General features: G+C 44.5%; 1 protein-coding gene and 2 long non-coding RNA genes across 3 annotated transcripts; 1 reads left to right on the top strand and 2 right to left on the bottom strand.

Moving 5' to 3' along the window:
* The first annotated feature begins 43926 nt into the window (after positions 1–43926).
* Positions 43927–46234, top strand: LOC116221904. The gene is made up of 3 exons (XR_004164354.1): positions 43927–44008; positions 45745–45749; positions 46157–46234. It is a non-coding gene; the product is annotated as an uncharacterized LOC116221904 (long non-coding RNA).
* Positions 46146–48212, bottom strand: LOC116221905. Its single transcript, XR_004164355.2, has 3 exons — positions 48130–48212; positions 47706–47816; positions 46146–46240 (listed from the first exon to the last, which is right to left on the bottom strand). It is a non-coding gene; the product is annotated as an uncharacterized LOC116221905 (long non-coding RNA).
* Positions 48213–50124: 1912 nt separating this feature from the next.
* LOC105912912 (transcription cofactor HES-6-like) lies at positions 50125–61883 on the bottom strand. The gene is made up of 5 exons (XM_031572952.1): positions 61514–61883; positions 61337–61423; positions 60929–61010; positions 54902–55183; positions 50125–50165 (listed from the first exon to the last, which is right to left on the bottom strand). The coding sequence occupies exons 1-5, from the start codon at positions 61742–61744 to the stop codon at positions 50125–50127; spliced, it is 723 nt and encodes a 240-aa protein (XP_031428812.1). The 5' UTR covers positions 61745–61883.
* Positions 61884–65000: the final 3117 nt, after the last annotated feature.

Genomic DNA, 65000 nt, shown 5'->3' with positions numbered 1-65000 from the left:
GAGAAATAGTTGTGTGTGTGTGTGTGTGTGTGTGTGTGTGTGTGTGTGTGTGTGTTCTTGCACCACGTGTTCTGACCATGTGAAGCGTGTACAGGCTTCTTTAAACTACTGTCTTGATAAAGTTCATTAAAGTGCAATTATTAAAGCAGACCACCTCTTTCGCTTTTTGTGCGTGTGTGTGTGTGTGTGTGTGTGACAGAGAGAGAATTGTGTCGGTGTGTGTGTGTGTGTGAGAGAGAGAATTGTGTGTGTGTGTGTGTGTGTGTGTGTGTGATTGATTGAATTGTTCAGACCTGCTTCTCCAACGAACACCTGACTCCTCCCCCTGACACAGACTCCTCCCCTTGACAAATGACTCCTCCCCCTGGCGTCTGACTCCTCCCCCTGATACATGTGCTGTAATCAAAGTGTATATATATGTAGATATATTTGTGTGGTAATCAAAGTATATATATATATATATATGTAGATAGATTTGTGTGGTATAGTGTATATATATGTAGATATATATTAGTGTGGTAAAGTATAGTATATATATGTAGATATATTTGTGTGGTAATCAAAGTATATATATAATATATATATATATATATATATATATATATATATGTAGATATATTTGTGTGGTAAAGTATAGTATCTATATGTAGATATATTTGTGTGGTAATCAAAGTATAGTATATATATATATATGTAGATAGATTTGTGTGGTAATCAAATTATATACAGTCATGGACAAAAATATTGGCACCCCTGCATTTCCTTTAGATAATGCACAATTTCTCCCAGAAAATTGTTGCAATGACAAATGCTTTGGTATTCACATGTTTATTTCTTTTGTTTGCATTGGAGCTTTGGAACACTCTTCTTTTTCCAACTGCTCCAGGTCTCTCACATTTGAAGGGTGCCTTCTCTCAACTGCTGTTTTGAGATCATGCCACAGGTGTGCTATGGGATTAAGATCTGGACTCATCTCGGCTACTTCAGAACTCTCCAGCGCTTTGTCTTAACCATTTCTGGGTGCTTTTTGAAGTGTGCTATGGGTCATTGTCCTGCTGGAAGACCCATGACCACTGACGGAGACCCAGCTTCTGACACTGAAAAATTCTTTGCACACAGTCAAGGCATCGGGTTCCAGAAGCAGCAAAGCAACCCCAAAACATCGGTCCACCTCCACCATGTTTGACTGTAGGGACCGTGTTCTTTTCTTTGAAGGCCTCATTTCGTTTTCTGTAAACTGCTTTACCAAAAAGCTTTACTTTGGTCTCATCTGTCCACAGGACGTTCTCCCAGAATGATTTTGGCTTCCCCAGGAAAGTTTTGGCAAACTCCAGTCTGGCTTTTGTATGTCTCTGTGTCAGCAGTGGGGACCTCCTGGGTCTCCTACCATAGCATCCCATTTCATTCAAAAGGCGACGGATAGTGCGAGCTGACACTGTTGTACCCTGTGTCTGCAGGGCAGCTTGAATTTGTTTTGAAGTTGTTGTAGGTTTTTTATCCACCATTCGAACAATCCTTTGTTGCATTCTGTTATCAATTTTTCTCTTCCTTCCACATCCAGGGAGGTTAGTGACAATGCCATGGGCTGTAAACTTCTTGATGACACTGCGCACAGTGGACACAGGAACATTAAGATCTCTGGAGATGGACTTGTAGCCTTGAGATTGTCCATGCCTTTCTACAATTTTGGTTCTCAAACCCTCAGACAATTCTTTGCTCTTCTTTCTTTTGTCCATGCTCAGTGTGGTATACACAGACCCACAACACAAAGGTTGAGTCAACTTTGCTCCATTTTAACTGGTTGCAAATGTGATTTATATGTTACCAGCATCTGTGACTTGCCACAGGTGAGTTTAAATACAAATTAAAGGAGCATTACATGCTTGAATTACAAATATTTCTTACAATTTTGAAAAGGTGCCAATAATTTTGTCCGGTCCACTTTTGGAGATTTGTGTGGAATCATGTCAGATTTGACATTTCTTGTCTGCTTTTTTGAGTTGTTCCAATGCAAAAAATAGAAATCAACATGTGAATACCAAAACATTTGTAATTGCAACAATTTTCTGGGAGAAGTGGTGCATTATCTGACAGAAGTGCAGGGGTGCCAATATTTTTGTCCATAACTGTATATGTAGATATATTTGTGTGGTAATCAAAGTATATACAGTGGGGAAAATAAGTATTTGAACCCCTGCTGTATTTTAACAGTGAGAAACAGAATATCAACAGAAAAATCCAGAAAACTGCATTTTATAACATTTATGACTTAATTTGCATTTGATGCAGAAAATAAGTATTTGAACCCCTAGCAAAACATGACTTAGTACTTGGTGGAATAACCCTTGTTGGCAAGCACAGACGTCAGACTTTTCTTGTAGTTGGTCACCAGGTTTACACACATCTCAGGAGGGATTTTGGTCCACTCCTCTTTGCAGATCCTCTCCAAATCCTTAAGGTTGCATTTCAATGGGAGGGAATGAGGGAATGAGGTTCAAGCCCAATATTCCACGTTACATGGCCCCATCCATAGTCCCCTCGATGCAGTGGAGTCGTCCTGTACCCTTGGCAGAGAAACAGCCCCAAAGCATAATGTTTCCACCTCCATGCTTGACGGTGGGGATGGTGTTCTTGGGGTCATATTCAGCATTCTTCCCCCTTCAAACGCGGCAAGTCGAGTTGATGCCAAAGAGCTTGATTTTGGTCTCATCTGACCACATCCTGTCTCCCAATCCTCCTTAGAATCATTCAAGTGTTCATGGGCAAACTTCAGACGGCCCTGTACATGTGCTTCCTTGAGCAGGGGGACCTTGCGAGTGCTGCAGTACTTCAAACCATTACGGCGTAGTGTGTTGCCAATGGTTTTCTTGGTGACTGTGGTCCCAGCTGCCTTGAGATCATTCACAAGCTCCCCCTGTGTAGTTCTGGGGTTATTCTGCACCTTTCGGATGATCACTGATACCGCACGAGGGGATGTCTTGCGTGGAGCGCCAGACCTAGAGCGATTGACAGTTGTTTGGTGTTGCTTCCATTTACGAATAATCGCACCAATAGTTGTCTGCTTTTCTCCAAGCTGCTTGCCGATGGTTTTGTAACCCATTCCAGCCTTGTGCGGGTCTACAATCTTATCTCTGACGTCTTTGGACAACTCTTTGGTCTTGCCCATGATTGTGAGGTTGAAGGTGTAAAGTATGATTCTTTGGACATGTTTCTTTTATACACGTCACCAGTTGAGATCAGGTGTACCTTGTTAGGCCTAATGAGGACTAATCTGTGTGCTTCTTGGGCACATAACTGGTCATTGGGAGCCAGAATTCTTGCTGTTTGCTTGGGGGTTCAAATACTTATTTTCTGCATCAAATACAAATCAAGTCATAAATGTTATAAAATGCAGTTTTCTGGATTTGTGTTCATCGTGCCTGCATGTATTGCTGACTTCCCTTTTTAGACTCCCATCACATAACTCTATGGTCTCATTCTAGACTTCCATGACATAACTCCATGGAGTGTCAAGGGTTGTCATGGGGACATGAACCTTAGCCTTCAGCAGTTCTGCCTCTGGACGACCGGTTCCCCCTGTAGATGCAGAGTCTTAAGCTGTTCTGCCACGCAGAGGAGGAGCCTGAGCACTTAATGTGTGCAGTAGAGTAGATCAGAGCCCCTGGTCCTGTTGTAGGGCCTGCTGGATCACATGACGATGTATGAAGTTGGATGTGTGTAAGTGTGTGTGTGTGTGTGTGTGTGTGTGTGTGTGTGTGTGTGTGTGTGGTCTAAAACCCTTCCCCAACTTCAGCCTGTGAGGTCTGCTACTGGTCTCCAAATAGGTGAAGAGCCTAGGCAGACCACCCAGGATTTTGCGATGTTGAGATCGGAACTACTAATGCAAATTCAACCAATCCCTGTGCGCCGTGTCAGTATTTGGACTCTGTTTCATCTGTTTCTGTTTTGACATGTCCTGTGCCTGTGTTGTGGTAGCCATGTGCTACCATGTGCCCCGCCCCTTGTCCTGTCTTTGTTCTGTTTCCACCTGTTCTGCTCCTCACCTGTGCCCAATGATTACCCTGCCTATTTAAGCCTGTCTTGCCTCATGTTCCCTGTCGGATTGTCGCAACTGTTGTGCTACCCTGTTCCGTGAGTTGTCTGTGTTTTTTGGAAAGTAACTTTGCCTGCTTAAGTCTCCTTGAAGGAATACTTTTTTGAACTGTTAGCTTACAGAAGCTTTTCGTGTTTTTCGGCGTGGAAGCCTACAGTGGTCGTGTGCCCTGCTTTTGTGTTTGCCTTTTTGATCCTCTGTTTTTTGTGGAATAAATCCTACTTTCATCGATCTGCGATTGGGTCCTCTTTTGAAATCCTGACATGCCGTTGCATTTTTAACCAAGAACCGCAACTTTCCCGCAAATGTGACCAATCATCGTCGTCTCCCACAACTCATTCCCTTCCGCCTTACTTCCGTATTATGTTCAAGAGCTGCAGCAGACGTTTTGAGTCCAATGTCTCACATTTGCCCACCAAAATAACACACACACACACACACGCGCACACACACATGTACACACACACTGTACACACACACACACACACACGGTAACCACCCTCAGGGAGCAGTACACACACACACACACACAAACACACGGTAACCACCAAAATAACAGCAAAAGATCACAAAAAGCAGTTCCCTGGCATTATACACGGAAGATGAGGGAAAGTATTCTGCATTGTGGTCGAACATAAGTGGAAATCGTCAATTGATAGAATGAGAGAATGAGCAAAACATAGAATGAGAACAGCAGAAACGTATCATTCAAACAAACAGATGTATTCAAACCTTTTGAATTTGGATGCAGTGTTTAAATAGGCTTAAGTTCTGTATACTATTACTGAAGGTGTGTTGCGTTTCCAGTGAAGGACTGCACTTAACGTTATGTTTAAATAATTTTATGTATTCAAGACATTAATGGATACAAAAAGAGTACTTCATTGTGCATTGTTTAGGCACCCTCAGCATAAATGATGCTTCATTTTGTTGTGAGGTTCTGTGTAAATTCAATTTTGAACTCATCTGTGAAGGCTGAGACATTCATAACATTTTATTCAGTCTTACTGATTTTGTAATACCAACAGGTGCACTTCGTTGTGGATAAGTAAAGCCTATTTTGCAAAATGTTTGTAGTCCTGGTAATCTTTTGTTTGGCATGTTAGTAAGGTTATTTAGAGAACCATTTCTCAGTGGTTTTGTTCTTTAATTAATGTTTGTTCATTAATTACTTATACTTCAACAAATTACTCAATTATAATTACAAAGAGGGACATTCACAACTTTTTATTGCAACTTTCACTTGCTCTCACAATTTAATCGCAACAAACACCTAAAAAACACAGCAACCTCCATCGCAATTTTTTAGGAAAGCTCCCGCGAAATCAGTACGTTTTAGGACACAACTATCTAAGTATGACAATATAAATTCCTTTGTATTACAGCTTTACAATGGCAAAGGTATTGCAGAGAAGACATTGTGAGTTGATCAATGTGACTATAAACAGAAAGAAAAGAAAGATATCTTTAAACCGTAAATAAACAGGAATGTACAACACACTACAGTTGTCATATGACTAAGTGCTAATTAAAGATTAGATTTGTAAGAAAATTACTGATTAAAGAATATCTGAAAGATACGTGAGCCTATATTAAAGTTTATCTGAGAGACCAGGGCTCAGGTTAAAGTTGATCTGAGAGAGACCAGAGCTCAGATTAAGAGATCCATCCTCCTCTTGTAGTTGTCTTCTAGAAGGGGCTCCTCAGGGTTGAGTTCATCTGAAAGACATTTTCATCTTAACTTCATATGAACCCAAGGAGCTCTACACCTGTAGGACTAGAACTATTTTCATCTTAACTTCATATGAACCCAAGGAGCTCTACACCTGTAGGACTAGAACTATTTTCATCTTAACTTCATATGAACCCAAGGAGCTCTACACCATTAGGACTATAACTATTTTCATCTTAACTTCATATGAACCCAAGGAGCTCTACACCTGTAGGACTAGAACTATTTTCTAGGATGCAGTTGGAGAATCCTCTGCGTTCATAAAGCACCCACAATCCTATGCGCACGTGCCAGAGCCTTTTTACAAATAAAGTGGTGCAGAATTTGAAGGTGGGCACTTTTCAATGATGTACACCTGCACACTCGCTAGACAGTTTCATGGTTTGTTCTCTGATTGATAGGAAAGAGTCCTGCGTAGCTTTTGAAGCACCCGACTTGGAAGGACTCAAAAGGACCCATCCTTCCAAGGAAGCATCCTTGACTTTGAGAAACACTCAGGATCTTGAGGAAAGAGGAGCAGTATTTGGCAGGATCTCTGAGATGAGAGTAGACCCTGGCAGGCTGGGTGTCCTGCTTTGGTCACGCTGTCCACAGATCCTCCACTAGGAGGCGCTGCTGTGCCTGAAGGATCCTGTAGAAGGCCAGTTTGCCCTGAGCTCCAGCTGAGTGCAGGCCCTCATAAAGGACCCTCATTTTGTCCTCACTGGTGGGAGCAGCTTGGATTTTAGAGTAGGTGTCCCGGACGATGACTCTCTGGTCGAGGAGCTTGTCAGCTATGGGCATCACCTCTGTCACCCTGCTGATGAGCTCTGCCCTCTTCTCGTCCACAAATCCAGCTGCCTCCTGCATGCCGTCCTGTCCTAGGCTCCTGCTGGGCTGCCAGTAGTCCCTACTGCCAGAGATATATAAATCTATATGACTCATATAGATACATATACTATGTCTGTCTAACTCACAGCCACCCAATGCAGAGATATATAACTCTATATGACTCAGACAGACATCGTATATGTATCTATATCTATATAACTCACAGCCACCCAATGCAGAGATATATAACTCTATGTGACTCAGAGTGTCAGAGATCATGACACCATTTACCTGTCTGTACTAAATGATATATCTTTAAGTGAGATATTAAAACACCATTTACCTGTCTGTACTAAATGATATATCTATAAGTGAGATTATTAAAACACCATTTACCTGTCTGTGTTGCCTGCTGGTGATGGTTGGACTGTACAGAGAGAAAGGGTGGAAACGGCAGATAAGAGAAGAAACACAACAAAAGAAATGTGACTCTTATGGGCAATTAAAGCACAATGAAACAACTGCTACTGTGAATATTAGTTTCTCCAACCGTGACGTGTTATATGTGTGGGCTGTTCTATAGAATTTACTTGTATTAATATGTCTGATTATTCTGTAATCATTCACTGACTTTCTTGTTTTGTATTTTGATGTTCTCACCGTGAATATGAGTTGTGACATTCACGTCTCTCTGGACTTGGTTATGAGACACTGAAGGAGCCACAGTTTGACTGCTGTTCTGACCTGAAGAATAACAATCAGGAACATTTCAGTCTATTACAGTCAGAGACACAATCACCAGTCTATTACAGTCACAATCACCAGTCTATTACAGTCACAGACACAATCACCAGCCTATTACAGTCACAATCACCAGTCTATTACATTCACAATCACCAGTCTATTACAGTCACAATCACCAGTCTATTACAATCAGAGACACAATCACCAGTCTATTACAGTCACAATCACCAGTCTATTACAGTCAGACACAATCACCAGTCTATTACAGTCACAAACACAATCACCAGTCTATTACAGTCACAGTCACAATCACCAATCTATTACAGTCACAATCACAATCACCAGTCTATTACAGTCACAATCACCAATCTATTACAGTCAGAGACACAATCACCAGTCTATTACAGTCACAGTCACCAGTCTATTACAGTCACAATCACCAGTCTATTACAGTCACAATCACCAGTCTATTACAGTCACAATCACCAGTCTATTACAGACACAATCACAATCACCAGTCTATTACAGTCACAAACACAATCACCAGTCTATTACAGTCACAAACACAATCGCCAGTCTATTACAGTCACAATCACCAGTCTATTACAGTCACAGACACAATCACCAGTCTATTACAGTCACAGTCACCAGTCTATTACAATCACCAGTCTATTACAGTCACAAACACAATCACCAGTCTATTACAATCACAATCACCAGTCTATTACAGTCACAGACACAATCACCAGTCTATTACAGTCACAAACACAATCACCAGTCTATTACAGTCACAATCACCAGTCTATTACAGTCACAGACACAATCACCAGTCTATTACAGTCACAAACACAATCACCAGTCTATTACAGTCACAATCACCAGTCTATTACAGTCACAGTCACAATCACCAGTCTATTACAGTCACAGACACACTCACCAGTCTATTATGTGTGATGGGCACAGAATGCAATGAGTACCTAGACAATGGATTCTTACCTCGAGGGTAGAATCCAGGCTATAGGCCTTTAACTCAATACAATATATTTAAACATTCCTGAAATCGCGATGTGTACCTGTATATGTGCAGATGGTGATTGAGGGAGTTAGAGAGAGAGAGAGAGATGGTGCAACGGTGATGTTCTCACCGTGAATATGAGTTGTGACATTCACGTCTCTCTGGACTTGGTTATGAGACACTGAAGGAGCCACAGTTTGACTGCTGTTCTGACCTGAAGAATAACAATCAGGAACATTTCAGTCTATTACAGTCAGAGACACAATCACCAGTCTATTACAGTCACAATCACCAGTCTATTACAGTCACAGACACAATCACCAGCCTACCAGGTTATAAAAAAGATTCAGTGTTGGGTTTTGTACCTTTGCTTGACGTGGTGGCCATTTTCCCTTCCTCCTCATCAGCCCTGGCAGCTCTGCTTGTGTAAGACACCTCTCTGTGGAACACTCCTCTGGAATGTCTGGATGCTGCTGCGGACATTTTATGACTGCGTGCCACTTCTCCAGTCTCACCATATTCGACACTTTGTATTGTCGCTTTCCATATGGACTGCTCCTCACTGATAAGATCCAAGTCAAAACAGTGGTCTGCATTGTCTATTAACACCTGAAATAGATCTGGAGGTCTGATGTATTTAAGGGTGATCTCCGGTGGGGAAATGGCAGCAGAACAGTTCGAGGTGAGGCTGAACTTGGTGTACATCCAAATGGACATGTCCGGTCGATGTTTTTTTATCTTCTTGGCATCTTGTTTATACTCTCGTATATCCTTTTCTACGGCCTGAATCATGGAAGCATCTCGTGGCACGACATATATGTGGAGAGTCAAGGGCGGTGTGGTCCGGTAGATTAACACGTCAAGGTGACATTTCATCGGGATGCCGATTTTAACCAGGACTTCTGTCAGTGAGAAGGAGGGCTTGATGAGTTTCGCATGGAAGCGGGTCAGCTCGCAGGTCTCTAAGGTTATACTAGTGTCTTCCCCACGCAGAACTCTCACAGCATCACTGAGAGAGGAGTCTGAGCCGTCCAGACAGGCAAAATGGGGCAGGTGGGCCTCCAGCAGTTTACCTGAGAGCACTCTGATGTCCATCAAGGAACTAATCGGTGTGTACTGCAACATGGCAACCTCTGCTCTGAATACATCTGGGTCGCTGAAGTGATACTGCAAAGTGACTTCACCAGTACACACCCAGCGCAAACCAGACACAGCACACTCAAAACTTCCTGCAGGAGATCTGTGTTTATAAACTGGGACTCCGGTCTCCATGGAGACAGAGGGCTCAATCAGCACCCAGTGGGAGGATTCTGTGATGTCAGCACAGGAATTGCAGCACTGTTGTCCATAGTGAGGATAGATCATTTCACCACCTGAAATGTCCAGCCTTTTGGGGCGACCAGAAAAAAATTAAGAAATGATTTGAGACTTTAAAAAACAAAAACATTATATTACACAATGATATAAAATAGTGCAGTGCCCCGTTGAACTAAGGAACTATTGGGGGTCTCATAACTAAATGTGTCCATTTGCAGATATTTCTGTGGTCTAGGTTGGACCATACCGCAAAAATGTAAGTAAAGCTTTAACAACATGACATGATAACGACTTGCATGACAATATACCTTCAAAATAAATATGAAGATCAAGACCTGTACCCCAACCACAAAAATATCACGGACAATAGACATGGAAAATAGACATGGACAAACTGGTGCATTATTGCATACTGTTGCTTTAAAGTGACGGTGCCTAATTAGTGAAAGCTTGTTGGGTTGGTGTGGTTTTAGCTGTCAGCTACCAGGTTTAATAACAGGGAATAAAACGGACCAATTTAGCCTTATTATAGTTGTCATGGAGACGGCGGCGCGTTTAGACGCAGCGACCGGAGGTATCCGAACTAGGCTAGCGGCTAGCCCAACTCGCCCAGCCATACCATCCGTCATGGCTAACGTAACGAACAAAATGTCATACGACTGCTGAGGTCAGCGAATCGGATGTGTGCTTGTTTTCACTGAAACATGGCTTAATGACAACATCCCGACTCCGCTGTACATCTTGAGCAGCTTACATGCTATCGAGCGGACAGAGCCCACGTTAACGGAGGTAAACAACGCGGTGGAGGAGTTTGTGTTTACATACGTGACGCGCGGTGCCAGGACGCTGTGGTAGTATGCAGACACTGTTCACCACTGGCGGAGTTTATGATCATAAAGTGCCGTCCTTTCTATCTGCGAGAGAATTGACTGCGGTTCTGATTGGCTAATAATGTTATTCTGAGCGCGGAGAGTTGTGCTCCTTTCATATCATTGGCAGACGAACTCATAAACTTGAAAGTTATGATATCGAGACGTGTTTTTTTTTTTTTTTTTTCAATATAAGACTTTTTTTTTGCAGCCAAACGCTGCACGCCGGAAATCCGGCACGGTGCCGGAATACTTTAACCCCTGGACATATCTGGAAGTGCTGCATAGTAGACCGGAGCCAGTCAGCCGGTAACGTACTACCTGGATCCTGCCAGGAGGAGTAGTTGTGTGCTACTCAAAATGGTGAAGGTGTGCCTGTACAATGGCAATATGAAGATGGAGACATACGCCATCTTGGATGATGGATCAGAACGCACAATCCTCCTTAAAGGTCCTGCTCAGGAGCCGGGTCTCCAAGGATAGACCAAACAATAGACCTCATTCTCGAAACATTTTCTTACTTGTCTTATTAAATATCTTCTTACCAACCTCGAAAGACCAACCTCAGAAAAGAGCTCCGCTGGATTCATGAACGCCTGGAAATGTGTTCTTAATTGAACGCGCTTTCTCATACACCTGAACTTGCATACAGAAACGCCCCACCAGCTCCTTATAAGGGCATGCTATTGCAACGTGCGCACACTCCACAGGCAACGCGAAAGCAACTTCAGAGACTGATCAAAATCATTTCAAAGCAAGCACCGGTAAACCCAGACCTAATTTCACCAGGGCAGAGGTGGAGGTACTGTTACAGAATGTAGATATGTCCATTCTATTCCACTATGGCTATATCCACGCAATTGAGTTTAGTGGTTATTTATTCATTCATTGCCATTTCCAGTGTTCATATAGTGTTTTTATTTATGTTAGGACATCACGATGGCTCGGTCTCGGAATCATGACTATAAATGTTAAACATAATTGTTAATGATACAAATATTCTCTTATTTATTATTATTATAATTATTTAAATCCAAGGATGTCTGTAGAATCACGCGATGTATCTTCCTTGGCTGAAGTAGCTAGCATAGCATTGGCCGTTGAAATTAATGGGAGTTGTAATCTGTGAAAATACAGCCTGATTGGTTTATGCTGTGCGGGCTTTGGCCAATGACAGGCTGTCATTTGTTCTGACTGAGATCAAATGCAACAGGTCAGCAAAAAACGGAGAGACAAACGCTTGTGAACCGGTTCATAACTTTTAAATTGGGCAAAGACCGGTTGATGTCATTTAAATATCGATACGGGACTTCACGCATCTATGTAGTCATATCTTACACGCTAAAAACGGATATCGATACGTATCTTTTTTTTTTACACCCCTGGGTTCCTCCTATGTGGTGTGTGTGTGTTCGTCTTTCATATCCTTAGGCATTAATTATTAAACATCAGTAGATAATTCATCACTCTGTATGTGTGTGTGTGAGAGTGTGTGTGTGTGTGTGTGTGTGTGTGTGTGGTCCACCAGACTCACTTGGGAGTGTCATCAGAGAGCAGCTGTGCTCCTGGATCCTGCTGGGTTTTGTCTGTGAGGTGCAGCTCTGCAGCATCTGAGGAGTGGGAGCTGCTAGTGGAGGCTGCTGCTGCTGCTGGACTCTCCCTTCTCAAGGTACGATAATAACCATAACCCACCCTAGAAGACAATTATTAATGTGTTCACACTCATATTAGTGTCTCCAGTTTGCAATAGGGATTCTTCAGTACATCTGAGATGCTGAACTCCTGCATCACACACACACTCACACACCGTACCTCGCTCATTACACTATATCACACACAACAGAACACACACACACACACACACTCACACAAACAAACACACACACACACACTTGACCCATCGCAGGGTTCTCCACACACACACACTGTACCTCAGAAATTACACTGCATCAAACACACCAACACACATTAACTGCAGGTTGACCAAAAAACACACACAGTCATTCCTCACTCATTACACTATCACTCTCACACACACTCATTCCTCACTCATTACACTGTATCACTCTCACACACACTCATTGCAGGGTGACCCAGACACACACACAGTACCTCACTAATTACCCTAGATCACACACACAAAACACACACACACACAAACACACACAGACACACACACACTGTACCTCAAAAATGACACTGCGTCAAACAAACCAGCACACATTCACTGCAGGGTGACCAAAACACACACAGACGCACACTGTACTTCAGTCAATACACTGTATCACACACCAACACACACACACTCGCTGCAGTGGGCCCCAAACATACACACACACACACACAAACAGTGCCTCAGTAATTTCTCTGTATCTCACACTTCCCCAATCACAGGATTCTTCAAACTTCACCCCACAGAGGATATCACACACACACACACACACACACACATATGTTATTGTGTGTTAACACTCACTTTAGTATCTTTAGTTTGCAATGGGGATTCTTGAGGAGGTCTGCGAGATGTTGAACTCCTGCATCATGAATCTTATTGCTAGATAGGTCCAGCTGCTTTAAACTGCAGGAGGTTGATCTGGCAGCTGATGCTAAAGCAGCACAGCTCTTCTCTGTGAGGGAACAATGCCTCAGCCTGGGAGAAACATAATGACACATCTGATTATTACACTCACACACCATACTTCATCATCACAGTGAATCACACACACACACCACACACACCCACACACACACACACACACACACCCCGTTCCTCACTCATTACACTGTATAACACACACACTCATTGCAGGGTGACTCAGACACACAGACTGTACCTCCTTCAGAAAACTGTATCACACACGTGAACACACACACTCATTGCAGTGGGACCCAAACACACACACACACAATCATTGCAGAGGGACCCAAACAAACACACACACACACACACACACACACACCATACCTCTGTAATGTCACTGTATCTCACACACCCACCAACAAATACACACACACTTATTGAAGGGTGACCCAAGCACCGACACCGTACCTCAGTCATTAGACTGCATAACACACACACACACACACACCAACAAATACACACAGGCACACTCATTGCAGGGTGACCCAAACACAGACAGTACCTCACCAATTACCCTGGTTCTCTCTCACACACACACACTGTGCCTCAGAAATTGCACTGCATCAAACACACGAACACAAATTCACTGATGGGCGGCCAAAACACACAAACCCACACACATACACACTCTGTACTTCACTCAGTACATTGTATGACACACAGCAACACACACACACTCATTGCAGTGGTAACCAAACACACACACACACACAGAGAGACACACACCCTACCTCAGTCATTTCCCTGTATATCATTCACACACACCAACAAACCCCCACTGCAGGGTGACCCAAACACACACACACACACACACACACAGTACCTCACTCATCTCTCTCACACACACACTCACTGCAGGGCAACAAAAATACACACACACACACACTTGACCCATCACAGGGTTCTCCACACATGCCAGACTTGCCACACTGCATACACAAACAAAAAGTGTGCTACACACACACTGACCAGTACAGGCAACACACATGTACAGTCCCCTTACTAATACAAACACACACACACCCCATTCCTCACTTATTACACTGAATCACCCACACCAACACACACACTCACTGCAGGGTGACCCAAACACACACACCACACTTGCCCAATCACAGGATTCTCCAAACACACACACCAAACTTCACTCCACAGAGGTCACCATATACACACACACACAAACACACAACAGATTTGCCACACACACCGTAGTTCACCTACCCCCATGTACCCCTCCCCCACATACAATTCACAGGGTGCCCCCCCACACACACACACACACACAGGTATGTTGTTGTGTGTTAACACTCACTGTAGTAATTCTAGTTTGCAGTAGGGATTCTTGAGGAGGTCTGAGAGATGTTGAACTCCTGCATCATGAATCTCATTGTGAGATAGGTCCAGCTGTTTCAAACTGCAGGAGGATGATCTGGCAGCTGATGCTAAAGCAGCACAGCTCTTCTCTGTGAGGGAACAACGCTGCAGACTGGGAGAAACATAATGACACATTTGATTATTACACTTGGAATCTAAATAAGCACGCTTAAGTTGAAGAAGGGACCGGAGAGTTGAAGTGAGGTTTCTGGAGTTTATTTTGGCGTGGAGACCCCTCTCAGCTTGGTGCTCAGAGAAAGGCCTACCTGATAGCAGAATATGTAGGCATTTATACATTTCAGTCAGGTAGAATACAATAGGGGAGGGGATGACCACACCTATAAGTGAGAGGAAGGGGGAGACAGTGGGGTGAGGGGTTCACCTATGGGGGGAGGGGGGTGATACCATGGCACAAAGGGTCTTAGCAGGAAGGAGCCTATCTGGGGGGGGGGGTCTCTCTTGTTCAGGTCTCAGTGAAACAGACAGAGTACACATCCAAAATGAGTTGCAGATACAAAATAAGGAGTTAATGTCTTACAACAACAGAATAGCAATATTTCCAGTTCCATCAGTCCCCTATATGAGCATTTATATGCTCACACAATAACCACCATGCAACAGCCAATCAGAGCAGGAAACATCAATATATGTTGTAGGGGCAGCTTTTCAGCGGCCACTTCTGAGAGCGGAATAATCCAGACAACGCGCGTCTTCGAGTATAGAGTGATTTATTTGTCTTTCTGTTACCTCAAACAAAGGCTCTCCATCGCATTAACGCGTCAACGCGGTTGAAAAATTGTTTGCCACTTCCGATCTACCGGGCTCGGCACTGGCACGGCCCTAAATAACATGTCAATCAGACGTGTGTCAATCATTCAATCAGCCAGACAATTGAACAGACAGAACATGGCAATCATAGTATTCACCTTCGCATAATTTTAAACCATAATTCAAATGTTTCATTAACTTAACTTAAACTTATCAACATTAATAATTCATATACATTTGGAACCTTAAATTACAAAACGGCTCCAACATATGTTAAAGATACAAATGATACAGAACAACAGTAGCACGGTGGCTCAGTTGCTTGCACTGCTTGCACTGCCGCCTCACAGCAAGAAGGTCATGGGTTTGATTCCCACATGGAGTGCTGTTGGCTCTGGGGGGCAGGTCCTCCCCAGACCTTCAGTGCTCAGGTGGGCTATCTCCCGGGCCTTTCGGTGTGGAGTTTGCATGTTCTCCCCGTGTTCACAAGTGGTTTCCTCCGCTAATAACCCCAACAGAAAAACATGCAAAAAGAACAGAACAATCCTGTCCGTCCCTGACCGAGACGGACGGTTCACTTGGTCCCCGGGCGCTGAGGAGCTGCCCACTGCTCCTGGAGGATCCTGGAGGAGGGACGATCCGGGATGGGTTAAAGGCAGAGCAAAAATTCACGGCGACCTCAGGCCTGCGTGTGTGTGTGTAGTGTGTCCTGGTCGCCTCCATATATATATATATAACACGTGTGTGGTGCTGTGAGTTGTGCGTGCAATAAAAAACTGACTGCAGTCAGTCTTGTTGTTGTTTGTTTAGAATAGCTATTTTGCAGTTCCATTTATATGCTCACACAAGAACCACCATGCAACAACAAATCAGGCCAGGAAAACATCAATATGCGGTTCCATCACACTCACACACCATACTTCATCATCACAGTGAACAACACACACACACACACACACACACACACACACACACACACCACGTTCCTCACTCATTACACATTATCACACACGCACTTATTGCAGGGTGACTCAAACACACAGACTCTACCTCCTTCAGAACACTATCACACACGTGAACACACACACTCAATGCAGTGGGACCCAAACACACACACACACACCAAACCTCCATAATGTCACTGTATCTCACACACCCAGCAACAAATACACACACACTTATTGAAGGGTGACCCAAACACACAGACAGTACCTCACTAATTACCCTGGTTCTCTCACACACACACACACACACACACACTGTGCCTCAGAAATTCCACTGCATCAAACACACCCACACAAATTCACTGATGGGCGACCAAAACACACAAACCCACACACATACACACTCTGTACCTCACTCAGTACATTGTATGACACACAGCAACACACACACACTCATTGCAGTGGGAACCAAACACACACACACACACACACACACAGAGACACACACCCTACCTCAGTCATTTCCCTGTATGTCACACACACACACCAACAAACCCCCACTGCAGGGTGACCCAAACACACACACACACCAACACACACACAGTACCTCACTCATCTCTCTCACACACACACTCACTACAGGGCGACAAAAATACACACACACACTTGACCCATCACAGGGTTCTCCACACATGCCAGACTTGCCACACTGCATACACACACACACTGACCAGTACAGGCAACACACATGTACAGTCCCCTTACTAATACAAACACACACACACACACACACACACACACACACTGACCAGTACAGGCAACACACATGTACAGTCCCCTTACTAATACAAACACACACACCCCATTCCTCACTTATTACACTGTATCACCCACACCAACACACACACTCACTGCAGGATGACCCAAACACACACACCACTTGACCAATCACAGGATTCTCCAAACACACACACCAAACTTCACTCCACAGAGGACACCACATACACTCACACACAACAGATGTGCCACACACACCATAGTTCACCTACCCCCATGTACCCCTCCCCCCACATACAATTCACAGGGTGCCCCCCCCCCACACACACACACACAGGTATGTTGTTGTGTGTTAACACTCACATTAGTATTTCCAGTTTACAGTGGGGATTCTTGAGGAGGTCTGAGAGATGTTGAACTCCTGCTTCATGAATCTCATTGCCAGATAGGTTCAGCTGCTTCAAACTGCAGTAGGTTGATCTGGCAGCTGATGCTAAAGCAGCACAGCTCTTCTCTGTGAGTGAACAACGCTCCAGCCTGAGAGAAACATAATGACACATCTGATTATTACACTCACACACCATACTTCATCAACACAGTGAACAACACACACACACACACAGCAGTACAGGCACACACACCCCGTTCCTCACTCATTACACTGTATCACACACACACACTCATTGCAGAGTGACACAACCTAAACAGACAGTACCTCAAGAATTACCCTGGATCACACACACACACACACACACACACACCCACCCACACACCCCGTTCCTCACTCATTACAGTGTATCACACACACACACACACACACACTCCGTTCCTCACTCATTACACTGCATCACACACAGACACACACACACACAGAGAGCAGTACACACACACACACACACACACACACACACCCCGTTCCTCACTCATTACACTGTATCACACACACACACAGTTCCTCAGAAATGCCACTGCATCAAACACACCAAAACATTCACTGCAGGGTGACCAGAATATACACAAGCCTACAAACACACAAACACACACACACACACACACACACACAGCAGGACAGGCACACACACCCCGTTCCTCACTCATTACAGTGTATCACACACACACACACACACACACACAGCAGGACAGGCACACACACCCCGGACCTCAGAACTCGTTGCTATGTGCTTCCCTCACATAATCCATATTTTACCCAACAAAGACAGCCAATCTCTCTCTAACACACACACACACACACACACACACCCACACACAGTAGTTCACCCATCCCCAAACTAATACAAACATACGCACACACAGACACACACACACACCGTACCTTGCTCATTACACTATATCACACACAACGGAACACACACACACACACACTCTCACACACATTCACACAAACACACACTCACACAAACAAACACACACACACACACACTCTTTGCGAGGTGATTGAAACACACACACACACTTGACCCATCACAGGGTTTTCCACACACACACTGTACCTCAGAAATTACACTGCAACAAACACACCAACACACATTAACTGCAGGTTGACCAAGACACACACACCCACACACACACACACTGCACCTCACACACCTCATTCCTCAGTCATTACACTGTATTACTCTCACACACACTCATTGCAGAGTGACCCAGACACACACACAGTACCTCACTAATTACCCTAGATCACACACACACACACACACACACACACACTGTACCTCAAAAATGACACTGCATCAAACACACCAGCACACATTCACTGCAGGGTGACCAAAACACACACAGACGCACACTGTACTTCAGTCAATACACTGTATCAGACACTAACACACACACACTCATTGCAGTGGGCCCCAAACATACACACACACACAAAAACAGTGCCTCAGTAATGTCTCTGTATCTCATACTTCCCCAATCACAGGATTATTCACCCCACAGAGGACACCACACACACACACACCTGTTGTTGTGTGTTAACACTCACTGTAGTATCTGTAGTTTGCAGTGGGGATTCTTGAGGAGGTCTGAGAGATGGTGAACTCCTGCATCGTGAGTCTTATTGCCAGATAGGTCCAGCTGCTTCAAACTGCAGGAGGTTGATCTGAAAGCTGATGCTAAAGCAGCACAGCTCTCCTCTGTGAGGGAACACTCCCTCAGCCTGGGAGAAACATAATGACACATCTGATTATTACACTCACACGCCATACTTCATCAACACAGTGAACAACACACACACACACACACACACACACACACACACAGAGCAGTACAGGCACACACACCCCGTTCCTCACTCATTACACTGTATAACACACACACTCATTGCAGGGTGACTCAAACACACAGACTGTACCTCCTTCAGAACACTGTATCACACACGTGAACACACACACTCATTGCAGTGGGACCCAAACACACACACACACACCATACCTCCGTAATTTCACTGTATCTCACACACCCACCAACAAATACACACACACTCAATGAAGGGTGACCCAAGCACAGACACCGTACCTCAGTCATTAGACTGCATAACACACACACATACACACACACCAACAAATACACACACGCACACTCATTGCAGGGTGACCCAAACACACAGACAGTACCTCACTAATTACCCTGGTTCTCTCTCTCACACACACACACACACACACTGTGCCTCAGAAATTGCACTGCATCAAACACACCAACACAAATTCACTGATGGGCGACCAAAACACACAAACCCACACACATACACACTCTGTACCTCACTCAGTACATTGTATGACACACAGCAACACACACACACACTCATTGCAGTGGGAACCAAACACACACACACACACACCCTACCTCAGTCATTTCCCTGTATGTCAAACACACAAACACACACACCCAAACCCCCCCCGTTCCTCACTCATTACACTGTATCACACACACACACACACACACTCATTGCAGGGTGACGCAACCTACACAGACAGTAACTCAGTAATTACCCTGGATCACACACACACACAGAGCAGTACAGGCACACACACACCCCGTCCTCAATCATTACACTGTATCACACACACACACACACAGAGCAGGACAGGCACACACACCCCGTTCCTCACTCATTACACTGTATCACATATACACACACACACACACACACACACACACAGCAGGACAGGCACACACACCCCGTTCCTCACTCATTACACTGTATCGCACACACACTCATTGCAGAGTGACCACAAACCTACACAGACAGTACCTCAGTAATTACCCTGGATCTCTCACACACACACACACACACACACACACACACACACACACACACACACACACAGAGCAGGACAGGCACACACACCCCTCGTTTCTTACTCATTACACTGTATCACACACACACACAATACCTCAGAAATGACACTGCATCAAACACACCAACACATTCACTGCAGGGTGACCAGAATATACACAAGCATACAAACACACACACACACACACACACACTTGACCCATCACAGGGTTCACACTCAGAGACTTCACTCCACAGAGGACACGGCATACACAAACACAAACAAACAAAACGTGTGCCACGCACACATGCACACACACACACACACACACAGGTATGTTGTTGTGTGTAACACTCACAGTAGTATCTCTAGTTTGCCGAGTGGATTCTTGAGGAGGTCTGAGAGATGTTGAACTCCTGCATCATGAATCTTATTGTGAGATAGGTCCAGCTGCTTTAAACTGCAGGAGGTTGATCTGGCAGCTGATGCTAAAGCAGCACAGCTCTTCTCTGTGAGGGAACAATACTGCAGCCTGGGAGAAACATAATGACACATCTGATTATTACACTCACACACCATACTTCCTCATCACAGTGAACAACACACACACACACAGACACACACAGAGCAGTACAGCCACACACACCCCGTTCCTCACTCATTACACTGTATAACACACACACTCATTGCAGGGTGACTCAAACACACAGACTGTACCTCCTTCAGAACACTGTATCACACACGTGAACACACACACTCATTGCAGTGGGACCCAAACACACACACACACACCTCCGTAATTTCACTGTCTCTCACACACCCACCAACAAATACACACACACTCATTGAAGGGTGACCCAAGCACAGACACCGTACCTCAGTCATTAGACTGCATAACACACACACATACACACACACCAACAAATACACACACACACACTCATTGCAGGGTGACCCAAACACACAGACAGTACCTCACTAATTACCCTGGTTCTCTCTCACACACACACACACACTGTGCCTCAGAAATTGCACTGCATCAAACACACCAACACAAATTCACTGATGGGCGACCAAAACACACAAACCCACACACATACACACTCTGTACCTCACTCAGTACATTGTATGACACACAGCAACACACACACACACACTCATTGCAGTGGGAACCAAACACACACACACACACACCCTACCTCAGTCATTTCCCTGTATGTCAAACACACAAACCCCCCCGTTCCTCACTCATTACACTGTATCACACACACACTCATTGCAGGGTGACGCAACCTACACAGACAGTAACTCAGTAATTACCCTGGATCACACACACACACACAGAGCAGTACAGGCACACACACACCCCGTCCTCAATCATTACACTGTATCACACACACACACACACACACACACACACAGAGCAGGACAGGCACACACACCCCGTTCCTCACTCATTACACTGTATCACACACACACACACACTCATTGCAGAGTGACCACAAACCTACACAGACAGTACCTCAGTAATTACCCTGGATCTCACACACACACACACACACACACACACACACACACATACACAGAGCAGGACAAGCACACACACCCCTCGTTTCTTACTCATTACACTGTATCACACACACACACAGTACCTCAGAAATGACACTGCATCAAACACACCAACACATTCACTGCAAGGTGACCAGAATATACACAAGCATACAAACACACACACACACACACACACACACACACACACACACACACACACACTTGACCCATCACAGGGTTCACACTCATAGACTTCACTCCACAGAGGACACGGCATACACAAACACAAACAAACAAAACATGTGCCACGCACACATGCACACACACACACACACACACACACACACACAGGTATGTTGTTGTGTGTAACACTCACTGCAGTATCTCTAGTTTGCAGAGTGGATTCTTGAGGAGGTCTGAGAGATGTTGAACTCCTGCATCATGAATCTCATTGTTAGATAGGTTCAGCTGCTTCAAACTGCAGGAGGTTGATCTGGCAGCTGATGCTAAAGCAGCACAGCTCTTCTCTGTGAGGGAACAATTCCTCAGCCTGGGAGAAACATAACGACACATCTGATTATTACACTCACACACCATACTTCCTCATCACAGTGAACAACACACACACACACACACACACACACACACACACAGAGCAGTACAGGCACACACACCCCGTTCCTCACACATTACACTGTATCACACGCACACACATTACAGGGTGACTCAAACACAGACTGTACCTCCTTCAGTACACTGTATCACACACGTTAACACACACACACACACACTCATTGCAGTGGGACCCAAACACACACACAGACACACGCACACACAGAGCAGTACAGGCACACACACCCTGTTCCTCACTCATTACACTGTATCACACACACACACACTCATTGCAGGGTGACACAACCTACACAGACAGACACTCAGTAATTACCCTGGATCACACACACACCCCGTTCCTCACTCATTACACTGTATCACACACACACACACAGAGCAGTACAGGCACACACACCCTGTTCCTCACTCATTACACTGTATCACACACACACACACACCCCGTTCCACACTCATTACACTGTATCACACACACACACACACCCCGTTCCACACTCATTACACTGTATCACACACACACACACACACACACACACACACACAGAGCAGTACAGGCACACACACCCCTCGTTCCTCACTCATTACACTGTATCACACACACACACACACACACACACACACAGAGCAGTACAGGCACACACACCCCTCGTTCCTCACTCATAACACTGTATCACACACACAGTACCTCAGAAATTACACTGCATCAAACACACCAACACATTCACTGCAGGGTGACCAAAATATACACAAGCATACAAACGCACACACACACAGACACACTCTTGACCCATCACAGGGTTCTCACTTAGAGACTTCACTCCACAGAGGACACTGCCTACACAAACACAAACAAACAAAACGTGTGCCAAACACACACACACACACACACACACACACAGGTATGTTGTTGTGTGTTAACACTCACTCTAGTGTCTGTAGTTTGCAGTGGGGATTCTTGAGGAGGTCTGAGAGATGTTGAACTCCTGCATCATGAATCTCATTGTGAGATAGGTCCAGCTGTTTCAAACTGCAGGAGGTTGATCTGGCAGCTGATGCTAAAGCAGCACAGCTCTTCTCTGTGAGGGAACAATCCTTCAGCCTGGGAGAAACATAATGACACATCTGATTATTACACTCACACACCATACTTCATCAACACAGACACACACACACACACATAGCAGTACAGGCACACACACCCCGTTCCTCACTCATTACACTGTATCACATACACACACACTCATTGCAGGGTGACACAACCTACACAGACAGAAACTCAGTAATTACCCTGGATCACACACACACACACATACACACAGAGCAGTACAGGCACACACACCCCGTTCCTCACACATTACACTGTATCACACACACACACACACACACACACTCATTGCAGGGTGACACAACCTACACAGACAGTACCTCAAGAATTACCCTGGATCACACACACACACACCCCGTTCCTCACTCATTACACTGTATCACACACACACACACACACACACACACACACACACACACACACACACACACAGAGCAGTACAGGCACCCACACCCCATTCCTCACTCATTACACTGTATCACACACACATTGCAGGGTGACACAACTTACACAGACAGAAACTCAGTAATTACCCTGGATCACACACACACACACAGAGCAGTACAGGCACACACACACCCCGTTCCTCACACATTACACTGTATCACACACACACACACTCATTGCAGGGTGACACAACCTACACAGACAGTACCTCAAGAATTACCCTGGATCACACACACACACACCCCGTTCCTCACTCAAATCATTGCCTAAGATAAATGAAATACCTGGTACAGGGAGACCTTGACGAACTCCTACCACCACATCACCTTTGACCAGTTTTGAAGAGAGAAAAACTCGATGCAACGGCACCTAGACAGGAGTCATTTCAAAACCCCTGACTAGAACATGTGTTCCAGTGTAAGTGCTGTCAGACAAAGGCAAAACACCAGACAGCATAAAAGAGCTGCCCCAGTATCTCTTAGTATGCGTATTGGCACACTACAATGCCCATCAGGCAAAGACACAGAGCCTTTGGTAACAAAGGGAGTGTAATCTGCATCAACTTCACATTGATCTTGCTTAGAAGCAACCACAGGTCCAACACTCAAAGTATCATTTAAAGAAGACAGGGTGCTTCCACAGGAAGCCACTAGGCCAAAACTCTTGGACTTCCCTTTATCTTTCTCTTTCCTCTTACGAAGTTCTACACAGTCATACTTCATATGGCCTACCTTCTTGCAATAGTTGCAAATGATTTCTGTGTTGTTATAAGGAGGACGGCTAGCATTAGCAGGGGGAGATGAGCGCGGAGCATCATTTCCACCTCCATACTGTTGCTGACTGTTAAGAGGTGGTCGTGTTCTGCTCTGATGGCTTACCCAGCCGCTACCAGGTACACGCTTATGCGTAAGCACAAACTTATCAGCAAGAACAGCAGCCTCGTGCAACTTTTGCACTCCCTTTTCAGACAGATAGACAGCCACAGCCTCAGGGAGACAATTCATGAAATCCTCTATGAGGACAAGTTGTCGTAGGTCTTCCCTGGAATCTGCTTTCTGTGAACAGCACCACCTATCAAACAGACGCTCTTTCTCACGTGCAAATTCAACAAAAGTTTGCTGTTCTGACTTCCTGGTCTTCCTAAACTTTTGGCGATAAGCCTCAGGGACAAGCTCATAAGCTTGAAGGATGGCCGTTTTCAAATCCTCATAGTTCATAGCTTGTTCCAAACCTAGAGCAGAAAACACTTTCTGCGCCTTCCCTGTAAAAACACACTGAAGCAACAGAGGCCACACATTCTCGGGCCATTTAAGAGTGGTCGCCACTCTCTCAAAGTGAGAAAAATATTTCTCCACGTCTTTCTCTATAAAGGGTGGTACAAGGCAAATATTCCTAGTGACATCAAAACCAGGTTGTTGATGGGCAGGAGAGGGGGGATGAGATGGCAGTTGTTTAAGTTCAAGATCAAGCTTCTTTAATGTCAAAGCATGCTCTCGCTCATGCTCACGCTCCTCCATCTCCATACGCTTTAGCTGGAGCTCATGCTCGAGTTTGCGAACCTCTAAAGCCCTTTCTGATTCAATCTCTTTTTCTCTAAGAAACCTAGCCTCCCTCTCAGCCTTCAGTTTCTCAAATTGTAACTGATCTGAATCAGATTCCAAAACTCCTTTAAGTATAAGCTGGCTTTTTATGGACTTAAAAAAAAAAGCTTGAAAGAAACATTGTTTAAGGCCAGTTCGTAATGTTCAGCCACTGCACAGAGTTGCACCTTGGTTAAACTAGACAACACTTCCTCAGACGGCTTGGCAATAAAATCTTCAGGGGTTGCCATTTTAACTCAGTCAAACTCACAAACCAGTACAACCTTAAACCCAGTTCACTCAGAAGTATAGCTATGTGCTACCTATTCTGCCACAATAGGAGTTAAGAAACACAAGCTATGCTACCGTGCACAGCAACGGGCTACCAAGCGGCCACAAAATTTGCTGTTTCATAAAATCGGGAGATCTGTATTAACGCATTTAGGCAGAGAATACATACAATGAAACACGTATACACAACAATACATGCGTGGTTATTAACCTTATAAAGAAAATCTTATCGTGTTGTTAACATAAAGTTCTTGGACACCAGTATTTTCAAGTCCCAGCTGTTCCAGCTGTATTTAAAGTGCCAGCGTTCCGACAGGCCGCAAGTGTCGGCCTGCTTCCGCGATAATGTACCTGCCCGTTTCAGGAACAATCCCGTGTGAAACAGTAATCCAAAACGTTATCCACAAAAACGAACCCAATCCTCTTCTAACTCAAAAATCGCAAGGCATTACCATGCGTAAAACAGGAACAAAAAAGAAATATCACCCTTCTCACCGCTTCCCGAGCTGGAAGGAATCTTCAGTATTCCGGTAATCCTCAATGCTTTTAGAACGGACTTGAGAATAACCTCAGTGGAAAATGTAAACAATAAACATAAATAAAGAAACAAAACTACTTTGAAACAAAAATAGGCCTTTGGCTGTCTAAGTTGTCTCAGATAATTCCTAAACCTTAGCTTGCCGCCACTACTCCCCTCAAACACATTCCCACCACCCCCTTTTGAGCGTTCACCTGCCTTCAGTCAACCCAGGAGCGTCTCTAGTTAAAGGGCTAGCCTCCTAATTTGAAGGCCTAGGTGTTTGCTACTCATCCCATTATTCTAGTCAGATGGGGTCATGTACTTATATATATATGGCTAGACTGGATTTATGTCCAGCATACATATAAAAAGGTACCGGAGAGCCTTTAACTGACTTCTCAGTACCTATATCAAAACACCTAGTTTATGTGAACATCACAACACACAATGGCAAACAGACTGTGATACCACACCAATGAACTGGTAACTAATAACCAGAACCAAGTAGACACAAATCTACAAACAGATAACTGTTTACCAATATTTAGCTTAGCTAAACATCAAGAACGTTAAAGTTCAAACAAGCACTCACTAGCTCAGTTTACTGCTTCTCAAAAGGCAAAGTTACTGAGAACAAACAAGTCAACGGAGACACCTCCAAACAAAGCACAGTAACTTTCAATCTAAGCGTTTTTCAGCTACAAGTTACAAGTGTCTTCTGAAATGTTTTCTAACGGACTTCGGAAGACCAACGTCAGAAAAGATCTCCGCCTAATTCATTAACGCCAGCTATTTAAATCTGAGGATGTCCGTAGAGTTGATATGAACGTAATCACCAACGATTTCTCACAAATTCAGGCCTTCCCACTAAATGCCCCTTCTAAAGCAGCTTGCACACTGCCCCGTCAAACGCCAACATTCTTCAACAAACGCCAACAAACACCGACAGTTGGGTCAGTGTGCGCCAGCAGTTGGTGTTTGTTGGTCATTGTCAGGTACTGTCGAAGAGTTCAACATGTTCAGTCGGATTGGGTAAAGTTGCAGAATGTCTGACCAATGTAGAGAGATTTCCAACAGTCTGACAGCTCGCAACTAGGCTCAACTCGCGTGCATAACATCCTCGAGCTCTCTTGGATGTTGTTGTTATCTTGATTATCGGCCAGTTTGTTAAATAAACCGATATCCTAAGTCTATTTATAGATTAACGTTATGTATTAGCTTACCCAAATGAACGGTTTTCGAGACAGATATTTGTCGACGACTCGTTTAACACTGCAACGTGTTTCTAAATATTAATATTAATGTTAAAGGTGACGTTACATGAGTACGTTTGCGCTTATGTTAGTTATCTGCCATTCCCACTTCATTCCAATTACCGTGTTGGTTTTCGAAATATAAATATGCACGCATACTGTCGTATTAAAAGTTTTGGCACCCTCTGAGGCTGCATGATAATTTACTCTGTCTTCACCAAAAAAAGATCACAGTGGTATATTATTCATTTTCTATTTAACACTGAGTACTGGGGTGTTTTCCAGACAAAGATATTTAGTGTAGCAGTATTTGAAATTAAATCCAATGTGAAAAATAGGCTGTGCAAATATTTAGGCACCCTAATCATTTTCATGATTTGAATACCTGTAACTACTCAATACTGAATAATTGCAACACATAATTAGTCTGATTAGCTTGTTAAGCCTTCAATTCCATAGAAAGGTCCATTCAATCATTAGAAAAACTATCTAAGGTAGCCAATTGCAAGATGTTCTTCTCCTTGATTCTCCTCTGAAGAGTGGCAACATGGGGGCCTCAAAACAACTGTCAAATGATCTGAAAACAAAGATTGTCAGTGTTGTGTTGTAACTTGAGTTGATAAATAAAGCAGTTCATATCCAGCCTGCTCATTGCAAATGTGTTTTTTCTTGTTCATATTGTGTGCGGTTAACAAATATTTTCCTTTTTATGTTGCACTGAAATTAAGTGATTTAGTGTGTTCTTGGTCACATCAATTTGAAAGCTGGACCAAAGTGTTTAATTTCACTCAATTACAATTAGGCTAAATAAAAAGTTAAGTTGTAAGTACAGTCTGGACAGTCTTTTTCTCTCAACGCCTCAATAGGTAGATCTTGCCTGTCACCAAGGCAGAGTTTGTGATCTTTGGCCAAAAAAGTTTGGTGACCACTGAGTTAGAGGTATTAAGAGAAATACATAAAAAATGGGAAAAAGTGAATCAAAATCAGAAGACGTACATGATAATGGCAATAAGAGGTGATTTAAAATGTCTACAACAAGAAGAAAATTGTAACACTGATATGAAAATGTTTTTACATTATTGGTTGCGCCAAACAGAGCAAAGCTTACGGTAATGGTGGCAAGAAAGCCAATGATTTTTTGTTTTGTTTTGTTTTGTTTTGTTTTGTTTTGTGTGACTCTGATTACTCTAATTAGATGCCCAGAACAGTAAGGTTGTAAGAAGAAAGAGACATCTAAAAGAGTCTGAAAACAGGAGAGATATTTAAAAAATACAGATTATGTTTCAAAAACATGCCCTACAAACTTATTAGGAAGAGATGTGATATGGGTTGGGCATTAGAATTGTTCCAACAATACATGGGTTTTTAGAATAAATTAAACAATGGTGTGTCAAAGAAATGGTGTCTCAAAATATTACTATGTATAGAATATACACTGTTTAGCCCCAAAAAGATTTAAAGAGAAATTGAAGCCTGTCACACTAACTACATTAACCTAGACTGATGCATTGGACTAACACAGACTGGGTGGGGGTTGAGTGCTGGCTCAAAAGAATATGCTGTTCCTCCAGATAAGAAGACCTGTAAACAACATACCCTGGTGTTGTTAAGATTTTTAGCAGAAACAAGGCCACAAAATTTGCAGCTATGGCCCACTAAAATAAAGCTATCTTTAAAAAGCACCACAGCCACAGACAAAGAAATAAAGTATGTCTTAGCACATCCAGGACATGACAAAGCCATTCGTACAAACTGTAGACTAAAAAAAGGTTATATAACATCTGTGTTAATGGATAAATGGGGACTTAAAGTTGATACCAGTGGCATACTATTCAACACGGCTAGATCCAGTAGCCCAAGCAATGTCTGAATGTTTACAAGCAGTAGTGGCTGCAGGTCTCTGCTCCTATTGTACTAAACAGACACTTACACTGAAAGTTCCACATGCTTACTTTTATTTATTTTAATTTTTTTTTTTGCTCACTCAGCCTCATATCAATATTGAGCGCTGCGTGACATTTAACCCAGTTACACTTTTACTTATGGCAGAGAACAGATAAAAACTATGGCAGCCAGAGCTGACCTACAAGATATGCCTTTTCCAGAAGCTGATTTGACTATTGTTTGTTGATGGTTCAAGCAAATAAACCTTGAACACATAGCCACTACTTCCACACTATTCCGCACAAGCAGCAGAACTGATTTCCCTGATTGCGCATACACACATGCAAAAGACCCGGTTTCATTAGGAAACCAAAAAGCAGACAAGGCCACAAACCAGGTTGCACTACAACAACCATCTGACACGTACACAATTGAAGAATTAGATCTCACAATACTAAAAGATATGCTGTAATATTGAGCCATGGTGAAAACATGCCTCAATAAGTGGGGATAGTAAGCATATATTTATACTTCTTATTTATATTTCATGAGAAAGATGTTTAATCATTCATTATTGATTTTATTGAGTTAAATCCCAACGAAAGAAAGAAATATCGTCTAGCCATAGACAATCACTGTTCATACAACCCCCAGTCAGCCGGACTGGTAGAAAAGAATGAACCAAACTATTAAAAGCTAATTGAGAATCCAAGAGTGAAATTAGTGAAATTAAGCATGCATGTTGTTATCACTGTTTGAAATGATGTATGAAAGAATCTACACTGCCTAAACTCTCAAACTATTTGCTGAAACAGACTAAGAGATTGAATATACATTTGCAGAATATATGGCAAAGATGATGTCGAAACTAAATGCTCTCAGACTTCTCTCCCCTACACAGGAACACTGTGAGGCTGAATTCAAGGTTGGACCAGGAGATTGTGTCCTAATCAACAGCCTCAAAAGAAAACACTGCCATTCGCCCAAGTGGGACAGACCATAACAAGTGCTACTGTCAACACCTACCGCAGTGAAAATAGCTGATAGAGCCACGTGGATACTTCTGGCTCAATGCAAACGGGTAAGCCTGCACACGGCTGAGGCAGAGGAATAAAGATCATCTTTCTTTGCTGTTTCCAGGGTGTGCCCACTGTGACAGAAGACCAGCCTACAAAGGGGTTTAGATGTTTAGATTCTATTCGTCTCAACCGCTGGCAGAAGATACAGTACTGTCCTGGGGGATTAGAACCTAGTGGAACTTGTGGAGTAAGAGGTCTCTTCCTCTGCAAGGTCATGGGAGGTTACAGAAAGTGGGCCAAAGGATGTGGGGAATCTCTTAGCAACGACTTTAGGATTTTACATTGTTGGTCTATTAACATACTTATGGATGAGACAGCAAACACCGGCCCTAGACGAATATCCACGATGGGACCTGGCTAAAGATCATCCGTGGTGGAAATGGGTAAATCAGACCGTCGGAACGCAAGTACCACAAGGTGACTGTTTAGTTTGTGCAGGGCCAGGGTGCCAACCAAACCACTCCTGGCAACCTCTGTACCTTATGACATAGATCACTGCGACAAAGAATTTAGAGAAACTGAAGCCTGGAAGAAACATGTCAACTTACTCTTAGCTATCAAAAGCTTGTGTGAGATGTGCCATCTAGCGGACACCTCGTGTCGTAGAAAAGAATGTTCATATCTTCCTGCCCAATGTAACTACATACAACAGCCAATGTGTTCTGCAGAATGTTTGCTGATGATGGGAAATAGGGCGTTTAATGATACAGCTATACAGCATGACTGTTCACATTTTAACTGACCCTACATGCCAGACAATGTTGCCCCACCTCTGTTTGAATGCTATTTACAACCTGGGGAAAAGAACGATCCACACCTAGGACACTGGACACAATGTAAAATGTGATAGATAATGGGAGAGAAATACAGTTAAATACTTCCACTGAATGTAGAATAGCGGGGATGTGTTTGAATGGCAGACTTCTTGAAGTACAGGATATAGCCATAGCTGATATGTGGGGATGGTGAATTAAGAGCTACACTGCCTGTGGGTTGGTCTGGGCCTTGTGCTAGAACAATGTTGGTACAACCTTTTCAGATTTCCCCCAGGTCCAAGACTCACCAGTACCTGAGGAACGTTCCAATTCATTCCGTACGAGGGAGGAGAGAAGCAGGGGATGACAGCGGGATCTGGTCCGATGGCCTGGGATTTCCCTGAGGCATTCCAGACCACTACAAAGCCTTGAACCCAGCAGCCGATGGCCTGGCATCTACCCTCTGCCCCTGGTGCGTCATCGGAGCACACACAGATTGGATTAACTTCCTTTACTACGCTGAGATGAAGTTCCAGAACCTGACCACAGACGGACTACAAAAGATCAGAGAAGAACTACACGCCAATTCCAGGTTAACGTGGCAAAACACAACTGCGCTTGAAATTCTCACTGCCATGAATGGAGGCATTTGTGTCATGCTTAGTACTGACCAATGTTGCACATATGTCCCTGATAACACCCGAGATGGGAAAGACTTAGATCTGATCCTACAAAAGATGCAAAAAGTTGTCCAACAGAATGCCTGATGGGGAACAGGGCCTTCAAGGACACAGCAAAGAAACATTGTTTGAATGTTATCTGAAGCCTAGGCGAGCTAATGACACACACACAGTCGACATCCACTATGTTGGCCTACAAATGCAAAGTATTCAAATGTGTGATGAGAAATATGATGACATTTTAAATGATTGACTTATAATGATATGGAGTGATGCTCAGTAATGATCTCTGTTCCGAAAATCCATGTGATGAAGCTCAGAGTGATGATTTTGAGGTTATCCATTGAAATTGATAAAAGGAGGGACTGATGGAGATCATTTCCAAACACTGTTAATGACTTAAGAATATATGAATCAAGTGCCTTGTATTAATATATTCCTTGTATGAACAGAGGTGTAAAAAGTACTGAAATGTTGTACTCAAGTAAAAGTACAATTACTTTGATGAAATTTTACTTAAGTACAAGTAAAATTACCCATCTAAAAATGTACTCAAGTAAAAGTAAAAAGTAGTTCATTTAAAATGTACTTTAAGTAAAAGTTACTTAGTTACTTTCAACAACTTGATCGGGGCCGCTCCTATATAGTTCAAAAAAGGACAAGGGGTCATAAATCCAATACAAAAACTAGTTATTTTTAATTAAAGGAAATCTTTAGAAATATAAGTGCAATGACATTAAACATGTCAAACATTAAACATTAAACTGTCAACACAACATTTAAGAACTTTTGGGAGGACATGCCAAGACATGAACCACATGACAGCTAAAATAAAAAGTTAAAATGCAGCTGCCCCACTATATTAAAACTTTGGTTACTTTACTTGTGTCCACCTTCAGAGCATTAGTCTACAAACTTCTTGTTGAGTTTGAGCAGCAGCTGATTTGCAAGGTGTGTAGAGTTCATCCGGGCTCGCTTTGCAGTAAACGGCAATCCAGCACAGCCGAAGAGTCACTCGCAGGCGGCCGAGGCAGGTAGGCCAGTATTGAGTTTCAGGGACAGTTTTTTGATATTCTGAAAGTTCAGCAGATCCATATTGACTGAGACACAGGCTAGGTTCCCTTCTAACTCCCCTGTACCTTCTGGACTTCATTGAGGAAAATAAATCATCTTCATCTGATGAATGTTGTCCAACTTGCTTCAGCCCCTACCATCCGGTCAAGATGTTGTCTGACATAGACTAGACCTGTAGAATGACAAACAACAATTCTGACCATTAAGTATTGAGCTGCCATCAAGAGTGCATCTATAAATAGCTACTTGAGATGACAGACCTACAGTATATATACAGAATGATAACATTATTTTCTATTTCTACATGCATCACAATTCATAATCCTAAATTCTTGCTAACCGAGACCCCTGAGCATGAACATCAAAGACGTGCACGTTGCAAAGCCACCACATCGTGATAAATTCGAGATAACGACATACACATTGACATTGACTTGTCCAACTGTCTGACAACGATGGTGTGCGCATTCACATCGTTCCTGTTTCAGGGCATGGGAGGCAGCCAAATGATTAGCCTAATATCAGTTTATGCGGTGTATCTTATTGCTGATGACTGATCTGCAGTTTTTAACACAATATGAGAGACTGAACATAATAATGCTATGAACTGAAACGAATGGAAGACAGGAATGGAATTATTATTAGTCTATTGGATGACGGCTGTTAACAGAAGGATGGGTACATGAGTGTATAGCTAGCCTAGCTAGCTACTAGTTGACGTTAGCATACTCAGGGTGGTTGCAAGTGCTAGCCAAAATGAGGCTACAAGTGCCATGACACGCATATTTTGCTTATTGTAGCAAAGCTAATAAACAACAAAAACGCTGTCTGAACTACTAATGGAAAGGGACAAATACTGTACTTACCAACACATGCTTGCGCAGATTTGAAGATTAATTTTTATAAGCAGAAAGTTTTGTCTGGCGGGGCAGGCACAGCTTACACAGCATTATATAGCTGTTGCCTCTTTTAGGTTGGAAGGCAAACTGCTTGCTGAGTTGTGGATACGGGGTTTCTTCATCTTCTTTAATTTTAACTTGCGGAAAGTTCGGTGCTTCAGCTTGTTGGTAGTCTGCACTATCATCTTCCTCCATCTCTATCTCTCGTGACTCGACACCGGCGGCTTGCCTCGACTCTATCATCCTCTCTATGCAGCATCCACCACTGCAATGAGAATTGTCGTGCGCGATTCCCGCCTTTCGGTTTCCTTTCTTGAACTACGTTATTTTTTTTACTCAGTAACGGATGTAATTTCCAATGTAGCGAAGTACAATACTTCAGTCAAAATCTACTTAAGTAAAAGTAAAATTACCGATTTCAAAAACTACTTAAAAATTACAAAGTACACAAAAAAACTACTCAATTACAGTAACGTGAGTAAATGTAATTCGTTACTTTACACCTCTGTGTATGAATCATGTGCTTATGAAAGCAGGAACATGGCTTTTCTGTGTTTCTGCGTGTGTGTAACTAAGATTATTAGGTGCCACTTAGTCTGCATATGTACAAGAGCATGTTTAGACTAGAAGTGATAAGAAGGGACAAAATGTGCTTCTTCCAATCTTGTGCAAAACTTCCATCCTTGCCTCGAGCGTCAGAAATCCACCACGTGGTTATCCCTGTTGAACGCTCAACTTCTGTCTATATAAACCTTGTGCGATGTGTTTATCATGGCTTCACTTTCATCCTTGTTTTGTGAGTGAGCCCAATTGCAATTGTTGTTTGTCTAATAAATATACTTATATGCAGCTCCGGAGTCCTGAGGTAACTAGGGTGAATTTTCACCTATCACAGACTAACAAAAGAAAAGAACTCACCACATCCGCAAGCACGAACCAAAATACTCCCATGCATCCAGGTGAAATCGTCTATTGATTGCCGGCACTAATTCCCACTGAAAAGGTGTGTCTAATAAGGCAGTCAACTGGCGTCCTAAATATCTAACCAAAGAAGCTAACTGTCCTAGCTAGCTCTTCTGAGACGTGCTGGCCTTGAGGCGACTGGATAACGCTAAACTCGCTACAGACAAGCTGCACGAAGCGTGCCCCTGACAGAGTTATTTAACAACAACTTCGGACCAGGATTGTCTCAAAATAACAAACTAAAACAATAAAGAGAAAACAATAACCAGTACTCCGAAGGAAAGGCAAGGCCCAGCTGGAGCACTCTTCCTTAGCCAGAGACTGCACGAAATTACTACTAGCCAATTCAAAACAGACGTTCTCACCTGAACTCACGAAAGTTTTTGATCCGGATATTTTAACAGGTATCGCGGACGAGCAACACAAATTATGTAACGGCAGACTCGTTGAAGGTTACCGTCACATAATGAGGGACAAGACACAAGGTAGTTTAAATTCAATAATAAGAATGTATTATTACCAATATTAACAATCAACAAAATAGGGGTATGAAAAAGGTAATGTTAAAATTACACTGTATCACACACACACACACACACACACACACAGAGAGCAGTACAGGCACACACACCCCGTTCCTCACTCATTACACTGTATCACACACACACACACACACACACACACACACACACACACACACTCATTGCAGAGTGACTCAAACCTACACAGACAGTACCTCAGTAATTACCCTGGATCACACACACACACACACACAGACACACACACAGAGCAGGCCAGGCACACACACCCCGTTCCTCAATCATTACACTGTATCACACACACACACACGGTACCACAGAAATGACACTGCATCAAACACACCAACACATTCACTGCAGGGTGACCAGAATATACACAAACATACAAACACATACAAACACACACACACACACATACACACACTTGACCCATCACAGGGTTCTCACTCAGAGACTTCACTCCACAGAGGACACTGCATACACAAACACAAACAAACAAAACGTGTGCCACACACACACACGCACATATGCACACACACACACAGAGAGCAGTACAGGCACACACACCCCGTTCCTCACTCATTGCAGTGGGACCCAAACACACACACACACACACATGCATTGCAGTGGGACCCAAACATACACACACACACACACACACAGACCTCAGTAATTTCACTGTCTCACACACCCACAAACAAATACACACACACTCATTGAAGGGTGACCCAAGTACAGACACCGTACCTCAGTCATTAGACTGTATAACACACACACACACACAAACACACAAACACACACAGGCACCACACTTGACCCATCACCTGTACCTGTATCTATCCTGGATACACAGGTGGAACATGTGTATGTAATAGTGGTGGTACTGGCAACCTTGGTTGTGTTTCTTTTATGCCTTCTTTCTTGCCTTTCCTGTCTCCTGGCTGTCCTGTCCTCCTCCAGTGCTTTGGTCCCGTCTTGGCACATCTGACGCCAGGTGTTACGGTCAGCAGCCAAGCCCTCCAGGTCCCCAGGCCTGATTTTACACTTCTTTAGCGCTGTTTTCATCTGGTCTTTATAGCGCTTCTTCTGCCCTCCAGCAGAGCGTTGGCCTTGGGAGAGCTGGCCATACAGCACTCTGTGAGGCAGCCGATTGAGGGGCATCCTTATAACGTGCCCCAGCAGGCACGTGCACAGATAGACCCCTAGTGGTGCTCAGGCACCTGCCCTTTTGCCCTGGATGAGAAAAGTGCCCCTTCTGCTGGAGCCAAATTTTTTCTTCATTCATCAATATTTAGGAATAAAAATTACTCTCTCTGTCATCAATTCCCCCCAAATGTGTTTTGATATATGACGGGGCATTTATTTGAGTTCTTGTGAGAATTTCGCCCCGACATGCTCCGCGGCGCTCACAAGCCCCACGCGCCCCTCCCTCCTCCTCCTCCTCCACCTCCACTTAGTGCTCATGCAGTGCTGAGCGCCAGGCCAAACGGCTGCAGCCTACTTCTTCTCTGACCCGCAGCATCAGACAAACAGGTAATGACGGTGTTTGTGCAACCCCCCGACGTTGTTTGGTGATAAATTAATCACAACATTAGCGCCGCTGAAAACATTACGTCGCAACTGGTCCGACGTTTCCTAAAAAAATAAACAAACACAAAACTCCTTGTCCTTGTCCAGCTGTTTACTGACGTTTGTCATGTTTAATAAAGAGAGAGAGGGAGAGAGATACAGGCAGGCAGGCAGGCAGACAGACAGACAGGCAGGCAGGCAAACAGACAGGCAGGCAGGCAGGCAGATAATTTAAAGGCAGTTTTACGGTTCTACAAATTAGACAGGTTCACTAGTTTTGTTTCATGTAATTATTGAAATGAAAGGTAGGTCTTAAGTTGAGCTACATGACAGTCTGGTGAGGTATATTGTGGTATATTATTAGTGTAATAATGCTTATGCTTCAACTCAGTCAGAAAACAGTAAAAAAAAATGTGTGTGTAGTGTGTTGTCAGCTTTACAGAGTAAGTCACTCTTGATCATTATGCACAACATTGATTTATCTCATTTACAAAATGTGCAGCATAATGCCAAGAAAAGAGAGACTCAAAAAGCAGGACAGGGAACTGCAGCAAGCAGCTCAGGGTAGCAGCTCTCTTTTATCTTGGATCAGGCCATCAACTAGTAAAACAAATAAGGGAGAATCAGTAACCCTACCTGGTTCAGAGGAGCCCATCATGGATGAGGAAGGACCGACAGAGTGTGGGACTGAGTTATGTTCAGGAGATAATTTGAGTTAGTTTGTTAACAAAAATAAATATTTAAGTTGAGAATATTCTACTGTGTTTTTTATTATTATTATTATTAATTTCATTAATAATTTTGGCGATGGGTGCCCTTTTTTTTGGTTTGAGCACCTGCCCCCCAAAATGTCTGTGCACGTGCCTGTGCCCCAGCCATCGTAGCAGGCTTCACAACTGTAGAGGAGGGTGTTGATGCAAACCGCTTGATACACAGAGATTTTTGTATGGAGATATAAGTTCTTGTTTTGACTTAGGTTCTGCGGTGGGTTTGCCGTGTGGAGACACCGACTACTACGTGTGGTGAGAGAACGGAGCAAGGAGTGATGCTGGGACATTGAGGAAACATCATCAGCCTTTGAAGACAAGACCAACACAGAAGAGACACTACACTATGGACAACATCTCCTAACCATCCCTCCTTCTCTCTCTCCATCGTAGCATGTTGTGTGTGCTTCAGGTCTGTTGCATAGAATATGGAGAATAAACCGACACTCTACCCATCAGACCGGCATTTCATCGAGTCCTTTGTTAAATCATGCGACCGCAACTAACTTCAGAGCTAAAATAGAGTTCTGTTATATTATAGGATAACAGTGGTGTTTTCACATGAAATCTGAGGCCAGTTCTTCTTTGGGTAGGACACAGACAGGCACTACAAAGTCACAGCTCACACACACAGAGAGAAATGCACAGCTCACACACACAATGGTCTTCACTTTGTAAGATAAGTAACTAGAGTCAGTTTAACTTGATTATTGTGTGTGTATTTTGTATAGCATAGTGTATCTTATATAGGCAACAGGAGGTGGAAAATAGCAAAGGAAAAGATCACTTAAATGAATGTTCACAACATATGGCTACTTTACAACCTGCATGTGCTCCAACAAAGAAGTTATCAGCGTGGCTGGATATGAGGTTACGAGAGTAAATAAAGGATTATGATGGTGTATCAGCATAGTGTAGTGTAGTGTAGTGTAATATGATGCATCACCATAGTGTAGTGTAGTGTAGTGTAATATGATGCATCAGCATAGTGTAGTGTAGTGTAACATGATGTATCAGCATAGTGTAGTGTAGTGTAGTGTAATATGATGTATCAGCATAGTGTGGTGCACACACACACACACACACAAGCATCAAAGGGTGCAGTACACACACACACACACACACACACACACACACACTCTAACGTCAACGGGTGCACCACACACACACACACAGACAAACAAACCTTACTCCAGCACACATGAAATGGTGAGAAACACACTTGGATTTCATGTCATGGTGTTCAACAGACACACACACACACACACACACACACACACACACACACTCCATATTTCACATAGGATGCCACACACACATTCACTCACACACACACTTTACTTCATGCATCACAGCCAACCCCTCCCCCACCCAAACCCTCACATATAAACACATACACAATGTCACAGATTACAGGTTTACTTACAGAGCTGATGTGACCACTGGCAGCAGCTTCTGAAGAACATCATCTGGACTGAGGAGTTCAGTCAGATCCTCCTCTGGTGTCTTTATGTACTTCTGCAGGTCAAACTCATCCAGCTGCTCTTCTGAAATCTTAAAAGTCAATCTCCTAGTCTCCCACTCTCCTGGTAAGAGCACATCTACATACAGAGTTTGTGAGCTCCTATCAATGTCCTCCACTACAGCATGGTGATTCAGCTCATTCAGACAGTAGAACAGGTTGATCCTTCTGTCTGACGTCTTCTGGTCTCTGATCATCTGTTTAACACACTGGACTGTTTGCTCTAAGCTCTGTGATTGGCTTCTTGTCTGTGGCAGCAGGTGTCTTAAGAGATTCTGATTGGACTCCAGTGAGAGGCCCAGAAGGAAGCGGAGGAAAAGGTCCAGATGTCCATTCTCACTCTGTAAGGCCAGATCCACTGCAGTTGTGTGTAGGTCATGAAGTGTTGCAGCTCTGAACAGAGCAGAGAGCTGAGAGGTTTGCTGTTGGTCAGGAATGTTTCTCTCTCTGTTGCTGAAGCACAGGAACACATATAAAGCTGCAAGAAACTCCTGAATGCTCAGATGCACAAAGCTGAACACCTTCCCCTGGTACAGCCCAGCCTCCTCTCTGAAGATCTGAGTACACACTCCTGAGTACACTGATGCTTCTGTGACATCAATGCCACACTCTCTCAGGTCTTCCTCATAGAAGATCAGATTGCCCTTCTCCAGCTGTTGGAAAGCCAGTTTCCCTAGTTTGAAAATCATCTCTTCATCTCTCTCTTTTCTCACTGTGTACTTTTCTTTTTTGGTGCTTGTCTGAACGATCAGGAAGTGTGTGTACATTTGAGTCAGAGTCCTGGGGATCTCTCCTCTCACTGTTTCACTCAACATTCTCTCTACAACAATGGCGGCAATCCAGCAGAAGACTGGAATGTGGCACATGATGTAGAGGCTCCTGGATGACTTCAGGTGTGTGATGGTTCTGCTGGCCAGGTTCTCATCACTGATTCTCTTCCTGAAGTACTCCTCTTTCTGTGGTTCGTTGAATCCACTTATTTCTGTCACCCGGTCCACACACTGAGGTGGGATCAGATTGGCTGCTGCTGGTCGGGTGGTGATCCAGAGGAGAGCAGAGGGAAGCAGATTCCCCTTGATGAGGTTTGTCAGCAGCACGTCCACTGAGGCTGGCTCTGTCACATCATAATATCTTGGGTTGGAGCGGAAATCTAGAGGAAGTCGACACTCATCCAGACCATCAAAGATGAACATGACTCTGTGCTCGTAACCGGTGAAGATCCTTGGATCTGTAATTTCAGGGTAGAAATAATGAATCAGCTCCACTAGACTGAGTTTTTTCATCATCATCAGGTTCAGCTCTCGGAAGGGGAGAGGAAATATGAAGTGGACATCCTGATTGGCTGTTCCTTCAGCCCAGTCTAGAATGAACTTCTGCACAGAGACTGTTTTTCCAATGCCAGCCACTCCCTTTGTCAGCACTTTTCTGATGGGTTTGTGTCGTCGAGTTAAGGGTTCAAAGAGGTCACTGCATTTGATTGGTCTGCCTCGTGCTGCTTCCCTCCAGGATGCTCTCTCTATCTGTCTGACCTCATGTTCATCATTGACCTCTCCTCTTCCCCCCTCTGTGATGTAACTGTCACTGTCACTCATGTATTCTATTCTGCTGTCTTGTGCTGCTTCTCTCCAATATGCTCTCTCTATCTGTCTGACATGTTCATCATTGACCTCTCCTCTTCCCCCCTCTGTGATGTAACTGTCACTGTCACTCATGTATTCTGTTCTGCTGTCTTGTGCTGCTTCTCTCCAATATGCTCTCTCTATCTGTCTGACCTCATGTTCATCATTGACCTCTCCTCTTCCCCCCTCTGTGATGTAAAGCTCTGTGTAGATCTTATTGAGGAGTCTGGGGTCTCCCTGATTTGGGACGCCCTCAATCAGATGCTGAAACTTCCTCTTCAGAGTGGATCTGAGTTTTGCCTCCTCTGGTGTCCATCTAGATCAAGAACAGACAAACAACAACAGTTACAGATAAACATCATCATAGAACATCTTTAAGGACAACAACAACATTACCAAGCCGCAACACTAACCACTAGCGATGCTAACCACTAGCACCACCATGCCCTTATCATCGTTATCCTTTTCTCCAATCAGTTTTGTTGCACTGAGACTGACTTAGGAGAATTTTCATCCTTTGAATATCTAGCCATTGTTCTCAAGCCTGAATCAGACGTGGTTATTTTAACACTACAGACCACCTAAGCAATCTTCGGGGTTCCTTCATGAACTCTCTGATCTTATGTCCAGTATTCTCACTAGGTGGAACCAAATAATTCTCATCAGAGATTTGAATATTAACATTTACAACAGTACTGATTCAAAGGCTATTGGATGTATTAGTCTTTTAGATAACCTGGTGTTCAAACTAGTAATTGAATAAAAGGACTGTAAAGGTGAATATGTACGGATGAAACAAAGATTCTAACAAACAGTATGTACATTTGTGGTGGTTCCTGTGTGACTATACTGCCATCTACAGGTCAATCATGTCCTTTTTAAGTATGCAGGAATTATTTAACAGTGATGTGTAACATCACGTTTCGAAATGGAATATCTTCATTAAATGAAATGGTTGATGCCTTAAATAAGAACTTAAGAAACACATTGAACAGCATTGCACCAGCTAAGATCAAAATGAGATCTCATGACAAAACGATCACTATATGTGATCTTAAGAGATTGTGTACTACAGCTGAACAAGCATAGAGAAAAACTAAACTAAATATCCACCATGGCATCTTGGAGCATATTTCAACCACTGATCGACTATTAAGGCACCCTAGAGTAATATTCACAACCACTGACCGACTATTAAGGCACCTAGAGTAATATTCACAACCACTGATCGACTATTAAGGCACCCTAGAGTAATATTCACAACCACTGACCGACTATTAAGGCACCCTAGAGTACTATTCACAACCACTGACCGACTATTAAGGCACCTAGAGTAATATTCACAACCACTGATCGACTATTAAGGCACCCTAGAGTAATATTCACAACCACTGACAGACTATTAAGGCACCCTAGCTCTTCCAGCCCCAATGTGCCCCGTGGGGAACTTGGTGGTATTTTGATTAATATATTTAAAAATCTCTGCAAGTTTTTGTCCTAGAAACATAAAACTAACACCCACAGCAATCTTGAACCATTTTCTTTTAAAATATGTAAAGTTTGAAACTAAAATATAAATAATCACTTTGTAAGGACAATTCTACAAATCCCTTGCACATTTCAGCCTCTGAGTGAGGTTTCGACCCTCCCATTAGCAAATGACAACTATTCATATGATAAGGAGATGGTAATTCAGTGATCACTATTGGGTCATGATGTGTCAAGTAAACCTGTAGGAACAAAGACATTCCAGGCCCATTACGTCATGGCCATTGACTCTGACCGAGGTGTCCCAGAATGTTCACACCTTTCTCATCAATATGCATAGTGGTCTAAGTGAAGAAAAGTGTCACATTCTATATTATTTAGAATTAGTATTGAAACCACACACACTTTCTGAATGCTAAACTCACCTATGTGGAGCAAACACCTATGTTTACAGGGCTCAGAGTAAAAAAGAAAACTTCCAAAATATTAACAATGTGTTTTTGTACAAAGTCTGAGCACCTCTAAAACTAGATTTCATTTTAGTGTCTTTAGATTTCATTTCAATAAAAAACGTTTACTACATTCCTTTTACTCTCATTTTATTATTGCTGAGGTGTTCTAGAATATAATCATAAATGCCACTTTTGCCTCATGGTTTTTAGTTAGGTGAAATATACAAAAATATCAGGTATGGCAGACTACCTAACATAGTCAAAAAAAAGCCTTGAGGTTGGAAGTGTTAAAGTACTATTCACAACCACTGACCGACTATTAAGGCACCCTAGAGTACTATTCACAACCACTGACCGACTATTAAGGCACCCTAGAGTACTATTCACAACCACTGACCGACTATTAAGGCACCCTAGAGTAATATTCACAACCACTGACAGACTATTAAGGCACCCTAGAGTACTATTCACAACCACTGACAGACTATTAAGGCACCCTAGAGTACTATTCACATCTGCATAGCTATGATAATTGATGACAATGTCCTAATGACACTACCAAGGGGTAAGGGTTAGGGTTAGGGCGACACAAGTATTCCCGGCCAATTAGACTGGACCAATTTTGAAGTCTTTCAATAAGGATTTCATGATCGACAGTGCCAAAAGCTGCGCTCCGATCCAGATGGTCCAGGACAGATAGTTTTGCGTGTGGAGTTTATTTCACTCATTAAATGCATAGAATAAATAATATCATAACTACAGCATGTTAACGGACAGTTCGGAAAAAGGCACTGGGAAACGAACATAGAACAGAATAGATGACTAGACCCAGGTTTCAGACAAATGGTGACTGCCTGACAGAATGTCATCCATGATCTCACCTGTGTTCTGCAGCAGAGTCCCTCTTTCTCTTGTCTGTCCTCCTGGACTCTGTGTCTGACGCCCCCTGCTGGACGCTGTTAACACAACATGACCCTCACAATATGTTCTCACAAGGAGAAGGAGGACCACACTGGTCACAACACACACACACACACACACACACACACACACTATACTACACACACACACACACACACACACACACTATACTACACAAACACAAGCTCAGTTTACTGCATTTACACCAGACATTTGTGATCTTGTTCAATTTATCTAATCCAAAAATATTACATTTTTGAATAATTTGCTCATGTGTGTGTGTGCCTCTTTTTGTAAGAGCAGGTATATTTCAAAATAACCCTGTCTATTAAAATGTAAGCTAACTAATACAAGTTCCTAATACAAATCCATTTTGCCCTCTCTAGCCTCCCCAACCATCATCTTCATTTTGCCCCTGATGATTATCTTGGATCATCTTATCTTGGCTATGTTGCGCTCTAGCTCAAATTGAAATGGATGAACAAAATACATTATTGTGTTTAAGTAAACACACAAGTGCTTCACCCATCCCAGGGTCCCACACACACACTAGTGCTTCACCCATCTCTGGGGTCCCACACACACACTAGTGCTTCACCCATCCCAGGGGTCCCTCACACACACACACAAGTGCTTCACCCATCTCTGGGTCCCTCACACACACACACTAGTGCTTCACCCATCTCTGGGGTCCCACACACACACTAGTGCTTCACCCATCTCTGGGGTCCCTCACACACACACACACACACACACACACACACACACACACACACTAGTGCTTCACCCATCTCTGGGGTCCCTCACACACACACACACACACACACACCCACACACTAGTGCTTCACCCATCTCTGGGGTCCCTCACACACACTAGTGCTTCACCCATCTCTGGGGTCACACACACACACACTAGTGCCTCACCCATCTCTGGGCTCCCTCACACACACACACACACACACACACACACACACACACACACTAGTGCTTCACCCATCTCTGGGGTCCCTCACACACACACTAGTGCTTCACCCATCTCTGGGGTTTGTCTCCAGGTTATATTGCTACGCAAAACACTCACTTCCTGACCTTTTGCATTTCATCTCAGTCAGAACAATGACAGCCTGTCATTGGCCAAAGCCTGCATAGCATAAGCCAATCAGGCTGTATTCTCACAAATAACGCCCCGAGATACATGGAGGTATTATATAGACCTGGAGAAAATGACAGATTACAACTCCCATTCATTTCAATGGCCAATGCTATGCTAGCTACGCTATTCATTTCAATTGGCCAATGCTATGCTAGCTACGCTATTCATTTCAATAGCCAATGCTATGCTAGCTACTTCAGCCAAGGAAGATAAATCGTTGTTGATTGCGTGATTCTACAGACATCCTTGGATTTAAATAATTATAATATTAATAAATAGGAGAATATTTGTATCATTAACAATCATGTTTAACATGTATAGTCATGATTCTGAGACCGAGCCACCGTGATGTCCTAACATAAATAAAAGCACTACACGAACACAATAAATAAGCGCTAAACTCACGTGGATATAGCCATAGTGGAATAGAATGGACACATCTACATTCGACAACAGTACGTCCACCTCTGCACCGGTGAAATTAGGTCTGGGTTTACCGGTGCTCGCTTTGACATGATTTTTATCAGTCTCTGAAGTTGCTTTCGCGTTGCCTGTGGAGTGTGCACACATTGCAATAGCATGCTCTTATAAGGAGCTGGCGGGGCGTTTCTGTATGCAAGTTCAGGTGCATGAGAAAGCGCGTTCAATTAAAGAATCAGTGCACAGCTAAGAAAACTTTGGCGGTTTAAGAACACATTTCCAGGTGTTCATGATTCCGGTGGAGATCTTTTCTGAGGTTGGTCTTTCGAAGTTGGTAAGAAGATATTTAAGAAGACACTTAAGAAAATGTTCAAGAATGAGGTCCATTGTTTCCTCACAACGCAGTGTTTTCAATTATTGAACTGCATCGAATCACATTGAATCGCATCGAATCATACTGAATCATTTTTTATCAACATGCATCTTTAATTGTATTGTATCGTGCCCATGTATCGAGATACGAATCGGATCGTCTTTTTCATGAGAGATTCACATCCCTAATACTAAGTTATCTTTGGCACACACTGCCCTCCATTAAGACTGACCTGTCAGAAGTAGACACACCCCCTTTAGGGGCTCTGGTCTTCTCTTCTTCCTCATCTGGATCAGAGTGCTCTGGATACTCCATCCTCACATCTGAAAACACACACACACACACACACACAATGAAAACATAAACTTGGGGTACTATTGGTGATATTTTCTCTGACATCTGTTTCCCACAAGAGTCGTGTGGTTCAGCCGAGTTGTCCGTAGCGCTGGGAAGTGACACTAATAACTGAGTTCCATTCAAGTGTACTGGTCTGTATTGTATGTAGGTGACACTAATAACTGAGTTCTATTCAAGTGAACTGGTCTGTATTGTATGTAGGTGACACTAATAACTGAGTTCTATTCAAGTGAACTGGTCTGTATTGTATGTCACACTAATAACTGAGTTCTATTCAAGTGTACTGGTCTGTATTGTATGTCACACTAATAACTGAGTTCCATTCAAGTGTACTGGTCTGTATTGTATGTAGGCTACTGATAATACTAGTTCCATTCAAGTGTACTGGTCTGTATTGTATGTAGGCTACTGATAATACTAGCTTACACAGTCCCATACTATGGTGTCATTGTGCTATCTCTATCATGACACAGAATAGGAACGAGCGCAGGAGCAGGACTCAAGCGTGTAAAAACAGTCACTGAATCTGAGGGGTGAAAATGATGTTGTGGCGACTAAAGGGGCGACATGGTTGATGGATTGGTCATTGCACGTGGCAACGATGACATCCGAGTGGGCTTTCAGTCTGAACAACTGCACATCCTGAGGTGTTTGTGGATACACTGAGACTGCACATCCTGAGGTGTTTGTGGATACACTGCTGGAGGAGCAATAAGAGGCCAATAGGAGTGACACAGCCAAGGCAATATGACAGTTAGACTGGATCACCTGCATGTGTGGATTAAACTTGCTGTCTCTTTGAAAATATTCCTCACTCTCAATTCTCCGACAACATCTCCCTTGTTTTCTTTGTAGTTTCTGCCATGATGTTCACACAGTGAATACTGTGCTAGCTTCTTCTTCTTCTAGCAGAAGGGTCTTGTTGTTGTTGTGTGAGGTAATAAAGCATTAGGTAGTTCTCACGAGAGGTGTTGCACCCTGTCCACAAAAGTTACAAAGTGCAACACCAGGCGTACAAAGCGTGGTGTGGCAGGGGCACAAAATTGTTACATAATGTTGCTTTAATGGTTAAATCAGTTATGTATTTCGGAATTTTCAACTGCATTGCAATTTTTGGAGAAATTCTGCTAGAAATCAAGTTTTCACCATCAGAACCTTTTAGTAGGATATTAACTACTTCTGTTTAGTGGCTGATATTTTGAATAGGCTGTGCCAAGGATATGCTTTAGAAAAATTCCAGGAATTGCTAAATGTAATGCTATTTTCTTAATATCCACGCTGAGTTACGCAAAAGATGACGTTGACAGTATCATTCGGCTTCCTACTTCCTACAAAGCTGCGTCAGCTTAATTCTTACCCATATACAACACTCACTACAAACATCTCTAACAATAACTTATGTATCTTGTTGAACCGAAGTATTTCACCCACCTGCTTTGTGTCCGTCTTCTGATTCCCACAGAATCCCCTCAGCCTCTCTTCACCGCGCGTCTCTTTGAAATGGAGGCGCTGGTTACACCGGATATCACCACTGGTGACAGACTACGAGAAGAAGACAAGTTAAACAAGTTTCCTCCTTCCTAACCAAGCAGAGACCTTCCAACATCATACAAACCATCAATAAATTACCCTGTCGGAAAACGAGTTGATAAATGAAGCTGAGATGTAGGCTATGGCTGAATGTTTCCTGAAACCGCAGTGTAGCCCTACCCCCATTTCAACTGTAGCACAACCATTTAGACGCGAAGTTAGACTGATTTATTTTGTATATTTAAGAATTGCAGTCCTGTTATACCCACTTAATCTGCTCCTTGGGGTACACGATGATGCGTTTAGAGATCTTTCGTCAACTTACCTTCGTCTCTTTGTCGTTGAATGGCAGTCTACCAAATATGCTAAACAAAATGGTGCGTCTAAAGTGAAGTTTTAGATTCACTTGGGTCTGGGCAGAGGATGTAGCTGCTTGTTCGTCTCGTTTAAATTTGTGAAAGAGGATGTGGTCAAAAACCGAATCGAACAAGTTTTCTCCAGTATGACGGTGCACGGAACAGTTCAAAAGTGTCAGTCAACCCAACTTGTTATATCTGCAAGTGATTGTTATTATGGTTGGTTGTGAAAATGAAGCTCATATTATGTGTGTTTAATAGATTGTATTGAATAGGCTGCATCAAAACAGCTGTAAGTGAAAGTGGAGTAGGCTACACCTCAATTAGACGTGCTAGTAAATAGGCTGGACTACTGCAATGCAAAACGCTGGATTTCACATTATATAAGCTCATTGTTGAGGTGTAACGGCAGTCAGGCAAAGGACTGTTGGACACTGCGGTGCTTTCACTCTTATTCCAGAATGACAGACAAATACATAAATGTCACCAGAAAAGGGTCGATGCACGCAGGATCCGTAGACAAGCATCCCGCTTCTGTCTCTTTTTCTTTACAATAGGAACAGAAATGCAGAGATGAATACAGCTCGAGCTCTCTTCTACCATCTTCCACACTGAACACAATACAACAGTTAAATACTTGACAGGAATCTGAGAACAGTCGTTTTCTTCTTTTCTATAAGTATCAAGATATACCCTTTCATTGAAAACCTTCATACTCCCTGTCACAGAGTTCTTTAAAGATTTTACAGAGGCGGGTAGGCTATATACAAAATAATATGTCCATTTATTATACATTAGGCTATACAAAATACATGATTCAAATATTGAGGGCCAACCAGTCATTAATCACACCAGGGGCGCATAGATAAAGCCGATAGCTAGTGTGAATGAACTTTTTCGCCGTTTCAACTCGTAGCGAGACTACTGTTGTAAAACGGTGCGGCTCCTTTAAGAGCAGCACGTACAGGGTAGCGTGGCAGAGCGAGGAAGAGAGGTGATGCTTAGAAATGGTTTTAGATATAGCGACCGGAGCAAAATGTATGTGCTGTAACAGTATTTCAGTGTGCAAAGAATAAATCATCAAGAAAGAATACAGTGGGCAGTGATTTGCTAACCAGCAGCAGAGAGAAAGAAAAGGGAATTAACCCCGAAGTTATAAACTGTTAATACTTCGGCCCTGGAGCATTGAATACAGTCTCCCCTGCAATCTCCAACTACGGTCAGAGACAGACAGAGCAGGAAAGGTTAACACTACCTTCTTACAGTGAACTAACGGAATTAAGCCGATCCGTGTGAATTAACTTTTTCACTGCTTCGACTCGTAACGAGCCTACTCACAGCAACATCCACCAGTGCACACATCATCTCAATAACAATGCACATAAAACCTACACATTTGAGTTTGAGTCTGGAGCAATATACCTGAATGACAAACACATACAAAAATGTCACCCGAAAAGGATCTATGCACGCAGTAGGCCTATCTGCACTGGTAAAATAAAATAATTTAAAATAACCTCTGTTTCAATACGGCAGTAGGCTACTGTTAGCTATTTTCATTTTGAAATCGTGACACTTTTACAGCATTGTTTAAAATGAGCCTCAATCTTTGCACAGTACTGTAAATACTATATATATACCGGTATACTGCTATGAACTACTTCTGTTTAGTGGCTGATGTTTTTATAGGCTGTGCCAAGGATATGCTTGAGAAAGTCCAAGAATTGCTAAATGTAATAATATTTTCTTAATATCCGGGTTCCGCTAAAGATGACGGTGGTCGAGAGTATCATTCGGCTATCCTACCTCCTACCAATCTGCGTCAGTTTCATTCTTACCCATATACAACACTCACTACAAACGTCTCTAACAATAACTTATGTTTCTTTTTTTTACCGAAATATTTCACCCACCTGCTTTGAGTCCGTCTTCTAATTCCCACAGAGTCCCCTCAGCCTCTCATCTCAGCGCGTCTTTAAAATTGAGGCGCTAGTTCCACCGGTCACTGTTGAAAAAGAGGAAAAGAGCCGACAAAACAAGTTACCTATTTACTAACCAAGCAGAGAGACATTCAGATGACACAAACCATCAATAAATGACCCTGTCGGAAAAGGAGTTGATTAATGAAGCGGAGAAGTAGGCTATGGCTAAATGTTTTCTGAAACCGCAGCCCTACCCCTATTTTAACTGAAGCACAACCATTTAAACGCCAAACTAAATTGATTGATTTATTTCGTATATTTTTGAATTGCTGTTCTGTTATACCCACTTAAAGACAAGCTGATGCTTTTAGAGATCTTTCGTCAACTTACCTTCGTATGTTTGTCGTTGAAAGGCAGTCTTCCAAATAGGCCAAACAAAATGGTGCGTCTAAAGTGAAGTTTTACATTCACTTTTAGATTCACTTTGGTCTGGGCGGAGGATGTAGCTGCTTGGTTCGTCTCGTTTAAAATATCAAAGAGGATGTGGTCTAAAACCGAATCGAACGAGTTTTTATGACGGTGCACAGAACAGTTCAAAAGTGTCAGTCAACGCAACTTGTTATATCTGCAATTGATTCTTAGAGTTATGGTTGTTTGTGAAAATGAAGCTCATATTATGTGTGTTTAATAGATTGTATTGAATAGGGTGCATTAAACCAGGCGTAAGTGAAAGTGGAGTAGGCTACACCTCAATTAGACGTGCTAGTAAATAAGTTAGACTACTGCAATGCAAAATGCTTGATTTCACATTATAAGCTCATGGTTTAGGTGTAACGGCAGTCAGGAAAAGGACTGTTGGACACTGCGGTGCTTTCGCTCTTATTCCTGAATCAGACAAATACATAAATGTCACCAGAAAAGGGTTGATGCACGCAGGATCCGTAAACAAGCATCCCGCTTCTGCCTCTTTTTATTTACAATATGAACAGAAATGCAGAGATGAATACAGCTCGAGCTCTCCTTTAACATCTTCCACACTGTACACTAGCCTATACAACAGTTGAAAAACGGGTGAAAAACTGTCTGCCCATTGATAAGACCGTATCAAAACCATCACAATATATACTAAAATACAAAGTAGGCCTACATGTAATACGTCTAAGTTTTCAACATACACTACATTTTCTTATGGTAAAGTTTATGAATTGTGAGGGCATTTTGCACAGTAGACCAACCCGTAGACAAGCATGTATACCGCTTCTGTCTGGGTACGGCAACACCACATGAACATAACCTGCAGACCTGCAGTACCCCACATCTCCAAAGGAGGCTCTAAAATACCAACACTGACTAAACCTGCTCAATTATGACGAAACTCATATTATTGTTATACTACAATTTCAACTCCGTTCCATAGGCACACTAGCCTGACAATGTCATACTCATAATTCTAGTCAGAATATGAGTCTGATATCGCTCCATTGGGCTGTGATTATGGGGCGTGTTTCAACCGAACCAGGAGAAAAAATGCCTCTTCGCTCAATTGGTTACCTACAACCAATCAGAACAACGTAGTATGTGACCAGGGGCAGCTGATACATTACACTTTTACCGGATCCCGTAGGAAGGAAGGCAAAAACATCTTTTCGATTGACAAATGCCTTAATCGCGTTTCTCTGTTCCTCTTTCAAAATGAATGCACTGTCAATGTCTAAATGGACTCGAATCTATACATTTCAGCTCTCCAGAGGCAGCCATGTTTGTTGAAAACGAATTCAACTCGTGTGTTGGTGACGTGGTTGGTTACGTTACTGTTGATCATCTGTCCATCATCGTATAAAGCCCGCCTTAACAATTTGATTGGTACGGCCAATATCTGTCCGCAGATAATTTCTCCTCAATGGAGTAATGCCAGACCGAACTTCCCAACCAAAAAATGTGTGGGCGGGGCTAAGTTCGGTCTGGTATCCAGGCTATAGGCACACACTTGTAATGGCTTAATCACGTGCGTAGTAGGATTATTAGGCCTATACTAGTAGTATTCTATCAAAAAGAACCTAATATTCAAAGACTGAAAAACATGTATGATGTAGTCTAAAATACTGACGACAGCACACGCAGTTTTATCGAGACGTTACCTTCATCATGCGTGATGCTTTTTGAGCGGTCAGGGATGAAGTTTGTTCCACACTACTGAAGTTGAAGTACATCGAAATATATTTAACCAAGATATTACTTGCTGTTGTTCTTTGCCTTTATGATCTGTCCCTGTTCCCTCCAGGATTCACCGGCCCTCTGTTGTGAAACCAGTAGGTAAATGAACTGCATCTATATAGCGCTTTTCTACTCATAGAGCACTCAAAGCGCTTTACATGTTAATACCTCAGACAATAGGCTGTAATTATTATTTACTAATAGGCTATAACTATAGCCAGTAATGATAGAACAGTTTTTTTTTCATCACCTTTCATAGTAGTTATGATACATAACTACTATGGGGTCATTCCACGCCAAACGGGACAATGGCTCCCACTCGACCGTCTCAGATTTGGCTGAAAAAAATCAAAGTTGTTCATATACTTCTTAATAGGTATAGTCCAAAATATTAGCTCTCTACTCCCAATAGTTCTGTCACAAAAAGATGTTTTAGGGGGGAGGGGGTGCCTGTACTTGAGACGCTTTTTTAGCAGCGTTTTCTGAAGAGCCATTTTCAAATTGCTATTACTAGAAAAGTATTTAAGCTAGCTCCTTCAAACTTTCTAGGCTTAAAATATGATACCATTACTTGAAGATTATGGACACCCAAGGGTGTGGCTTGGGTATATCATAGTATTCGGGGTGCTTGAATTTGCGCGAACATTTTACTTTACGCTTTGTTGCAGCATCTTTGAATGCCTGTGGAAAGCTCAATGTTAAAGCTGGAGACTGTCCTTATGTGATGAATGGGCTGGAAGATATTAAAGCTTGAAAATGGATGAAAACCCATTTTGTGCCATTTTTGGGATGCTATAGCAAAAAAATGGAAAGATTAGATATTTGTTCTTAACATATCAAAAATGTGTGATGGTGTTCTGCCTCGTTTTGTCAAAATATTTTTTTGAAAATATGGGATTTTTGTACACGCCCAGCATTCAATTTCAGTTGAGGGACTCAGTCAATATCATATAGTTGATGGACTCAGTCAAGATCATATAGTTGAGTGTGTGTGTGTGTGTGTGTGTGTGTGTGTGTGTGTGTGTGTGTGTGTGTGTGTGTGTGTGTGTGTGTGTGTGTGTGGATCATATAGTTGATGGACTCAGTCAAGATCATATAGTTGAGTTGATGGACTCAGTCAAGATCATATAGTTGAGTGTGTGTGTGTGTGTGTGTGTGTGTGTCTGTGTGTGTGTGTGTGTGTGTGTGTGTGTGTGTGTGTGTGTGATGAACTCAGTCAAGATCATATAGTTGAGTTGAGTGGTAACCGCAGTACCCTCACGTTAAAAGCGATACGATTTTGCATATTTTTAGTATCGATACTTCATTAAAATGTCCACCCCCACCTGCCGTTCCACCTGTGTGTGTGTGTAAGAGAGAGTGTGAGAGAGAGAGAGTGTGTATTAGTGTCTGTGTGTGTGTGTGTGTGTGTGTGTGTGTGTGTGTGAGAGAGAGTTTGTATTAGTGTGTGTGCGTGTGTGTGTGTGTGTGTGTGTGTGTGTGAGAGAGAGTGTGAGAGTGAGAGAGAGAGAGAGAGAGTTCCACCCCCACCTGTGGTTCCGCCAGCGGACCCTTGAGTCTCAGGATTGCGTCTCCGTATGAATAACAGCCAAACAGCAGTGCGTGCCTCAGTATTAAATTACTTTATTCCTCAGATATATTCATGTTTTAAAATAATAATACAAATAATAATAATAATAAAACCTTAAACATAAACAAATAATGGTCCGCAGATATATTCATGTTTTAAAATTATAATACAAATAATAATAATAATAAAACTCTAATCATAAACAGATAATGGTCCGCAGATATATTCATGTTTTTAAATAATACAAATAATAATAAAACTCTAAACATAAACAGATAATGGTCCCATCTACACACACACTCTCTACACACACACACACACACACACACACACACACACACACTCTCTACACACTAGTATTCACAGTTTTTCCAGTGGCTTCCTTTTAAGTCACCAGTCACAACAAAAGTCAGTCCTAATGCATACTCTCGCATACTCTCACACACACTCACACACTCTCACACACACACACACACACACACCCACTCTCACACACACACACAAACTCTCACACACTCTCACACACACACTCTCTCACACATACTCTCACACACACACATACTCTCACACACACACACACAAACTCTCACACACTCTCACACACACACTCTCTCACACATACTCTCACACACACAAACTCTCACACACACACACACACACACACTCTCACACACACACTCTCTCACACACACACACACACACACACACTCATACACACTCTCACACACTCACACACACACTCTAGTGTCCAAGGCATTCTAGTCCTCTACCACGGTCTCCACATGCACTGAGCAGATGGATCCTCCTGCGGTGTCGTGTGTGTGAGCTGCTCCTGCTCCTCTTCCTCCTCCTCCTCCTCCTGCGGTGTCGTGTGTGTGAGCTGCTCCTGCGGTGTCGTGTGTGTGAGCTGCTCCTGCTCCTGCTCGTCTTCCTGCGGTGTCATGTCTATGAGCTGCTCCTGCTCCTCTTCCTCCTCCTCCTCCTGCGGTGTCGTGTGTGTGAGCTGCTCCCGCTCCTGCGGTGTCGTGTGTGTGTCCTGCTCCTGCTCCTGCTCCTGCTCCTCCTGCTCCTCCTGGTGTAGCATGCTGTCCAAGAGCGAGTCGGCGAGCTCCTCCTGCTCCTCCTGGTGTAGCGTGGCGTCGGCGAGCTCCTCCCGGCTGAGCGGCATGCACTCCAGCAGGTGGCTGAGCAGGTCGGTTGCCACGGCGCCGTCCAGGCCGGGCCCGGCGGCGGACAGGAAGGTGTGGACCTGGTGCACGCCCTGGATGTACCCGGCGGCGAAGCGTTCGCTCTCCTCTCGGGGCTCGGCCTCACCCGCTGGGGGGGAGACAAGGAGGAGGGGGTCAGTCATCACCCATGCCACCGGCGTCAGCCAATCAGAACAGCAGTATTACCGCCATCAGCCAATCAGATTAACAGTCCTACCGGCGTCAGCCAATCAGACCAGCAGTACTACGGGCGTCAGCCAATCAGACCAGCAGTACCACCGCCATCAGCCAATCAGACCAGCAGTACCACCGGCATCAGCCAATCAGACCAGCAGTACCACCGGCATCAGCCAATCAGACCAGCAGTACCACCACCGGCGTCAGCCAATCAGACCAGCAGTACTACGGGCATCAGCCAATCAGAGAGGCAGTACCACGGGCATCAGCCAATCAGATTAACAGTACTACCGGCGTCAGCCAATCAGATCAGCAGTACCACCGGCGTCAGCCAATCAGACCAGCAGCACTACGGCCATCAGCCAATCAGACCAGCTGTACTACCGGCGTCAGCCAATCAGACCAGCAGCGGTCTCTCACACAAACAAGCATTCCAACCCCCCCCCCCCCCCCTTAAATAAATAAATACATTGATCATTGATTATTGATTGAACATTGATTATATAAACAACGAGACATTCTTCTCTGATTGGCCTTGGCCACATTTGGATGAGGACGTTTGCATGAGTACATACAGTATTCAACATTAGTGTATGTGTCTGTGTGTGTGTGTGTGTGTGTATGATGTGTGTGTGTGTATTTGTGTGTGTGTGTGTGTGTGTGTGTGTGTGTGTGTGTATGTGTGTATTTGTGAGTGTGTGTGTGTGTGTATTTGTGAGTATAAAATAGGGTGATATGTGAATTGAATGAAACCCAAAGACTGTATGCTGGTGTACTTGAAATAGGTGACAATCGCCACAGGTCTGTCCGGTTAGAACTAGAATGATGTCAATGTCCCAATGATGACAGATGTAATGAAGTATTTATTGCACACACTCAAGCCTTGAATGGCAGGATGAACATGAATGATTGAAGATGAACGGTGAATACGATTATCCGCGTAAAGGACTCGTATTTACACATGAATTCTTGATTGACCGTGATTGAGTTGAAGAACCATGAACCGTGGTTTCTATGGAAATAATATATAACAAATATACACAAATATTAACAATGAAATATGATAAAGATGAAACAGTATATACAAACGATGATTATGATGGCTATGATATAAATACGGATCTGTCCCTTTCACAGCGTTACAGTGAACATTCCACTCCTCCGTTAACAACGGTAACTCCTGCTTAACGGTAACAGAGTGAAACATGACAAGACAGTATAATTACCACCCTACATAAACATACATATATTATATACACTGATATGAAACAGACCCGCTACATTACACATACAACAACGAAACACTCACTCTTTCATTGACGCACGGCAAATGATCGCGAATGTCTCTGATCGTGAATTGACCTGATGAACTGCTTGAAGCTCCTCTCCAACTCTGCTTACTTGACCCACAACTGGCCAGTGGTGGCCCAAGCTTATATAGGCCAGAGGGGGGGAGTGAGAACAAGTCCAGGCTAGCTCTGAGAAACCCAGCATGGGGTTAACCATCTGGTCAGTGAAATTCCACTGTGCACGAGCCCCACGGACTCCTGGGATCAACTGATAGGCTGACCTCTGCCTGGACCCCAGGTCCCGTGGTGGCTTTCACAGCGGGGTGCCCCAGCTGGAGGCAACTGGTGAGACAGCCCTTTTTAACAGCCGCCCCAACTTTGCGTAGCAAAGTTGTTGTCCATGAAGTGAGCCAGTTGCATCCTGCAGGAATGATGGGAGTCTGATGGCAACGGGCCACGTGTAGGTCCGGTCCTTGACCTGGATCTGCGCTGTCCGTATGCTGATGAGGTATGGTTCGAAGCAACCACACCTGTTGAAATAGAATGCGGCCTGGAAAGCCGCAACCTGATGTGTGAAAGGTCAGTCATTCTGAGGATGACTGAGTTGCTGCGCCATCTTCGGCACTCAGCACAGCCGTGCTGGTGCTTCCTGACGGCCTGTCTCCCCCTCAAGATCCAGAACCGTCGCCGTAGCTCAGCAACCACCCTGTCCGGGCCTGGATGCATGAGCCGGCTGTCACCGTCCTGGATGATGAGCTTGGTGATGGGGTGATGAGGATCCAGCACTATGGGGTGCAATGCGTCCTCCTCCAGGGACTCACACCTGCGGAGCCGCCCCCCCACGCGGATCAGTTGGACCTTTGCGTCAAACTCAGGAGCCAACCTGAGCAGTCTGCTGGCTGCAGGGACAGGTTTCCCTGTGGAAAGAAGAATGAATTCCTCCGGGAAGCAGTCTCTCTGAACTGTCCGGAGGAGAGCAAGCTCAGCTTGCCTGACGTCCTCTGCTGCGGGGTCTGTGGGCGTGGCCGCCCCATGACATGCTCTGATAGAGGCCTCCAGCAGCTCTTGGTAGCTGCTGAAACCTCCGGGATCTGTAAGAGACTGAGCAGAGGTCACAGAGACGTTACCACAGAAGGATGACTTCCGCAGGTCAGCAGGCTCGTGGAGGGATGACCCGTCTCCTCCTGCTGGCTGTGATGACTCCTTTCTGTCTTTGCTGCTCCGTGCCTCTGCACGGATGGACTCCTGACGCAGCCGTTTCCCAGTGCCACACCGGTGACCAAGGACGGACTGTTGGAGTGCTTGATGAGGCAGGCGATCCACCTTCACTCTGATTGTCTTCTCCTCCTGTGACCTGACAGTGGCTGTGTCCTGCTTTGACCGTGTGATGAGCTTCACATTCGGGGAGGGCAGGACATCCATCTGCCAGGGCTGAGCCCTGTGATGTAGCAGCTCAACAGTTGGAGGATGAGTCCCAGTGAGTAGACACTGAGGGGTGGAGGACTGATGCAGGGGTACCTTGAAAGGGCCTTGCAGTGTCCAACCCAGGCGTGTGTTCAGTGCAGCCGGTCCACCTGGTGGGCCTAGGTGCACTCGCTCAACTGGGGTGATGAGATGAGGGTAGTCAGACCCGATGAGGAGCAGTGGTTGGGCCTGACTGAATGACTGCAGGGGCAGACCTCTGAGGTGATGATAGGCCTTCTGCAGGGCTTTGAGCGGGTATGAGTGAGTGGAGAGGCCAAGCTCCGATGCGGTGAAAGCTTGCTCTATCCTGAACCGCTTCTGAGGTTGACTGGCTGATGCCACGGAAAAGGAAACTGACCTCCCTGGCACAGACTTGCCGTCCTGACGGATAGTCCGGAGTGCCAGATCCTCCTTCCGTCCTTGAAGACCCAGTTCCTGAGCAGCACTGTGTAGCAGCATTGTGCGCTCGGAACCGTCGTCCAAGATGGCGTACGTCTCCATCTTCCTGTTGCCATTGTACAGGCACACCTTCACCAGCTTCAGCAGCACACTACTACCCCTCCTGGTAGGATCAAGGTAGTCCGTCACTGGCTGATGAATGGCGGGGGCTGGCTTCCCTGGTCTGGCGTTCACCTCGTGCAGCACTTCCAGATGCGTCAGATTGCATGTCTGACATCTGGCCTTGAGGTAGCACTGCACTGTTGGATGATCTCTCCCACACCTCCAGCACCGTTTCCCTGTCTGGATCCAGCTGACCTTCTGATCCTTTGACAGCACTCTGAAGGCTGTGCACTGGTTGAAGTAGTGCTGGCTGCTGTTGCAGAACGGACAGTACTTTGGTGGCTGCTCTGGCTTCCGTGGTGAGGGCTGTGCTGTCTTGGTGGGCTCGACTGCCTTGACGGGGGAGTCACACCCAAGCAGGACAGTGGTGGGATGCACGGCTGGGCTCTGATTCGCCCTGACGCCTCCCTGGCGGTCAGGTGGCTCTTCCAGCGGTGCGTGAATGAATGACACCTCAACCTGCTGCTTTGGCACTTCAAATGGCGGTGCATGAGCAGATGGGCTGTACCCTGGACCGATATGCGTACTCCGCATATGGTCAGTCAGCACAGTCACAGGCTGTTGAGGTGGATGATGTGGGCCTGGCACCTGACACGGCAATCTCTGCTCTGCCGCACTGACCATGTCGTGGTATGACACTGGCGGAGGTGGTGGCGGGAACGTGTCATCATCTGGTTGGACCACCAGCGGAGAATGATGAGACGCAGGCCACGGCACACCTCGCAGGTCATCCACTGGCTGAATGAATGCCTGACTGGTTGGCAGCGGCGTGGACGATAAGTTAGGGATTTGATGGCTGGCCTTGGATACCCCACTGTCTACGACGTGGAGTCGTCCTGATGGTGGAGCGAAGCTGGTGGTTGGAGCTGGTGGTGCATCCGATGCACGCGGTGAGAGGGCTTGCAACATCTGCAGTAAATCCATCCTTAATTGATGGTTGTCATCCTGCATCTCCCTCAGGGCTGAAAGGAATGCCTCTTGGAGGTGGCTTGACGACGGTTGTCCAGCAGGGGGTGCTAGAACGTCTTCATAGCTGTGTCTGCTGGCACCACCAACGGCTTGTTCTGAGAGTGCGTGTATTTGATGCAGATGAGGCCTCGAAAGTTCCACCATGTAGTCATCCAAGTAGCGGGACTGACGACCATCACGGCGAGCACGAGTGTTGTCTCTTGGCATTGACATCTTTAACTGCGGTAATTGTAGATATCCGGCTCGAAGGACCATATAAAATAGGGTGATATGTGAATTGAATGAAACCCAAAGACTGTATGCTGGTGTACTTGAAATAGGTGACAATCGCCACAGGTCTGTCCGGTTAGAACTAGAATGATGTCAATGTCCCAATGATGACAGATGTAATGAAGTATTTATTGCACACACTCAAGCCTTGAATGGCAGGATGAACATGAATGATTGAAGATGAACGGTGAATACGATTATCCGCGTAAAGGACTCGTATTTACACATGAATTCTTGATTGACCGTGATTGAGTTGAAGAACCATGAACCGTGGTTTCTATGGAAATAATATATAACAAATATACACAAATATTAACAATGAAATATGATAAAGATGAAACAGTATATACAAACGATGATTATGATGGCTATGATATAAATACGGATCTGTCCCTTTCACAGCGTTACAGTGAACATTCCACTCCTCCGTTAACAACGGTAACTCCTGCTTAACGGTAACAGAGTGAAACATGACAAGACAGTATAATTACCACCCTACATAAACATACATATATTATATACACTGATATGAAACAGACCCGCTACATTACACATACAACAACGAAACACTCACTCTTTCATTGACGCACGGCAAATGATCGCGAATGTCTCTGATCGTGAATTGACCTGATGAACTGCTTGAAGCTCCTCTCCAACTCTGCTTACTTGACCCACAACTGGCCAGTGGTGGCCCAAGCTTATATAGGCCAGAGGGGGGGAGTGAGAACAAGTCCAGGCTAGCTCTGAGAAACCCAGCATGGGGTTAACCATCTGGTCAGTGAAATTCCACTGTGCACGAGCCCCACGGACTCCTGGGATCAACTGATAGGCTGACCTCTGCCTGGACCCCAGGTCCCGTGGTGGCTTTCACAGCGGGGTGCCCCAGCTGGAGGCAACTGGTGAGACAGCCCTTTTTAACAGTGAGTGTGTGTATGTGCATTAGTGTGGGTGATCTGCATCACACATCTGTGTGTGTGTGTGTGTGTGTGTGTGTGTGTGTGTGTGTGTGTGTGTGTGTGTGTGTGTGTGTGTGTGTGTGTGTGTGCATTAGTGTGGGTGATCTGCATCGCCCACTCTGATAAGATCTGTGTGTGTGTGTGTGTGTGTGTGTGTGTGTGTCTCACCTTGGGTGTGATCCTGCACAATTTGTTCCACCCGTTTCACTGTCATCTCAAGAACATCCGCGTTCTCCATCTTCGCTGATAACTGATGGAGATAATTTCCAAACACTGTTAATGACTTAAGAATATAATAATCAAGTGCCTTGTATTATTAATTACCTTATATAAATCATGTACTTATGTAAGCAGGAACATGGCTTTTCTGTGTTTCTGTGTGTGTGTGTGTGTGTGACTTAGATTATTAGGTGCCACTTAGTCTGCATATGTACAAGAGTCCTGAGGTAACTAGGGTGAATTTTCACCTAACAATAACTACGGAAAACAACACGTAAGAACGGAGGTGAGCGCGTGCGACTCTTGCCCTTTGCCTCGCAACTCGGTGGCAAGGAGCTCGTGCGAGCGAAGACTCACCTCACTGTCCGCGAGCAGCATCCGAAGCTCCTGCAAACTCTCGTTGATGCGCGCGCGTCTTCTTTTCTCCACCAGAGGCTTCCGCGTCTGAAAGTTAAAACCAAAACTGAGCTCGAGACAACATCGAGACTACACTGAAATGCACGAGCTTGATAATGTGGTAAACATTAACATTACCTTTCTGTTGTTCTTGGTGCCATAGCTGTCATCGTCTGCGAATCCCGGACCACGAGCTGACGGTCCCATAGCTGCGAATGGCTCGCGCCAGTCAGTTCCGCTCACCTTGGAGAGAAAGAGAGAGGGAGTGTGCGTGTGCGTGTGTGTGTGTTCGCTTGGGACTGGCTGTAGTGAGTGCAGGCAGCTGGCTCGCGTGGGACACCGGAGGGGTTTGTTGTAGCTCATTAGCATTTGAATCCCATCTGCCGCTGCTGTCGGCCAATCACTGCTCGCTCTTTTGTCATCCTCGCTCTTTTGTCTTTGAAGGCGCAGTGTGCCGAGAGTCTGGGACACGACTAACTGTAGACCTGAACTGTGTGTGTGTGTGTGTGTGTGTGTGTGTGTGAGAGAGAGAGAGAGAGAGAGAGAGAGTGTGTGTGAGAGAGAAAGTCTGGGACACGACTAACTGTAGACCTGAACTGTGTGTGTTTACTGCATTTATATCACAGCATTATTCTGTGTGTGTGAGAGAGAGTGTGTGTGTTAATATCACATCACTATTATGCTCGTGGTAATCGCTTTTCTGAACCTCAGCGCGACGGACATCAGATAAAGTCGCCGTCAGCCCATAAAGTCGCCAGCTTGCGTGTGTGTGTGTGTGTGTGTGTGTGTGTAACATGATGCCAGCAGCTGCCTGTGCTGCCGAATGCGCCCTCAGGTCTGCCCCCTCTCCCTCGAGACAGCGACAGGTGTTCGGCAGTAGACCGTCTGTACAGGCGCGCGCACTCACACACACACGCACACACACACACACCCAGGAGAAAGGCTATCCCAGTAAGTTTCCTTTCAAATCGGTCCGACATTAGCGGCAGCGGCATCACGCACATACACACACACACACACACACACACACAGACACACACACAGGAGAAAGACTATCCCAGTAAGTTTCCTTTTAAATCGGTCCGACATTAGCGGCAGCGGCATCACGCACATACACACACACACACACACATGCAGCGGCATCGCGTCTGAGGTGCAATGGGCTGGTTGTTGTGTGATGTTCGGGAACTAGGGATGTGTGTGTGTGTGTGTGTGTGTGTGTGTGTGTGTGTGTGTGTGTGTGTGTGTGTGATGTTCGGGAACTCGGGATATAATTATAATGGAACGTGCTCAAGCTGCATTCTGTTGAAGATCCAGTCATGGTCGTTTCTGGGGGCTCGGTGTATAGTGTCTCTCTTTCGTGGGCTTTTGATGAGAGGAGATGAGGGGAGGAGAGATGAGAGGAGAGGAGAGAGAAGAGGAGAGGGGAGAGAAGAGGAGAGAGGAGGAGAGGGGAGGGGAGGAGAGGAGATGAGAGGGGAGAAGAGGAGAGGAGAGGGGAGGGGAGGGGAGAAGAGAAGAGGAGATGAGAGGAGGAGAGGAGAGATGAGAGGAGAGAGAAGAGGAGAGGAGAGGAGAGGAGAGGAGAGAAGAGGAGAGGAGAGAAGAGGAGGAGAGGAGAGGAGAGGAGAGATGAGAGGAGAGGAGAGAGAAGAGGAAGGAGAGGGAGGGGAAGGGAGGAGAGGAGAGGAGAGGAGAGGGGAGGGGAGAGGAGAGGAGATGAGAGGAGAGGGAGAAGAGGAGAGGAGAGGAGAGGAGAGGCGGGCAGGTAAGATTGTGGCAGATCCCTCCCACCCGGGTCACAAACTCTTTGAGGTTCTTCCCTCCGGCAGGAGGATGCGGTCCATCAGAACCAAAACCTCACGCCACAAAACCAGCGGTGTTAATGGGATGCTTGAAGGTAGAGAGGGACGCCTCTGCTCTGGTAGTAGCCTAACTAGGCAGTTCGTTCCACCAACGTGGAACTACAGAACTACGTGGGCACGTGCAGTAAAAGGGTTAATTCTACCGACACTTCTGGCTTCTTCTGGCTCCAGGTTTAGCCCTCTTTCCTTTCCCCTACATCCGGTGTGTGTGTGTGTGTGTGTGTGTGTGTGTGTGTGTGTGTGTGAGACAGCAGAGATATATAACAATAAAAACAAATGCGCTCGAGTGGCTCTGGGCAGCAGATTAGGGAACGTGGAGCCACGCGACCGAGCGCCCAAGCGTGGGAAATAACGTCTAACAAAAGCAGCATTGATCCAGACTTAATGAGCGTGCGTGTGTGCGTGCGTGTGTGTGTGTGTGCGTGTGTATGAGAGAGAGCGAGACAGAGGCGGGGGTCTAAGTGCATCGAGGTCAAAAACGGCAGGTGCGCAGTGACCTGAGACCTCCATGTGTGCAGACGGCATGGCGAGAGCAGATGTCGAGTTTAAGTGTTAATGTGTGTGTGTGGGGGGTGGGGGGGGGGGGGGGGGGCTTCCAGTGAAAGTGTGAATGTGTCAGAAAAGCGAATTGTTTGGTCGTTGGGACGTTTCGCGCGCAGTCTCTTCTGCAACAGCTTCCAATTAGTTGGCGCAGACCGGGAGATACCGACTCGCCTAAATAAAAGGATGTTAAACTCAAGGATATGACTCAAAATGTATCACCGTAAGGCGGTCGCAGAACAAATTCACAAACTCAGGAACCGCTCTATCAACGACAGCCCGTGGCCACTAAACGGTGATCTTTACATGTGTTGTTCCATGTCCTGCCTAAAGGGGGCGGCAGAGGGCTGGCAGCCCGAGTGGCCAGTGAGAGAGGCAGAGAGCGAGAGAGAGGTGGCAACAACCACCCATCCAGCCAACGCTCACAGGATATACGGCGAGAGACTAGTTACTGTTTGAGAGCGGGGGGTACGAGGCCTGCAGCTGGAGATTATCTTCATCACCGGGTGTATTGTTTATATTGACATATCCACGAAAAGATATCCACCAGACAGTTTAAAGGTTTGTGGCGTCTATGCTAATCTGGCTGTCTCCTCAGTGATGTTAGCTAGGATAGCTAGCTAGCTAGCTGTCTCGGTCAGCTGTTAAGCTGCCATGGTAGGTGTTGTAAAAGGCCTATTAATCGCTAGCAGGCTTCGGCTGCATAAATAAACACGCCATGATGTCAGTATATGCTTCCCTGTGAGGCATTCTCGGAGAAAACGAATCCTAACGAGCCCGTTGACATTAGTGTGAATCAAAACAACGTTAGCTAGCTAGCTAGCGCTTCTGTGCAACAGCTGTCAGTGGCAGTGTTTTGACATCTGTGGCAAGTCGCCTGTTAATCAGGGAAGATGAAGATACACATCAAATCAGTCCGCCCCAGTGTGGGGACCGATACTACCAACAGAAGCCCGTGTCCGGTGTCCGTGACTCTGCGGAAGGTCTCTGTGTGTGTGTTGAAGTTAAGCGGGGCAGTCTCGCGGTGTATCGCCCCTCGAGGGGAGCTGATGCCCGGACAGGCAGCACATTGAAACATGAGACGTGCGTGTGTGTGTGTGTGTGTGTGTAGAGAGAGCGCTACACGGGGCTGCTGCCCAGTGTGTCGAGCTACCATCTTATCTGTGAAGTGTAATTTAACGGTAGAGTCTGGGCAACGTCTGTTAAAGACACACACACAC

The sequence above is a fragment of the Clupea harengus genome, chromosome 9 (genome assembly GCF_900700415.2).
Source record: "Clupea harengus chromosome 9, Ch_v2.0.2, whole genome shotgun sequence".
Taxonomy (NCBI): Eukaryota; Metazoa; Chordata; class Actinopteri; order Clupeiformes; family Clupeidae; genus Clupea; species Clupea harengus.
This window is presented reverse-complemented; position numbering and strand designations above follow the sequence as displayed.

Excerpts from the sequence above, each read along its gene's own strand:
- LOC105912912 (XM_031572952.1), bottom strand. The coding sequence starts at position 61,744 with ATGCTAATGAGCTACAACAAACCCCTCCGGTGTCCCACGCGAGCCAGC. Across the intron at positions 61,424-61,513 it reads GCACCAAGAACAACAGAAAG|ACGCGGAAGCCTCTGGTGGA; the intron begins GTAATGTTAATG and ends TTTAACTTTCAG. Across the intron at positions 50,166-54,901 it reads GGAGCAGGAGCAGGAGCAGG|TGACCGGTGGAACTAGCGCC; the intron begins ACACACACACGA and ends CTTTTTCAACAG.